Below are 72,089 nucleotides of genomic sequence, written 5' to 3'. Positions count from 1 at the left end.
TCACACATCTAACTGCAAATGAAGGGATCTCTGTCGGTCTGTTTGTGTCTGTCTGTGTGTCCTTTGCGTATCTCGACTACGGTTAATTCCATCCTTGGCGGGTTTATTGACGGAGACCTAAGGACATGCAGTGTTGTAGTTGGTGTAATCTGGACTAAAAACGCTTTCAGTCTGAATTAACTTTGAACTATCAAGCGCTAGTGCTCTGTGCAGAAGCGGGGGCAGGGCTTCAGGGCTTCAGGGCTTCAGGGCTTCAGGGCTTTGCCGACTGGCTACACTTTTGCTGCTGGATCCTGACGTTGCAACTGAACTGCCCTGGCGTCAACCAGCATTAAGCCGAACTGGATGAGTGTGAACCATCTGGGGTGCAGCTAGTTTCGTTAGCTGGCAGTTTGCCCACGAAGTAGATTCTTCTGCAGTTAGCTGCAAAAGCTAATCCAAGGGGCTCATTTCTGAATCGTCTCAGAGACAAGAAATATACATTATTTATGTGAAATTTAAGTTTATTTGGGCCACCTTGTAAAGAGACTTTATTTTTTCTGCATTTTACAATACTCCACAACAAAAGTAGCTAATACAAATTTAGCATGACCCCATAATCCAAATGGTTCATTAGGGGAAGAAGACTACCAAAAATACCAACTTGTTTTCCTATGAGTCTGGAAATTCATCAACGTGAGAATGAGAAATGGGGGTGACAGAGGAGACTTAAATTCATGGCACTTGATATGATCACAATGACCTCTCAATAATTTGGCCAGAGCACCCATAAGTGACAGTGTGTGGTCCTCGTTGTCTTTTTAGTCCCAACATTTTTTTTATTCAACATGTTCTCTCTTGTAAGTCTTACTAATTTGTCCTGACATTTTTATGACTCAGTCATTGCGCCTGGACTCACTTTCACACGAGAACCTCAGACTCAGCCAAGCAATCTGGGAAGAGATCTGTTGGACTTTGAGGCGACAACAGTCCCACGTGCAAAACACCAAGCCTGCATGCCCCGCAGGGCGCCGAGCTATGTTTGGATCCTCCTTTGCTCTCATGTAGAAGTCTCTTTCTTTCAGTAGCCGGTGTCTGTGGACAGAAGGTCAGAAATATCTGTGCTCTCTTAACAGGACACCACATTCAAAGAGGGAAAAGTAGAAGCATGGAACATTTGATTTGAATGTACGTCATTGCAAAAGCTTGAAAGCGACGTGAAGGATTCTTCTTAATGTTGGGAAAGGAATTCACACTGTCCATCCGCAGCCAAAACAAAATCTGTGGCCAGCAGCTCCACAGCAGCAATCAGCGGGAACATGGAGTTTACCCGTTTCTACGACGGCTGCCAAGCGCACAGAAAATGCGACTGGCAAGTGTGCAACGGAGAAGAGAAACCGAGTTGTGCTCTGGAGGCTGAATGTTTACCCAACCTCTGACTGAATGATACCCCCCGTCTCTGACTGACTCACATCACGGCTGCAATATAGGAAGTTTCCCACCCTGCTGTTATTTCCAACTTTTCAGGTCTCCTGCCTCTTCTGAAGAGATTAACGACAGACCAAATCAAGTTAAGATTCCACACTTAACTTATTACATAGATGCTGGTTGAGTCACAATAGACAGCGATGTGTGAATACAATTTAGATCCCCTGATGACATTGTAAATGTGGAAAGTAGAGAAGAAATGACGTATGAGATGTTGCCAGTTGACTGACAACAGAATCTGACATTGCTTTGTTCCATTTAAAAAAGAAATGTGACTGGAAATTGTGAATCAATGAAATAAACTATGCCTTTTGGGTGGCGGGGGGGTATTAAAATTAAACATTGTTGTTCAGTTGATTTGTGTAAGTTTCAAGACTAACGGAGTCAAACATTATGCAGAATGGAATGGAAACCAATAAATGGATCGTAGATGCCACGCAGCCAGAGGACGTGTCAGCTGACCAGTTTTCAGAAGGCTGGAGGCCAGACTCGACGCATCAACAGAGCTGATGGGACTGCTGAGGGATCTTTAGAGCCGAGCACATGACGACGTAAAAAGCCCCACGATACTGGCTCAGTGTTTACTGAACCGATTGGCCCTCTTACCTCCTCTATTCATTTGGCGTGGTTTAAACAAGCAGCCCTTTGTTTTGGACGAACTAAAAGGCCACGACATGACGATTCCTCTTCCTTTTGTGTGTCTGCTTCTGCCGCGAACAAACACTTAGTCATGTCAACAAAGGCCCCGCTCACGGCCCAATCGAAGCCCGTGAGCGGAATGGAGTAAGACAATGAACCCTCACATTCTTCTCTGTACCTGTTCTCTCTCCTGCCATGACGTCAGCTTTGTTTTATTCGTAATCATCTTCCTCTTTCCAGCCCGTCTTTTCCATTTGCTTCCCTTTTTGCGTCTGATGACCTCTGACCTGTTTTTACATGTGGGCCGCCCGCTCCATTCTTGGGAGCGTGATACCTCAGGATTACCTGGAGAGAATGCATCAATTGTGGTGCAAACGAGGATGAACTAATCAGGATTCGGTGGTCAAAGGTCAAAGGTTACTGTGACCTCAGGTCGGTCACATTCTTGTGATTTCTCGGGAACGCCTTGAGCAAGTTTCTTTAAATTTGGCACAAACAAATTTGACCGACTAGATTGTGGAGGTCACATGTCACTGTGACCTCACAACTGAAGACGGCCATAACTGAAGAATGTATTTGCTCATTAGGAAAATTTCGCACAGATTTCTAATAAGATAAAATTATGACATGCTTGTAAACTGCAACATGATATGGTTGGCAGAGGTGTACAACCGCGAGGTGGTGATTCTAGTTTCTATAGTGTGTGTGTGTGTGTGTGTGTGTGTGTGGTGTGATGTGATGTGATGTGAAAGCTGGAGTTTTTGCTCTTGGTTACATATTTTCAACGTCACAAGTCTTTGCACTGCGAGAGATTTCTGAGTGCACGGAAGTTTAAAGAGCAAAGAAGTCCCGACTCTGCAGTTGTGTTTGATTAAGCTCTCGTTATTAAATGAAATATCTACAGCCTTAAACACGACACTTCAAAATGACTCCAGAAATTTAAGTGAAAGTAATTTATGAAAGCACATAGTTGTCACCAATTTATTAAACCTCCTCCTCCAGAGTGGTAGGAATGTTGTCTCGGCACTCCTGGAAAAAAAAAGAAGAGATTTTATTATCAGTGATGCCTTTTACAAATAAGTTATTCATCTATTTCAAAGCTGAACCAAAATTCTAATACATTTTTGCTAAGAAATCCCCTCTGTAGATCCTCCGATTTGGAATATTGTGTAAGAATATTAATTTCTCTCCAGTGACACATTACGCCTAATTTCCACTGCATGGTGGCTCTACTTTTTTTTGTTTTTCCGGCGGATGGTACTAGTTCAATGTTGGTGGGAATCAAAGATGACTGTCATAGTGCTGCAGCGTGAAACTGAAATTATCCTCAATACGTCTACAAATTGGAGCAACCTTTTTAAGTGTTGTCTTGGAAGAATCGCTGTAATAATGTTCTCAACATGTACCTCGATCGTCTCACCATGTGCCACTGAATTAGAGTCAATATGACGATTGGTCATGGGACCTCATGTTTACATATATTTGTGCGTGTGTGTGAGAGAGACAGTTGTCTCTTAGAGAGGACCGTTGGGCCGCAGCTGGTATAAAACGGTCATGAGCAGCTGTCGTTTGGACTGAACTGAACTGTGGGAAAGAATCCAATAGAGACACTCATCAGACATGTACAGTGTGTTTGTGCCAGTTAAAGAGAACAAACAAAACAAAACCATACATTTCACATATTGTGCTTCACCTGTTTTAATATATACATAAGCTTCTGCATGAAAATGATTTGTACATGTGGATCACATTTCAACTTTTTTCTTGTGAACAGAGCAGCAGCACAATGAGCACTTTGGAAAAAACTTGCTTGATGGCTTCATCTGTTCTTTAAAACATATCCTTCCCAGTAGAGAATGTCCCAGAGGGAATAAAGACAGGCCCGATGCTTTTACAATTCAAGTTGAATTCAAGTTGATTCAAGTGCCGATTCCTTGCCGAGAGAGTAAAGTGACTGAAAAGCTCCCAGGGAGAGAACTTCCATTTCACAAATTGACCAGAATTTGTAAAGAATTGAGCCTGAATGTCTTTCCTCCGTGATGAAACCGCCTGGAACGGACAGGAAGCAGCCCAAATAGATACAGAAACACACATGTAAATAATACACACAACGGCATCATTCTCACAAACAATGGCCTTTATTCCCTTCTCTCAGTTCTGCTTTCATCCTCCTCTGTCTTTCCCCCTCCTCTTCACAGAGCCGGGGAGCTTTTCAGGGAGTAAAAACCCTGCTCTAATTACACATGCACGATGTAGCCCACTTTTGGCTCGAAATAATTTTGGTAAAACTGTGAGGCTGAGAAGCTTACACTCAGGCCGCACAACGCGACTGCACGATCCTCGGCCTCTTTTGTTTCAGTTAAGCGTGGGGTATGACTCACAGTTACGTGTCATCTTGAATACATCCAATGCACCCTATATAACCCAATGCATCCAACGCACCCTATATAACCCAATGCATCCAACGCACCCTATATAACCCAATGCATCCAACGCACCCTATATAACCCAATGCATCCAACGCACCCTATATAACCCTTATATGCCGTAGCTAGTAAATGAAACACTTCATCAACAGGGTGCGGAGAAGCTCACCCTGAGGACGGCAGAGCTTCTGAAGCAGTACCAGTGATGAAAGATGCTCTGGTGAATCAAACGCTCTTTGAGCTGCAGCATCCGAGCACTCAGACTGCGTAAATGTTCTGTCACATTGAATCCGTGTATGACGAGATAGTGCAGTGGCAATGCAGGCCGCTGGGCCTGCGGTTTTCTTCAGGAATCTGCTTTGTCAAATGCCTCTTTTTTTTATTTTCAGCATCATAAACTGATTGAGAGAGCTGTCGTGGCAGTTTGTCACACTGATGTCATTCTATTTTAAACACACAGCACTCCTTTCAAGTGCCATGCCAGGCTGCACAAGACAGCCGGAAGACTGTCACAAGATCATTACACGCGCGATGAAAGTTGATACAAATTAGAGGAGCGATTTTTAACATGAAATAACCCTGGAGATGCAGCAAGAAACCTCATGATATGTAGGTTACCGTCGGGTGTCGCTTCTCGTCTCGTCAGCCCGTCTCACCCCTCCTCCTGCCGAGGAAGACTCCGCCTGTGAGCTTGGATTAATATTCCACTATTGTTGTACAAGGGATTTGTGTGCGTTTGTGAGAGCGTTTGTGTTCATCGCCATGTGAGGCTTCACTGCATCCGTGCATGTGTGCGTTTGATTAATCAGTGCAGCATGGTTGCATCCACTGTACTGCACGTCTGCCTGATTGCAGCTGTGAATGCCTTTGTGCACTTGTGTAGGTGGGTGTGCGTATGTGCGTTTGCATGTTCGCTTATATTATTTTACTCAACCGTTAGCGCTTTATTAGGGCAAAGGGTCACTCTTTTGTTCTTGAAAATTGGCGTAGTTGCCCTTCAAGACCCAGTCGTACCAACATTTAAAACAGCAACGGTGGGCCAGCTATTCACTGGTAAATCTCATAGCTTACAGCAGTACCTGCAGGCTGGCTTTTAAGCATGCTGCACACACAATAAATTGATGAGAATGTATCAATAACATGAATTGGTCATTCACGCTGCACCTGCAGACGCCTGCTTTTGCCTCCTCCTGCCTCCTCTTGCCTCCTCCTGCCTCCTCCTGCCTCCTCCTGCCTCCTCCTGCCCCCAGCTCTGGCGAGCCAATGGTAGTCGGGGAACCTGACATCACGTTTGACTGTCTTTAAGAAAAAACTAAACGAATGCAACGTGAGGATAAAGATATACTGCAGCAAGTCTACGACCGAAATTGGCAGAATTATCAGAATGGAAAAATAGGAGACTATTGAAGGAGCAACTACTCCATAAACAAAGGGATTCGTTGTTAAGATAAAGGGGCAAACAACATAATTTTTTGTCCTCTGACATTAGAGCAACAGAAATGTACGCGACAATATGACGTTGAGATCTGTTCCCCTGTTGACCAATATCAAACCATCTTAATAGTGCTGACGATAGAGCAAAGTGTTCAAAATGGAGAATGCCATCACATGTTATTAGCTGTTTGTAGCACCCTTTCACTTGTATTCAGCCCTTTTTGTCTTATAATAACTTGTTCAACAAAAGAGACAGTTGCAGAAGGTTATGAGACGGGTGTCTGTAGTACAAATATATATTTCAAATGAACTGTGTATGAACCGCTGGTCCTGTTAGCAACTGAGCTAACAAGCTTGTTAACTCACCGACTCACCCAAAGAAGACTCGAGACTGGTACTGCCAGGTGCTTCTCTAAAGTACCGAATGTTTACATTACAGAATGAATCCCCCAAAAAGTAAATTTAAATGTGGAGAAACCAGCAAGACTGAGCTAGATTTGGAAAGTGTTCAACCGGAAAAAAAACAGGCCGGTGTTGCCAACTCTTTTCCAATGAAAGTAGCTAGCAGCACTAGCTCCAGATGTAGCTAATTCTAGCGCGAAAGTCGCTAAGACAACACCGGCAGCCCTCTCAGAAGCCACTCCCTCCCCAAATTATCATTATGAACGTAAACATACAATTAACTTAAACAACGAACATGGCTACTGTTCGTGCCCACAGCTGTCGAGCTAGAAGCTTGTGGAAGACTCTGCAAAAGTACACGGGACGAAGTCGGAATACTTTCCAAAGCCACTGGCTTTTGCGCTGTTGGCAGATTTGTGAACTTTCCATTGCCTGAAATACAATAACCTGTGGTTTTCTCGATTGCTTCAGTACTAATGATGTCATATTCATAACACTCTAATTCCAACTTTTCCATGTGCCGTGGAAAGAAAATGTGAGCCTGTAACTTATGAGCACAGAAACACAAGTGTAGCAAAAAGTAATGACAATTAAATGAAGGGACAGCACTGTTCCTGTAAAGTTAGTCTTTATTCACCGTTACAATCACGAAAAAGCAAAAGCACCATATGTATACATTCAGCATAGAAGTGCTAATGCTACTCAATGATGTGCTAACATACTCTGCTAATGTTAGCTCCACAGGTTTGTCCTTAGAAACGTAACGACCTCCCCGTGTAACAAATATCACTATTACACAACGTTTAACCGTGACGAGCTCCATAATCCATGAATGAAATCTGAAACTATTGCCTGAGAGTCTAGTCAAGGGAGACTAGTTTTCAGACCTCGGCGGGTGCTGGCTGAAGCCACGCTGTGATTGCCCAGTCTGCGTTCGAGGGGAAGAACTTAGCAAAGGATCGGTTACGCTGCCTGGTACGATAGCACAGGAAGCATCCAGATGCAGATGTGGCAGATCCACTAGAGCGTCTGTCACATGGTCACGAGTGTAAGCAAACTATGTCATAGCTCTTACCGTCTATCCTCTGAGTCTGTGTATCATGCATCAAGAGAGAATGGATTATCGTGTGCGAGCAAACACTTGAGAATGTTTATTATTGAGTCATAGAAACTGATATGGTTATTAAGTGAATAGTGCACATTGCTTTCCCCTCAAGAGTTGCCAGTTGGTAAATGAGCAATTTCTCTTCCTCCGGCTCTATAATGGGCTTGTCATGCTGTGCTGCTCAATGCATCTTCAAAAGGAACCAACTCTCTGCGGCTCAGAGGCGAGGGCTGTAAACTAGGTCGCCAGAATGAGCCAAGGAATTTTGCAAGACAGGGAAGAAAGTTTGCGCGTGCATGCTGTTGGGGCTAAAATAGTGCATTATTAAGGTGTAATTGCTCGGGCCTGAGTGAATGCTTCTGGTTTGATTTATTTGGTTCTGGGGAGAGAATTCTAAATGTGCCATGTGTGCTTCAAAAAATGCCATGAAGGCGTTCATTAATTCAAGAGGCACATTTTCTTTTGTTTGCCTCGAGAGTTACGTAAAAACTGAAGCCCGAGATGAAGGTAAGACATTGTGCAATCATGAGGGGCACAGCGAGAAAGAAGGGCAGCGCGTTCCTTTATGCCAGCGTTGTCGTCAACAAAAAAATCCAGACAACTCTTTATTGCGGCTGACAGTCGGATAGAGCCGCGTTTTAACCCTTGAATGCACCGCTGCCTCCCGTGTGCAAGAGAGTGTAGGATCATCTGTTTTTTTTTTGTCTGGTGATCATTGTCCCGTGCCTAAAAGGTGTCACACCATTAAAAGTCCCCTCTCCTTCCCTTCCCTAATGTTCCCATTTTTTAGGAGATGTTAAAAGTGTGATTGTGTGTCTAATGGTGTGAAACCGGGGGGTTCTTGCATGTGAGGCGGATAATAGCCTCGTTGAGTGCCAGACCTAGGATGCTTTTTGCATTTGACGAGGTGAGATCCCAAGAGGCTTTTCAACGTCTATCCGTCAATAAGAGACCACAAACTGGAGCTGTGTGTGTGTGTGTGTGTGTGTGGACACACAGTAAGGAAGTATGTATCTCTTTGCATGTGTGTGAGAGAAACACGCACAACATAATAAAGGGTGAGTATTGGAGTTCATGTGTGCAGAAGTGTGCCACAGTAGCATCTTTCCTTGAGCTATGCGTTTGCACATGACCAGTAAAACAGGGCTCCCTGGGGCCCATAATTCAGTCCCATTAAGTCTCAGATATGCATGTCGAACTTATAAAATATGTAAATAGAGCTGTTTTGGCATAACCCTCTTCCTTGTGTGTGTTTGTGTGTTGAGAGTTGTGGGGGTGTGCCTGCATGCGTGCATGGATTGAATATGCGCGTGTGCATGCATGCATGTGTAGAAAGGCGTAGATGAATTATAGAGAGGCACTAGTTTTATGAGATCAGACCATCAGAGGGAAGCAGCAGCTGTAGTAGCAGAGCATGGTGTATATCCACTGTGTTTTGCAGTAATTCACACAGTGATCCAGCGATCAAGTTATTGATACGCTGGCATCCACTTAGCAGAATATGCTAACTTGTGAGTGTTTTTTTTTCATTTTAAAATCTGCCGCTCAGAAACGCCCAAATATGAAACAAGGAATCAAGACATCTTGTGACAATGAAAGCAGACGCTACAGTTGTTCAGACTTGTGCTCATTAACCGCGTAGATTCATCTGGGTTTCTACGCAGAATTTGCTGGTGGAGGGACAAGTATGTACCCTAATAGCTTGTTTTTGTTTAGCGTATCGTCCTGTCTGTGGTTGTGGTATCAAAAGGAGGAGAAAAGGCAAATTCTTCCTGGTGGTTCATGCAAGAATTCTCTTGAGAGAAGTCGACGCCGCCAAGTAGTGGTTGATAAAATGGCCTGGAAAACATTGCGGCTCATATTTCAGCTGTTTAGCCGTCATGTAGAAGTGGAGGAAAATCAAGGCGTCTCATGGAAGATGAAGAAGGGAAAAAAGACATGGGTCCCATGTGGAAAGGTTTTATAGGAATTCCAATTTCTTTGCGTTAATAGAAAAATGTAAAGTTGGGCCTTTGGTGAACTGTGGTCATCTACATGCAGGTCTTTAGCCAAACACGTTTCCTTCAAGTCACGGCATGCGAAAAGGAAAAGAGAAGAGAACACAAGAAATCTGTCCACTCATGCATAACATGCGAGGCAAAGGGAGAGGGTGTAGCGTACTGTGTGTGTGTGTGTGTGTGTGTGTGTGTGTGTGTGTGAGTGAGTGTGACCCATGTGATAAGTGAAAGAAAGAGGCCAGGTAAACACAGAGTTGAAATAGGGAGTCCGGCTGATTCAAAAAGATCTGCAGCGTTGCTGTGGACACAAAGCTTCAGTCGGCTGTAACTGAAACACGACAATCCAGACGTCTGCTTTGAAATGGGAAAATGTTCCACTGTGTGACTGTGGAGTGTTTTTGCTTTGTGGGAGAGATGAGACCCAGTTTAATCTACTGGCTGTCACTGTAAATAATTGTAAAATGATGATATGTTTGAAAGGGATGAACTGGAACAGCTATTAATAATCTTTGCTCCGAATGTGGATTCATTCGAGGAATAGTTTGGCATTATGGGGAAATGTGCTCATTTGCTAAGAGAAGATGAGATACCACTCTCATACTTGTGCATTCAATATAGCGACGTATAGTATTCCTCATGCCACGTTCGAATAGAATCTTTCCTGAAAAGTAATTTTGTAACATTTTTGACGAATGTAACACGAGCGATCAGTACGTAATGTATGTGAGAACGTGGCTGATAGTACAAATACTTATATCCAGATTCCATCCATCTTTGTTACACAATGCCATTTCAAAACCTCAGCAATGGTGCATTGCGTTATCAATTTAACTGGGCGGGGGGTTTATTTGTGAACGTCTGTTTTGACCGACTCAACTCATCAGAGGCTTTGGCCCAATGACCTACAATTTTCCTCGTTCCACAGAAGAGAAATGGGGGTAGTCAGAGGGCAAATGGTGATTAGAGTCATGATTATAGCAAAGCTCTTGTTATATGTCTGCTGGATACAGAAAGAGACGGGGCGACAGGATACAGGGGGTTAAAGCGAGGATGAGGAGGGGGTGCAGAGACAGAGAAAGAGGAAGATAATGGAGGCAGGTGATGGATGACCATTAAAGGTCAGAGAGCAACAGGAAAAAATAAAGTGTTTTATATATTTATATATATATATATATATATATATATATATATGTGTAAATATATATATATACATATATATATATATATATTTACATATATATATATATATATATATATATATATGTATATAAAACACAAGGAATGATTTACTGGAAAACCAGTGACTCGTTGGCAAGAGCTTTTTGGTGGAATTAAAAATAAAATAAAAATAAAAAGCAGAGTTTACTGGTTTACGAGGAGGAAGAGATGAAGACAGATTATGATAAACTGTTGTTGACTCCAGGATTACAGCTGGTTGATTGTTCATCTGTCTGTTTTCCCCACAGACTATTGGACACAACCAATCCTTTTACATGTACCCCGACCTGCGGCCATCTAATCCACGGCCTCTTATTCCCAGGCCGCTCCACGCAGTCACGGAGCCCTGCAGAGTTCTACCCACCCTGAATGCAGCCGCCATTGATCGGAAAGACTTTCAGCACTGGCTGTAGTGAGAGCAGTAAACAATGTACCTTTTTTTAATTTATTTTTTTACTTTTGGTTCCATTTTGCTGATGTCTACAGATCAATATTAAAGTAGACACAGTCTTTTAAAACACAGATTACTTCTAACATCTGGCTCTCAATCTGCTATCACGTGGTCACGCAAACCCTTGGTACAATTTAGATAAAAGATCAAAATAGACCAAAAGAAAAATCACATCAAAATGCAAAGAGATGTAGCATACAACAAAAGTAGAGCGTATTAATTTAGGAAATTAAACAATAAAAAAAGTGCAAAAATGCAAAGTATGTGCAGTGTATATGAAGTGTATATATGTATCTACAGTGATTAACTAGACAACAAAAGCAGTGCAAGGGCTGTTGATGTTGAGTCAATTGACAGAGTTCATTAGCTTATTTTAGCATAACATTGGTAAGAAGAGAAAGAAACTACTTGCCTATACTTTGCCTGTGTTTGTCTGAAGTAAAACAACAACTCACTGTTACCTGCAGGCTGGTCTCATACAAAGTTCTACTGACAGAAATGAATGCGCTATAATTGGTATAACCCGCGTAATCCACTTGTATGTAATCCACGTAATCATGAGCCACGACAGTAGGTAGAACATCTGGGTGGACGGCTAAATACAACAGACTTTCACCCAGGCGGCCGCTTGTGTTGGACAGTTTGTGTCCTGTTTGAAACCAGACGTAAATTTATTTGTTATATAACTGTAAGCAACTTCTCTTTCAGAGTTATTCTAACCCAAACGTTGATTTATTTGTGTCGTGACTTCTGTATGAAATAACTTTTAATTTGATATCACATGAACCATTGTATGAGGATGTATGTGTTTTGCCATGGCACCCTATTCTGACACCATCATTTTTTGTTGTTGATTTATCTTAGATTATAGGAGCAGAGCTGCCAGATGTGTGTTCAAAGGGAGACAGGCTGCATTCACCACATGTCTCATACTCACATGCCCATCCTAGCTTTATGTAACACTGTAACATCCCATTGACTCACAGCGGCATTTCCACACACCTGTATTCTGGCGTTTGCCGTGAGTCATCAGTGGTACTTTTCCCCACACTTTTCTCTGCATGAGTATTTGTAGACTAATATGTCAAAGGTCACAGAAAGGTCAGGAGAGATCCATGACGGAGGTGTGAGTGGTGTTGACGTGGGAACAATCGTTTCAACACCGGTGCTTCTATAAATAGTCTGTCTTCGTATCAAGCGGTCCTCATCTGGCAACACTCACAGGAGCCTTTAAAACACACAGCAGATAAAAGCTTTGGCTCTAATAACGTGTTGGCAAGCACAGCTGGCATTCCAAACGTCTCAGAGATCTGATACATTTTTCAAGATAAAAGTTGTGTGAAACAATTCAACAGCGCTCATCAGTATACGTCTGAGCTAAATTTAAATGTTGTCCTGAAGTGGAGGCGGCCGGATTACACAAAATAAATTAATATTGCAGTCTATCACCTGTCTTGCTTCAGAGCCTTCACAGATATGATGCACTTTATGACATCAGTTCAACTTAGAATTAAGCAATAGCTTTTTTTTGTACTTCTGGTTACTCGTCTTTCTTTTTTTATTTATTGTTTTTGGAAATAAGGCCTGTGGTTAACAGAAGCTCAATAGATTTTGATATTTTGTTCTACCATATCAAAAAACATCAGTAAATATCCTCCTTCAAGCTCTAACGTATCTTAAAAGAGGCGGTTTCTCACAAGTGGCTAAGTGAGACTACTAAACGTCATCACGCAGACCAGTCCGCCTTCACGTACTCGTCTCATGCGACCATCGTTTAGTTTGTTTATAGCGTAACGTTAGCTTTTTACTTCTGCCCGTTTCAAAAATCACAAATGTGGTGTGTCTTTGTGAGGATTATCATGCTCAGATGAAAGTTTCAAGAATCCTAAAATTGTGTTTACCTTCCACAGAGATTATTTTATTCCAACATAATGCAAAAGGGAACCGGTCCGATGCCCAACTTCCAAATTGAACAACAAAAAAAGGTCAACCCTGCAGCACTCTATTGCCTTAATTTTCCTCCAAAGTTGTTGAAATAGAAATCATTTGGCACACAAGGTCAAATTAGATTAAATTAACATGTTTATTGAAGCACTGAGTGAAATGAAAGCATCAATTGAAGAGGAAGTGCTGAATGAAGTGATTATTGAGCTGGACTACTTCATTGGCGTGGAAGCCCGGCAAGAAATTCAGAAATTGCATAAACTCAAAGATGATATCCAACACTGTGTGCTGGAGAAGTGAAAGCAGTTGGAGTGAAGTTTATGGTGTTTTTTGTGTGAGAACTGAAGAATTGAAAGGGTCTGAAGTGTAATCACGGAGAGTAGATTACCTCACAGAAGAGAATAATAAATAAAAGCAGTGCCAGTTGCAGTGTAAGCACTGAAAGCAGTTGAACTGTCATTAAAGAGTCCGCTTTGAAAGCAGGTGAAATGTAAGTTGAAGGGTGTAAAATAAAAGCAGCTGAATTGTCATTTGAAGACAAATGCAGCGTAAATGTCAGTTGACATGTAAATAACAGTGTATTTGAAGTGATCAGTGATCAGTTGAAGTGTCAGTTGACATGTCGGTCTGATAAGTAGTTGAAGTGTCAGTTGATGTGGAAGTGCTTTCAAGTGTGTGCACTGAAAGTTGAAATGAGTTGTGGAAATTGTCAGCTGAAGAGAAAGAGTTGAAATCAGTTGAATTGTCAGTTCAATAATTAAACAAGTTTTGTCCAAATGTGAATTATGCCTGAGATGGAGGAGATAAAACATATCAAAACTCTGAAACACAAATAAAATGCAGATATCCAAAATAAACTGTTTCGATGTTCGAATGAAGCTTCCAGAAGAAGAATACAGATATGAATATGAGTGTGCCTTCTCCATACATTTGTGTCAGTCTGCCTCCTTTCAGCCATTATTAAAATCATTTTTCTCTTCCTTGCTTGTCAGAATCTTCCTCATTTTAAAAAAGAACGAGTCAGTGGAACGTTCCAGCAGGAACATTTACATCATTCACTTGTTTTTCTATCAGTGTTGGAGCTGCTGTTCATACACAGTGTAACCTGAACAGAGAAGGGCAGAACAGAGGGCTGGTGTGGAATTTCACTGGCGAGAGTGTGTACGTGTGTGTGTGTGTGTGTGTGTGTATGTGTTGTATCTGTGTGTTATGTGTGTCTATATCGGAGACACTGTTGTACTACTTTGTCGTCACCTCCAGACGAAGGAGAGCCAATATCACAGTGCGTTGTTTTCCGTTCTCAGTGAAGACTTAATGCATGTTATTATAGCTGGTTACACACACACACACACACACACGCACACACACACACACACACACACACTGCAGTGCCTTGTTCTCTCTGCTCCCTGTATCGTCTTCCCACGTCACTAAAGTCAGATAAGAGAAGTGATCCAGTCTCTGTTTGGGTCAGAGCTTCTTTTAATAGTTCTCCCTCAAAAGTGGAATTGAATGTTTTTCTGCAGCTGGTCAAACACTACAGGGTTTTGTTTGTGTTTCATTATTAAACCCCTCCACAGGGAGGTCAGAGGTCAGGTTCATCCTCAGAACAGCAGTCCTGGAGGCACTGTGGCCGACAAGGGTTCCGATAATCTGTTGGTCGTTCATGATACACTGAGGCTAAATGTAAAAAAAGAATACGTATGTTTTTCACGGCGCCGCTTTACTCCACTTTTCTTTCCGTTTACAAAGCAAACACTCTGCTCTCCCGTCTGGTCTCTCTTTCTCTTGGGTCGAAAAAGGCTAATCCTCCGGAGGCCCGAAGGATTTCTGTTTTGTTAAGTGGAAATGCAGCGTTTCTGACCTGCATTTGTTGTCAGGATTTGTGTTTTTCTTGCAGCGCTTTTGCCCTTGATGTATTTCTTTTGGATTTCTGCACGTTTCCTTTGTTGCGCTAGTTTGGGATTTTCATACGTAATTTCTGAAGCTGCAGCGCGTTTCTCACAATGGAATAGCTTTGGTCTGTTGTAGCGCATTTTTCCCTTTTGGGCCACCGTATATATGGACTCGCTCCAACAGTGCAAGTCAAACTCCAATCCTCTGGTTGATGAATGAGAAGATAATTTTCCGTTGTTTGTTCTGTCTATCCTACTCTCTGAAATTTTACATTTCAGACATTTTCTGAACACAATTATTGCCAAAGAGATGAGGCAATTTCCCAAGATACGACTGTTTATTCTATGAATTTGCTTGACTGTCATTTTCACAACGTTAGTAGGATGATGTGCCTTGTGTTGTTTATTTTCAAACCACTGAGACATGTTTGAAGAATATTTCTGCAATAAGTGAAACTGTACGAATAGAACAAAAAAATGACTTCCTTCATCTCGAAACCTTCCGAAGGTGCCTCTCGGTTCAGAATTTATTCACACACTGAATAGTGATATATTTGCACATTCCCGCTGTACGGGCCTCGCTGCATGTATCAGGAATGAGAAGAATGAAGCACAGTCATACAGAACCTGAGGCTAAATGGGTTCGCGAGGTGGATTTATTTTGTCTCTTCCGTCTTTCACTTTTCATCTTTTCTTACTTTAAATCTTCCCTCACTCTCAAAGGTTCTATTAAAATCACGTCACGCTCCGTCACACACACACACACACACACACACACACACACACACACACAACTCCGAGTCTGAGTCACCTGTGGCCGTCACTGGGAAAATCGGAATTGCGCACGCTGACACAATAAGCGTGGGCTTATGCAAAAGTCAGTGTGCATGCTCACGTACCGCCACATGCACCCACACACACACAGCCCCCGCCCCCAGGTCACGCGGAGAATACCCGAGGGTGTCCCATACGCCCTAAATCCTTTGCCGTCTGTACTCCCAGATGAAGAAACACACAAACAGATGCAACACTTGTGCAACTCCTGAAAACGGAATAAACGTCCCCATTTTTCCATCGAAGTTCTTCCCGGTACTTTTCTTTGTGTTTGTTCTTCTACTTCTTATTTTCAACCGCCATTCAGTCCAATGGACTTTCGCAGATGTCATTTTAACGGTTACTTTCCCCCCCCTCCTCCGTCTCTTATGCTAAATGGGCTCAAAGAGGTGCAAACAACTGTCAGAGTGAGATGTGGGCTGCATGGCTCACATAGTTGTGATGTTCCAGTGGTCGATGCGATGACTCTTCAGAGGAGCTGACGTTGGACAGCAGGTCGGAGCATGTTTTCACATGAGCCGGGTGATAGAGATGGTCCTAATGAGCAAGTTGTGCGTGTGTTGTTGACTGGTCTGGGTTGAGTTCTTAGTAACTGGTATCTGGTTCAACGAACAATTTACAAAAACTGGATTCGTTAGAAACGAGGGTATGTGTCAGCATGAATCATGTGGAAATTATGACTTGGAGAAATCAGTGGAGAGCAAATAGTATTTGAAGTGGAATGAATGGAAAATATAACTTTATGCGAACCTAATGGAAGTTATTTGGTAATCTAGTCTGACATTCTTAGAATAGCATTTATTTTGATCTGTTTGCAACGTCATTTTGAAACCCTCCAGTTTATTATGAAAGGGTCAGGTCAGACATGTTCACCAAATCCCTTTACCTTTTTTACTCTTCACTCTTCACTCTAAACAAACCTTCAGTTCTGCCGACTGAAGCCAATGCGGAAGTGTCTTAAAACTTGTTACCATATTTGGAATGCGGAGGAGTGACGCGGAGTCACCGTATAGCAGCAGTGACCCGTCACTCACAGTAAGCCCGCCCTAAAGCATACCCTGCTTTATGGTCTGTTTGACTCTAAATGACCATAATGTACTAAATGAACATCATGCTGTATTGAAGAAGACGTGACTCTAGAGATTGAGACATAAACTCATGTTTACAATGTTTACTGAGGGAATAAATCAAGAGAGAAGTAGAGTCACTTTCTCATAGACTTCTATACAACCAGACTTATTTTTGAGTCCTGAGGAGTCGCCCCCTGCTGTCCAATGGAGAAAAGGCAAGTTTGAAGACTTCTGCAGCGGCTTCACTCCGGAGCAGGAGTTTGCCGCCTGTGTGCAAACCATTTTAATTTAGTGATGCGTATATCTCCAGTAAACACCCACCGTAAAGTTAGGCTAACTTAACTTGGCTAACCTAGTAATGACTCATGCCTTCCTGTTGGCCTCACTGCATCTGCCATCTTCCTTCACTATCATCGAAATGGCATGATATGAAGCGGAGCACATTATGGCAGAAACATTACATTTTGTATCCCACAACCTGAGCGGTGGAGCTGAAACGTGGGATGTCGTTATAACTGTTGATGCATGCACTTGTAAAGCCACACACACACACACACACACACACACGCGCAAATCAGATACGAGGAAAACTGTAAAGCACACCTCTCGAGGCCATCAATTAAAAATGAATGTTGTTCTCTAGCGAGCTCTTGGCTGTATCCGCTGAATATTTGATAAACAGTCTGACTTTTTACATTGGCACCATTATGTTGCCTTGGGTATATGGGACAGGAAGCCACTCTCCTTTACTTCCTGTCTGATAACGCCGATCTCTGGAAGACTCAGGAAACCGCGCCAGAGGAAGCGGGGTTGAGGCAAAGGCAAGGTGGAGCATCCAGCTGACTGCCGAATGTGATGGAGCAAAAAACACAAGAAGCTGTGATTTGGATGCATTTGGGACAGAACGCGTTCGCTCCCATTGTTTGGTCGTGCCGGATGACGCATGAGACAAAACGGGGCCGGCCATGCACTTGTGTAATCACATTTAAAACCGATAAAAGTCAGAGAGACGGGTGCCTGTATGTATGAGAGAGGATAACAGGACAGAGGAAGGGTAAGGGATGATAGACAGACGGAGAGAGCGGCAGTCAAAAGACCCAGACGGCAAGAAAAACACACAAAGATAGCGCGGTGTCACAAGATCCAAGGACTTGTTTTGTCTTTGTGAGAATCAGAGAGAGGAGGAGGAGGAAGAGGAGGCAGCTAGGAGCCACTGTGTGTGTGTGTGTGTGTGCGTGTGTGTGTGTGGGACTCTGGGGAGAAAGAACCCCCGACTCAGCCTCCAAAAATCCCTTTCATGTGTGATTGGGTCTGTGCCTCTGCCTCCTTGTTATCTCCTCGCGCAGGCCGGGTATCGCTTTCTCTGCGCTGGCTGAGCCCGTAACCGACACTGAGCAACACAACTTTGGCCCCGTTTCCTGAGCCCGCCTCCAACTCCTAAACTGATTGGAATACGGGTGAGACGTGGAGATGAAGCCCTGTGTGCTCGGCTCCACGCGTCTGACCGAACACATTATTATTACATGAACGGCGGTGACAAGTTATGTGTAAGCTGATAAACCTGGAGTGATAATCAAAGGTATCACATGACAGGTGGCTGTCAGCCAATCTCCACTTGCTGATTAGGAGTGATCCATCTTGAGATTGAAATGTTTTACTGACACAAAAACTACATGAATCAGTGAAGTTAAATCAGCAGCGCTGTTGGTTTCTCTCGGCCGCCATATTAGACGCCCAGAGTGGTGCGGAGGTCAGGTGACGTGGTATAAAGAGCCACAAAAGTCCTTACTTTACTTTCAATAATTTATATGACAAATGTAGTTATAACTAACTAACAGCCATGAAGATATGACCGTCTGCGCTAGAAGTCGAAGCGCAAAGACCTGAATCGCTGAGGTCACCAGGGGACAGAGGTCGGCCCTCTGACCTCACCGACGCCGTCTCCATCCGGCGTCCTATGGTCATCCGACGAAGCCCCGGGGCTGAACTGTCACGTCGCGATGAATGCCGTGTATTCTCCGACAGCGCCTCTTTGTCTTGCTCACAAAATGCTCCACCAAAATTGCCGAAAGGTTTGAGCGTCAGGCTCCCAGCTGTGGGTCGCCTAAGGTGTCCCGCGTCACACGGTCAAATCCCAACCTAGTGCTTTCACGCTCAAGAAATCCAACTCTGTCACCTACAAAATGACATCTACATTAAACTAGACTGCATTTTCATTTTCATTTCATTTACGTGTTTTCTCCCGTATTACGGTCGCAGTATTAAACACGTGGCTGACGCTGTAAATTGAACCGAAGCAAAAAATAAAAGTGTTTTAACTGTTTAAGTTACGGACGTAAATCCTAAATAAGTCAACGTGGACTTTTTGGTTTCACGCGGGACACAACGTCCTGCGTCCACCCTCCCATTCACCCGACATCGGCAAGCTGTGAAGAGAAACGTATTCATGAAAAAGAAAAAGAAAACGGAATCCGGGAGAAATAATGTGTTGACCTTCGACGAGGCAGTTATGTTGTGTGGTAATTGTTTTTAGAAGACCAGGCTGAAAAAAAGAGAAGTTTGAAATGTCAGGACACATTAGTATGCTAATTGTTTTTCTGTTTTCAGTGAGTCAATAATCAAACAAGGAAACAAAGCAACATCAAAACCTGACTGACTAGTAAACTGATTGTCACGTGTGAAAGCGCCTGAATCTGTAAGACAATGTGACTAAATGACATTATGTGGAGCATCTACAAGAGATTTTGATGGAAGAGTTTTCTGAATGACATTCACTAAAGTTTTGACCCGGAGTTAAACACAGTTATCCACTGCAGATGGCTGTCCTGCAGCTGCTTAGGTATTAATTGATTCAGTTATTAGACTTTTATTTACCAGCGAGGACAGTGATTCGTGAGGCTTTAGCATCTGTATAATCCTGTTAATCGCTCTCAGTCTTTCTTTGTCTCTCCGTCTTTCTCTCCCATTGCTCTCCGTCTTTCTTTTTTTCTGCGACAATGCGACGTCAGCGGCTTACATAAGCACATGCGTAGACGGGGGGAAGCTAAGCCTTTTTAAAGCGTGATGACTGAACCAGAAATTCAAAGACCCCGGAAAAAAGAAAATAATTAAATAAAAAAAGAAAGAAATAGGGTAGATGAAAAGACGGGAAAAAAGAAAAGAGAATCTTGAATTCTGATGAAAGGAGGACACTTGAGAGCATCTGCGTTGTGCGTTAAAGTCTTACTTTGGATGAGGCAAATCAATATTTTACCCCGACTCTTCATCCCAGCCCAAGATGCGTCCAAATGTTCTAAAGTCATGATAAAAAGACATATATTCATATTCATATTTACCCTCGACCAGAGTCAGCGGCCCCTCCCCCCCACCACAAACTGTACACTAACGTAGACACACAGACACTAAAGGCTGCCAAATGTCAACTGAGATCTGGGGCAGTTTCCTCGCAGGCATGGCGCAGACGCCTGTACGCAGCCAGATGAGGTCCTGCATCCAGCCGAGCATGCGGTTACCACGGTGACCCCTCCATCGCCTCCAATGAAAACGCTGGAATGCTGCAGAAGAGGGGGATTGTCTGGGAGGCATCTCGTGGAATGTCATGTGGTATTACCCCGAACAGAGTGCGTCCTGGTGTTACATGTGTGTGTGTGTGTGTGTGTGTGTGTGTGTGTGTGTGTGTGTGTGTGTGTGTGTGTGTGTGGGCAGTGTGCAGTGTTGGACATTTAAAGGGTTTGAATAAGGGCCTTGGAGGTTGTCTGGATGCTCTGGTGTGGTAATAAAACACACACAAAGAGCCTGCGTTGTTTAATGTCCGTTTAGAGGCTGCATTTTATCTGATCCTGATTGAGGTTTAGTAGCCATTAACAGACGCCCGGGGCTTTATTGCACTGCTGATTACGCAGGCTCATTGAATCAAGTGTGGATGCATTGAGCGTTATTAGGTGCCATGGACAATGGACACATGTGGCTCTTACCCATTTACTATGCTCCCTCTCGGTTATTGCCGGTAATCGCCTGCACAAAAGCACAAAAGCACAAAACGGCATAACTTGACACGGATGAAGTGCCGACCAAGCTAGCATTCTCATTTGGCACTTCTATGTCTCCCACACTTCATATCTCACACCTTTTATTTTGCACAATTCAAACAATGAAACAAAAAATCATAACAGAAAATGAATATCACAGTGCAGGAAGAGACAAAAAGCCAACTGGGCTTATTTGAAGCCACCTATATAATATTTAAAATGTTACAAAATTACAAACATAAATTGAAATATACATAAGAAATGTGAATTGTGAGATATGAAGCTATGAACAACAGGCCGTTAGCTTAGCTTAGCACAAAAAACTGATACGGGGCGAAACAGCTGGGTAGGCTTTGTCTATATTATCAAAGCCCGCCTACCAGCGTCTCTAAAGCTTTACTGATTAACACGTTATGTAGTAGAATAGTATATTTCATATTCTGTATTAGTTGTCCAGACATTTCAATTAAATAAAACATCCTTCCCGTCCTTCTGAGCAGCCAATCTGAGCTTCTCTGTGCTTTGCATAGACTGTATATAAGTCACTATATTGTTTTTAGGCATCTTTTTTTCTTTTCTTTGTAGCTAGAGGATTCCCGAACATGATGGAGCTAAGTACGGCCGGACGCTGAATAAGACGTTTTCAGGGGACTAAAAAGTTATTGCAGAATTTTGTCATCTGTCTTTATGTGAATTCCATATGTTCACACCTTGTGTTGCTTATTTATAAAAGAAATAAAACACATTAAAACACATTGTCTCAAATGTTGAGTTTGTTCTACTATGTGTCAGGTAAGGTTTCACCAGCGTCTTGCACATGAACGTGTTGTTAAAATCTGATTAAACCCTTTTAACGAGCAAAATAGATTAAAACATTCTTGATTCAAGAGGTGAATTAACCAAATGACACATCTGCTCCGGACCCCCTGGGAACAAAAGTCAATTAAACACAAATTAAGTAATTGAGTAATTGATCAACTGTCATATCTATACCTGAATTTAGACTTGAAAGACCGCTAATGCTGTGTATTTTCTATTTAATAAACCGGTCTGTCAGCCGTAAATCATTGAGGGTTTAATTAAAGCGTGCTCGCTGCTGTCTCGGTGTCCGTCCCTCAGTCACAACGAGGGAGTGACCCCCGGTGACACGGGGAGAGGAAGGGAGAACATGCTCGGACTAAGAAAGAGGAATTGTAGTCAGGAAAAGAGGAGAAAGGAAAGGTGTCAAAATAAAGGAAGAGGAGACAGAGAGGAGCGTCGCAATAAATCTCTCTCTGTGGCAGTGAGGAGAGGAGAAGGCCACGTCCAGAGTAACGGCCGCCTGCTGGGGCAATAAGAGAATGGATTGGATCCTCTTCCATCGCCCACCTCCCCTTCACAGCCTTGTAGTGCCTGCACCCAACATGAGAGCAACCTCACTGGGGCTATATGATGATCTATACACTCCATGATCTACAACAATATGCGGACTACAATTAATACGAGGTGATCTACGGTGGGCACATTCGTGTCATAAGTAGGTCAGTGGCTCCTGTCTGGTCCCCACAGACCCGGTTCTGCCAACTGTATCAGATGATTGTCTGCTGCCATGGAGATAGAAATGGAGCTGGCTCTGGCTTTGGATTTTTGGAGCGAGAGAGAGAGAGAGAGAGAGAGAGAGAGAGAGAGAGAGAGAAAAAACAGAGAGAGAGAGTTTTTGGAGTATGTGCACGTGCAGAGAAGCGCCTTTTGAGATGCAGGCACAAGTAATGGGCTAGTTTAACAGTACAATGGCAACATAGATGATAAGCGGCTTCCTCTTTCCCTCTTCCTGTTGATACCAGCCGGATTCTCTTCCCCACTCTGCACAGCCTCCACTGAGAAGGCAGATCTCATTTGCTAACAGCAGCGTTGGGTTATTGTGTCGGAGAGTAATTTGTATGTTTACTCAAAGTACTGGACTTACACATTGCATCGTTTTTTGGCCACTTTAGAACATTAGAATACATTTGGAGTCATTTTTCTGGCCACAATAACAGCAACAAGAACAACAACTGTCTCTTTTTAGCTCTGTTGTGTTCTCTACCAAGTTTTCTAAGGGAACTATTTGGGTGAATTGTATAAATCCTAAAGTCCATTGAGGCTGCACCATAAACTGTATAAAAGAAGTGGACATCATCGCCATGACGTCACCCATTGGTTTGGGCTACGGGTTTGAAGCCTCGAGTTCTGCATTTTGGCCGTCGCCATCTTGTTTTTTTGGAACTCGATTTTACACGAAGGGGTGGAGCTAGGAACAACCACTGTATGTTGATGTCATCCTATTTAAAGACAATGCAAACCACTCAGTCAAGTGTGTGAATCTGTTCATGCATCAGGAATGAATCTTAAATGAGTTCACAATCACGGCCAGGCAGATATTTGGTTCCCCCATCCAGTTTCTAATCTGCTTTCGAGACTCGAGATGTCAGCACTTTTGTTACTGCAAATACCATAGCGTCTAAAGGAGGGTGAACCACCAGAAAAGCCTTTTTTCCAGGATCACTTATACTAAATGACTTTCCGCATGTTTAACCCATTACGGAATGATGTAAGTGGTATTATGTCCTAAGAAACAGTTCTGACAGTTTGTAATTATGGTCTGGGTTTTGATGGGTGGGAACAAAGCCCCACGTTGACAGTGACCCTCAGGGCAGCCATTGTTGGCGCTGACTTCACCTGGTGTTTGTCTGGTGGCCTGAAAGGTTCTCCCAAAGGGAAATACCGACGCGGAATCTTGAAAGCGCAAGTGCATTCAACAGACTAAACCACCGTTGGTGATGACATCGATACAAGCAGAAGGAGTATCATAGAACAGGGGTCTTAAAATCCCCTGGCACCTCGTGACAGCATGTAACAAAGAGATCATAACAGCCTGTAGGAGATAAATTCTGCGGTAATATAATCTATTTTTTAAGAAAACCATTGGGATCAGGGGTCACATTGCCAAACATGTTGTTCTGCCGTACGTAAAGCCCAGAATCACCACCGTCTGCTGCCGTCCATACATCACCCGCGGTCCTGTTTTGGGTCTTCCTCTCTAAAGGGCCAATGGTTTGTGACACTGTTGACCTTTAGCAGGGCAGTTAAGTTAACGCGAGGCCTTGACCCCCTCCGACAGCATCGTCACTATTAGCTACCGTCTGCCAGGAGACGGGGGAGATTCATTGTTCTGCTCGACACTCCTGACGCAAGAGGAGGATGAGCAAGGGAGGGAGGACAGCAAGTCTCAACAGCAGAGTCCAAATGATGAGCGAGTATAAGGGGGCCAGGTTTAGTGTCTTTGAGTCGGTATCAATCGGCACGTTCGGATCAGAACAAAAACAACTCCACACATTTCATTTTTATAAGCAGGAGATAAACTTGTCATATTTTTAACCGGGCTCCCACACGCCCTCGCTTCCACTTTGCTTTCCATAAAGTATTATTCCAAAGTGTCCTTCGGTCAAAAGGTTAGGTGCTTTTCTGAAACTGACAAGCCATGATCGTGGTGGGTTGAGACCCACCCTTCACTGGCCAACCGTCAGGAGTCATAAACAATGCTGTGTTCCTCTTTACGACGTGACACCACTGCCCGGGGGAGGAATGAAGAGCAAGATAATTGCACTTGTGTGTATGTGATTTAGAGGAGGGGTTCGGGTCTGAGGGGTTTACGGATGCTTGTCCTAATCAACCTTCTCCAACAGCTACATTTTATGAGCAGTCATTTCACCCGGCTTTCCCGACACTCTGTCTGTCATTGACCTCCTGCAGGTTGCTCAAGGTTAAGTCACTGAGCTCGGCCGCGTGAGGTCTCTTTGAACTGGAGTGTGTTTTTTCTTCTAATGGCAAAGTGCAAGAGGTTGGACAGTCTAAATACTCAAACAGGATGTGCTCTCCTCTTCATACATTTGAAAACAATTTACCATGATCACGTAACTGGATTTAAACGGACTCACTCGAGTTTAAAAGTATATTTAGTTTTCCCATGTTATTGAACTGCTTTATACTCCTTGTAAACACCGCCTTACATTTTCAAAAGATTTTTTTTTTTTTGCCTGTGGGGAGATTATGCATTTGCCGTGCGACCTGTCAATTACTTATTAGCCCGGCCCTAAAGCATACTCTGCTTTACGGTCTGTTTGACTCTAAATGAACCATCATTTACTAAATGAACATCATGCTGTATTGGAGAAGACGTGAAACTAGAGATTGAGACATAAACTCATGTTTACAATGTTTACTGAGGGAATAAATCAAGAGAGAAGTAGAGTCATTTTCTCATTGACTTCAATACAATCAGACTTATTTTTGCAACCGGAGTACTCGCCTCCTGCTGGTCAGTCGAGAGAATGCAGGTTTGAAGACACTTCCGCATTAGCTTCCCTCAACAGTGAACCGGAGGTTGCCGCCTGACAAAATCTCACAAATTGAAACGTTGTGTGCCGTTTGTGTAATCCCTGTGCAAACTTCAAAGTAGAAACAACAAGTTAAGTGCTGCTAATTGTACAGCACATTTAGACGACCAATCAGCAGCCAGACAGAAACGTGACTCAGCTATAAACATGGGTGTATTAAGGAGAACTGGATACCGCTTTCATTTCTATGAAAGTTGCTGACTGGGTTTGTCGATTTATGTTCACACAAGATTCCGCGCTCATCAGCTCCAACCAGCAAACTATATTCCATTACATTTGTACACCATGACTCTGTTTTTATCAGGTTTATTTTAATCCCTTTTTGTATTCTCATGTCTGTATAATGGTTTCTGACACATAACTATACACTGGTGATAACATGACACTACAACAACTCCAGCCTCCTGGGAAGATAAAGAACATTATGTGCATACCTCAACACACACATGCCTTCGGGGTTTTCCTGAGGCAACGTTTAATGGTGTCAACCCGTCGCCTGGGTTAGGTCTGACTTCCTGTACTGTTGTGTTTTGTCCTTTCCCCTCACTGACTATTGGCGTGTGACAGGTACACAGTTGCTGCACAATAATACATATTTCTAGTGTGTCACCATTGCCTTAGGTGCTTTATTTGTTTTCTTTCTGACTCAATTTCTCTCACATACACACCTCTTCTTACTCCTAGCGTGTCAGTAGATAGGTTTACGCCGTGTTTCTCTTGTAGCCATTGTCTTCTTCCCCTCTTTCACCCTCTTGCCACGTATCTGGGTGCTGTTGCCTCATCATACGGACCCTGAAGCTGAAAACATCCAAAGGGGAAAACAATATGTGACCTGCTCAGAGCAATGCACTGTATTTTTTCGTTTTTTATCTCTGTTTTTGTGCGCATCTGAGCAGAGATTGAGGGGGAGCTTGCGCTGCATGAGGTGAGGTGACAACCTGATTTGTTCTCACTTGACTAATTAGCCTTGAAGATCAAATAACCAACAGCAAATGCATGATCCCCCCTGGAAACAATTAAGATACTCCCAATTTGTAGGATGTATTGCTTTGTGCCATCCGACCTGCCCGCCATCAGACACCTTAGCGGGGGTACAAAGGTGCCTCCCATGGGAGTACTCTCTCCATCTGCTCATCACACCGAAATCAGAGACACATGTTTACTGCCACATGGTTTTTCAGGGGTGAGGTGTACCCACATTTCCATCAGCATCTGTTTCATGGTATCCAAAGTCTTGCACAAGAAGACCAACTCGAGATGGGAGTTGAGAAGTGTGATAAGATGCAGATTAAGATGTAATTGCTGTATTCAAAGTTCTAGGAAAAATCCAGACACCCTGGCAAGTCTTCCTCTGGTCTTAGGTCAATACTTCAGACCTTTGTTCCGAACCGTGGAGTCTGTGAGTTACTAAGGTTTTGTTTTAACCTGTGGCTACACTGCCATCTACTGGTCATAGCCATGTTAGCGCCGCAGCGCGGACCAAACCGTGTGAAAGTTTGGTTTAAAAAAAGGAAACTGACCGTAGGACATTGAGATTAGGCTAAATATGGCCCGGCATAATCTTAACAAAATATAGTCTTTTTAATCTGGTAGTTCGCCTGTTTATTTCATTCCAAAGAAGTGTGTCGTTGCAGTCCGTGGGTCCGGATCCAGACAGGAACCATCGTCAGCTGCTTGTTTCCCTTGGTGGAGGCGGACGAGTCGCTGCAGGAGCAAATCAAAATGGCGAGCCAAGAGGAGTCTGTGAGGGAGTTCGTCGCCGTTACCGACGTGGACGAGGAGAGGGCCCGGTTTTTCCTGGAGTCCGCCGGCTGGAATCTGCAGGTACGTCTCTTCTGCGGTTTCCCGTAGTTACGCCGCGGCCCGCGCGACGGGAAACCCCGAAGAAAACAGCGGTGACACGGCTTGTGTCAGACGAATAGCTTCCCGGCTAACATTAGCCTCTGTTGCCGGTAATTTGTGCAAGTCACCCTTTGACAATGGCCCGAGCGCTTTGTCACCGAACGACAAGGGTGTCGTACAGTTATGTGGCGGCCGCGGCCACGAGCACCCAAAGGCCCCTTTGGTGGTGTCTCGTTACGGAGCAGGTTGCCATTAAGTTTTCGGCTAGCGCGAGTCTGCAGTGAGTGCATTGAGTCCAGTGCTAGCTAGCGTTAGCCTGCACCCACGTAACGTTGTAATTACAACCGTGTCAAGATCCCCGGTTAGCTTCTGGAGCTGCTCCGCGCTGAGGCACGTGACTGTGTTTAGGAAGCTGAACGCACAGACGCTTTTATTTTGTGTGTAGAGTCAAATATAAATATAAAAGTGAAACTGATTAATGGGGGTTCTCACTCGACTCATCACTGTTACAGCAGAGACAGAGGCTAAACACATATCGGCCCGGATACTTTGGTGCAAAGAGGGATTTCATACGAAAAGACACATTGACCACACATGACGTTGAGCTATCTGGCTCTCGACTGAGGTGTTGTCGAAAAGGGTCATCAGTAACACGTGACATTGATGTTTTCGCCTCCTCCCTCCTAGCTCGCACTTGCCAGTTTCTTCGAGGATGGAGCTGATGACGACATAGTGACTCTCCCTCAGCCTGAGTTAAGCTCATCGGTGTCCCGGTCCGCTGGGCCAAGGTAAGGTTTACAGCCTGCCACTGGTTTAAAAAATGTGTTATTACTATTCTTCAGTCTGATATAAGGTTATTGGCACACATAAAGCGGCTGTGCAATGTTCAGTCGAGTTTAGCAAAAACAGCCCGGGCCAAAGAGTCATTGTTTGGTAACCCACAAACATTTTTCTTTTCTTTCTATATCATCAGCGCTCAGCCCAGAGTGACCTCCTTCAGAGATATGATGCATGAGGCAGAGGATGATAGTGACGAGGAGGAAGGCCAAAGGTGAGTTAAATTCTGTGTGTGTGTTGCTCGCTTTTTGCAGTGCCACATGAAGGAATAAGTCAAGCTCATGGCCCAATCTCAATCTCCACACTCACAGACTTTGTTTATGTCTGTCCCGCTGTCTAATCGTCGAGTGTCTGAGGGCTCTCTTGCAGACATTCTGAGCCCTTTATGAACCCTTTCCGTAAATCAGCATTCGATGCAGACTTTGCTAAAGGGAATTGCCCATAATTCATTGCAATTTTACATTTAAAACATGCGGTTACCAGTGGAAGCATGTAGACGTAAACAAAGAGGACGGCACATTGGTGTCCAGCCTGGCATGTTACATTTCCACAACAACGTTAAGGATTAAAGATGGAACATAGAAACACATGGAATCAGAGGACATTGATTTATTTATTCATCAAACGTTTCAATTCGTCATTGAAGCTATTTTAACAAAAACAAGTCGATAGATTATTTGAAATGACCTCATCTTGTGAGGAAAAGATCCTGGAAGACGTTCAAATCGGGGAGTAAAAAGTATGAAATAAATGCCCACAATTGTTACACATACATGGAATTTGACTCCGGTTTCACTTAGCTCTTCGTACTTATATACATATACAATAAACAAGATAAATATAAAACAGACAAAGACAACAGTAGTCAGAGTAAGTAAGTACGTACTATTACTTAAGTAAGTAAGTAGTGCAGATGGAAGAGTCTGGTTAACTGTTCATCAGAGTGACGGCCAGTGGGAAGAAGCTGTTCCTGTGTCTGGTGGTTTTGGCGTACAGGGCTCTGTAGCGCCTACCAGAGGGAGGAGTTGGAACAGCTTGTGTGAGGGGTGTGAGGGTCTGCAGTGATCTTTCCAGCCCGTTTCCAGACTCTGGAGGTGTACAAGTCCAGGATGGAGGGCAGGCTGGAACCAGTAGTTCTCTCTGCAGACCTGACTATCTGCTGTAGTCTGACTCTGTCCTGTTTGGTGGTCGAGCCAAACCACACAGTGATGGAAGAGCAGAGGACAGACTGGATGATGGACAGAGTACGGACGGAGTAAAACAGGATCAACAGCTCCTGAGGCAGGTTGTACTTCTTGAACTGGCGCAGGAAGTACAACCTCTGCTGGGCCTTTTTCCAGATGGTGTTGATGTTGGAGGCCTTCAGGTCCCGGCAGATTGTGGATCCCAGAAACCTGAAGGTCTCCACCGCAGACACAGCGCTGTTGTGTATGGTGAGGGGGGGGGGGGGGGTGTTCTGGGGGGCTCCTCCTGAAGTCCACTGTCATCTCCACAGTTTGGAGCTTGTTCAGCTCCAGGTTGTTCTGACCACACCATCTCATCCTCACCCCGGCTCAGACATGCTCCGTTCGTCTGCGCTGTTGGATGTTAGAACAGTCACTCTGCACAGGGGTGATTCCAGAATGCACCAAACTATTTTGAGTCTCAGCTTCATTCACTGTGAGCCGGTCGGCCGTGCTTTTCTGCAGCGTTGACAGATTCTGCTGCCGGGGCAGTGCAGTGGTTGTTAAGGAGAATGTGTTGGTTGCTAATGTCCTTCTCTTTTTCATTGCAATCAGTAGGCAAGCTGAAGTGAAGAATAGTACATGTGTTATCTAGAGTCAACTATAATTTCATGCATTATTTACATTTCCCACAGTACCGTTTTGCAGTGCCCTTGGCACTGCAAAATATTTGCGAGAAACTTTAATATTTACTTGTTTACTTTATCCCTTCGAGAAGGTGGTCTATTGCATGCAGTCAGTATTATGATTAAAGCTCATAACTATTCAATGCACTCCTAGTTAACGAGTTCAGCCTACATATTTTACATCGGGCACAATGAAACGACGACGGAAATCTTGACAAATCTGTGTGTACTTGGAACAATGTTTATGGGTTAATGGAGGGCGTTAAAATGACTCTTGCCGCAGGTTTATTAGATTTGAGGTTCACTATTGGGACACTAGATGGATGGATGATACGTCATGTGCGTTAATTACATTCCCCACAGTCTCTGTCGTCATCCTTCATTCACTTTGTGACGCAGAGCGATCGTGGGAAGCTCGGCCTCGTTTCTTTTTCATATACGAGACCACTCTGCACTTTCTGTGTCAACGTTGTTTCATGCAGTGTAATAGAAAGGGGTGGTCCCAGCAGAGGGTTCGTTACTGGAGATGCCTCTGCAAAATGGGTTTTGCTGAAAAGGAGAAGATTTCTGAGCCTTTTTTTCCACCACCTTCCTTTGTGTTTTATTTGTTATCAATCATCTCTACCAGCATCAGAAACTGGTTGGAGACAACACAAGCAGTCCAAGATGACCCACGTAGTTTCCTCATGGATGCCACGGCCCCAATGTATACATTTGAGAGGGCGTCACACACGCCGCAAAGCCGACGCACGCAGCTAGATGGTCACAGGCACTGACCTCACAGGCCGCCAGATAATCACAAGCTGTGGGAGTGAAAACATTTGTCACTCCCAGCAATTGCGACCTTAACACGGCAAAATACTTGATGGTTCTTCACTGTTAAGAAGCGTCCATCTGATGTTGAGCATCAGTGACCTTTGGGAAAATCCGCCAGAAATGTATGAACAAAAATCCAGAATCGGACTACTGTTGTGACATTTACCAAGACCGTAAGCTGACGACCGTTGATGACACGTCTTTTCTCGCACCGGTGTATATATGGATACATCACACCATAGAGTTTTTTTTTAAGATGCGTCTCTCACGGGGGAATTGTTGTTGTTACTTTGTGTTTAGATTGTTGCACCTTTTTTTATGGTTTGTTGTTTTCTCTTCTTTTTTTTTAATTGCGGATGACTTCCTCACCATCTTAATTCCCACCCTGTCAGGTTTTTCGCGGGGGGATCGGAGCGCAGCGGGCAGCAGATCGTCGGGCCTCCGAAGAAGAAGAGCTCCAACGAAGTTGTGGAGGATTTGTTCAAGGGGGCGAGGGAACACGGGGCTGTGCCTCTGGACCGGCCCGGGAGAGGCCCAGGAGAGTCCAGCAAAGCCAGGGTAAAGCAGAGTCCGTGGTGTTTGATACAGCAGTTTGTTATTGCTCAAACAGCCGGAGCGGCTGAAACTTATTTTTGTAATTTGTCTTCTATGTCTCCTCGTCATCGCTAAGGCCTTCATTGGCGGAGGCTACAGGCTAGGCGCTGCTCCCGAGGAGGAGTCGGCCTATGTGGCTGGAGCTGGAGAGAGGCACGGGTCCAAAAGCCAGCAGGATGTGAGTACAGATCCTGAAGAGCCCTCTTTTTATGTCTCTTTCATCATTGAACACATACAGTCACGAGTGTGACGTGTCTCGTCGCGAGCAGGCATTGGTTCGACATGTACAGGAAGTGTCGATGGCAGTAAGCAAGTGTGACGCTCTGGCTTCTTCCTGCAAGCCATATGAAGTGTCAGCGAGCACACATACAAAATTAAAAAATACATTCATTCAGTTTTTATCATCTTTAGTTCCAGGGAACGGACTTCCATAATAAAGTATGACATATGTCACATAAGTGTGTGTTTTTTAGGTCCACGTGGTGCTGAAGCTGTGGAAGACAGGTTTCAGTCTGGATAACGGTGAGCTCAGAAACTACAGCGATCCTGGAAATTCCAACTTCCTTGAGGCAATCAGAAGGGGGTGAGAATATGTTAATATTATAATGTTAAATTATTCTGCATTATATAGAGATGGATTATAGATGCATGAGGAAACGCTTTGTCCTTAATGTTTATATGTAAATACCAGGCTCGGGGAGAAACGCAATATAAGGAATGTAGTTGCATAATTCAGGTTTTTTTTTAAAGGTGAACTGTATGTCCGTTAGTTAGTCAGTGGATAGAATCTATTTTTAAAGTAACCCCCCGAACCCCAACCGTGCTAAATACGTGTACAGGCGTTGCAAAATCCCCTGTGTTCACCCTGCAGGGAGATTCCCCTGGAGCTGAGGCAGCGGTCTCGAGGGGGCCAGGTCAACCTAGACATGGAGGACCACAGGGACGAGGACTTCTCCAAACCCCGGATGGTGTTCAAGGCCTTCGGCGGCGAAGGACAGAAGTTGGGAAGGTGAGACCAATGAGGAGTGTCCGATCAAAGAACATCATCTTCAGACTGGGTATTTGCTTTGTTTCTGGGCTTCCAGATAAATTAATCATGTGACACTGTTGGAGCAAATTTAAATAACAGTGAAATTAATAAATAATTTTCCATTTAGATAATCCGTCCATCCATTTTCTGTCAGTGATATGCCATTCTACAAAATCATGTGCAGTGTACGGTAGACGCATATCTGACAATTCTACGGTTATTTCTTTTCCAGATAAATTGAAGGATTAAGTGTTAAATTTACTGAGAGGATGGATTTACATAGCCCTTTTTTTTAAACTAGATTACCAAGTGTTGTTTAAATGATGTCAGAAAACTGGAAAAAATATATGTATACATAATGTTAACAAATATGTTGTGTAAATAATTGATCATTTAAAGGCTGACAGACTTCTGAAGCCAAATTAATCGTGTCAAACTCAGAATGTTTTTTTTGTCACAAACGGCTGTTTCTCTTAGTTTTCCTCAGTTAGAAAAATGTAATATCTTCATATTAATAGTAATTGCAAACAAAATCAGTCTTAGCTCGCCTCTTGTTCTTTATCAAAGTGCTGTAACATCCTATCAAATGTGAATTTACAAATAGAAGGGTAAAACGGCCCGGTTTTGGTTTTGACAAATTGCCTTGTGATGGCGGTCCGATGGTCATTTTATCAAAACTATTTTTTGCTCAACCCAAACCTTCGCTAACTGTCAACCCGCGGTCGTACTCAAGTCTCATCAAGTCAGTGAATTCTCATCTTCCTCCTCATCCTCTAGTGCCACCCCAGAGTTGATTTCCGCTGCGATCGACTCTCAGCAGGAACAGCAGGCCCTAGAGTCCCAGGCGAGCTCCTCGGTGAACCTCGACTCCTCCCAGCCCGTCACCAACATTCAGATCCGACTGGCCGACGGCGGCAGGCTGGTCCAAAGGTTCAACTACACCCACAGGTGATGATGAAAGCTCTTCTCCACTCCAAGTAGCGCACACACAACCTGGTTTAGACCGCCACGGTTGTCTCTGTTTCTGCAGTTCTGTACAACAGACCGACGTGTTTCCCAGTTATTGAACCCAAAGTTCTGAAAATGTTAAAAACAAAAGTAGAAAAACTTGATTGCAAATGCAGAGCAATTGAACATGACATTTCTAAAACAACAAGAAGTCAGTTATCGTGGTTTGACCCTCAGTTGCAGTCAATAAAGGTGCTTCAAACTTTAAAGTCAAGTACGAAGCATATATATTTAGCTTCAGTGTGACCTGCACTTTGCGAGGATGGCAAAAAATATTAATAACGGTTATTTTCGTCTATATTGAGATCACGATTATATAACGCGATCACTCCCGGACCTTGGAACCATCGCACATTTTAAAAGAAGAGTTTCTGATGCACTTTGAGAGCGAACTCAAGAGGCTCGATCGAAGAAGAACTTTGCGCTCCAGTGAACAATTTAACTATAAACACGTTGGTTGTAGAGTGGATGGTAAACACCGGGGGGGAAAGGTCATGTGGGGCGAAAGTGAAGGAGAAGGGGTGCGCTGGATGTATGACACAGGAGGGGAAAACTAAAAATTGCGAAACAAAATACGGCACAATAACCTTTTTAACGTCCATTTTCTTATTTACATAATTGTCAGAAGCCGACTATAAAAACATTTTATTCATTGCATTGAAACCCCATTTCCTTTTTTTTTATGCCCCCCCCCCCCCTCCAGGGTGTCTGACGTGCGTCAGTTCGTGGTGGCCGCCCGGCCCGCCACGGGCGCCAGGGAGTTTGTTCTCATGACCACCTTCCCCAACAAGGAGCTGACGGACGAGAGCCAGACGCTGGAGCAGGCCAACCTCCTCAACGCCGTCATCGTGCAGCGGCTAAATTGAGGCGGGCAACCCCTCCCCCCCCTCCCCCCTGGTGGTGTGGCTGAGCAACTGCAGCCCTGTGAAACCTGCTGCCCCTTCTGAGGGAGGAGAAAACACAGACTTGTTTGGACTTCTAATTTCTGATTGTTTTTATTTTTTCTAAAGTGCAACTGCTCCCCAGAAATGTTCACTAAACCAGTGCTTTTTTTTTTTTTTTTTTTTTTTTTTTTTTTTTTCTTCTTCCTCCTTTTAACACGCTCCCCACTTTTCCCTCTTCTATTAACCTTAATTTGGCCCCTTCAGCTATGTTTACCATCACGTGCTGGGGCCTCACCAGACCCTCGCAGCGGCAGACTGTTTGTCCGTCTCAATGGCACAAACCAGAACCAGAATACTAGTCTTAACAAGGTACAAGTACACGTCGCTAATGTGCATTTGTGCACGTTTCCATCCCTCTCTACATACTCTATCTGGAGTCGGAGGTGTACTAGTGTAACAAAACACGAGGGTGTTTTCCAACCAACCGATGCCAGTAGCCTTACGCTCCTTCCTTCAGCTCCATCACCACACCTGTCCCTTTGTTCAAATGAAGATGGAATTATTTTTTTAAACTGCCCTTTTCTCCCTCTTCCCCCCCCCCCCCCCCCCTTTACAGACTGTAGGATTGTCCCAGTTAGACGTTGGCATTTTGATATTATGTGACATGGCAAGCAGTTACTCACGGCTTTATAGTCAAACCAATGGTTGAGCAAAATGAACATTTAGATCGTAAACACTGGTTTGTAGAAGTGGAAGTTGAATTCCCGCGACGACACTGACATCTTCTATGCATCCTGGGGCGACACAGAAATAAGTTTGAACCTCTGGTGAAATAAATCCATTTTATGGTTGATGTATAAAGAACTCATGGTCTTGTGTGTTTATTGCAGGCGGGGGGGATTTCTGTCAGCTTTCTGCATTGTTTTCTTGGTGGCAGCATCTCAGTCAGAACGTCATCGCTATTATTCAGTGCACGTACATGAACTACAGGAACCAGACAACTGGCAAGGCAACGGGACTCCTTGGTCTTGTATACCTTTTCTTTCTTTAAACCATTTTTTGTGTGTGCAGTCAAGAGTTTTACTAATGTAGGGTGAACTTTGGACACCTCCAGAAGGCTGTTCACAGCAGATGCATGACATCCCAACACATGGAGAACATGTTCATTAATAACCAGGCTTGGTGTATATATAAAACATTTAAGAAGTTTGGTACTCCACCGTGACAAAGTGGTGAGGAAAAGACAGCGGGACGCACTGTTTTGACTTTTCGACCACCGACCTGCATCGGTTTCTCTTCTGTGTTGATAACTTGGTGAGGAAATGGTTTTGCAAGAAGAATTTATGGCCCTTCGTTTTATTTTTTTCCCGCTCTGTGAAACTGATGGGATGGGGAAGGTTTTGGCCGGTGACACAACAGTGTTTTCTTTCAGGTGTGATTTGACATGCATCACGCAAACACAAATCGGAACCATTTATTTGCTAGGTATTTTACACATATGAAGAATTTCTCTTGGCGGGTGGTGCATACATTAGACAACAATCAACACAGTGCAATAGAAACATATTACATTTACAATAGAATATAAAACACCCACACTGTATAACACCCCAGGAAAATGAAATACTCAGGTGAAGTACCTTGTTCTACACTTTGGGAGGCGTTGTACTTGTCTGTGGTAGTTGTATTTCTTTTTCGTGTGGAAATACTGCATTAATAATAAGGGACATTAGGTCACACATTTCTTTTACTTTAGTCTGATAGTATTGTTCACAAAAATGGGTAATTTGCACATTTAATCTCCAAACAAGTGTTTCCTTTTTTCTTTCCTAAAGCAAATTATACTCTGATAATAATGGAATAAAGACACAAAACAACGCAGACACATTCATTTGAACAATTGGAACTCAATTCACGTTTACTAAAAAGAAAAATCAAATACAAATGTAACAAGAAAACATGGGACAAGGACACCGACTAAACAGCAACCTTCACTCAGTTTACAGAAACAGAAAGAGAACGAGCTCAAGCATCACTAAAGATAAACAGCAAACAACCCAAGATAATATATTTACTTTGCTTTGTGGTACATTATATGCACTTCCCATAATTAAGCACTCATACAACACTTTTATTCATAACTTGAAGGCCCACGCACTCTAGAGATACTACCACCAGCCGACGACTGATTTGTCTCCGTCCGTGGTTGATGATTACGCAAAGTATAAGCTGGTTTCTAAGAAGCACAATCTTGTTAGAAAATCCTCGTTCTAGGTGATCGTGGTGTGAGTTTTGCATTGTAGTCATTGTTGATGGTAAATTAGAACATTATGGCTCAAATGAGATATAGCGCAGGTGTACAAACAAAACCGAAACAGGCAGTCAGGTTCTGCAGTTTAATAACCATACCAATGAGCTCGAGCTGCATTAACTCAGACATTTGTCTCTGCAAAGACAGATGCAGGACATTAATCCAATGAAACAAGATGCTCCTTGTTATCATTCAGACTTTATCACACCTCACTCTGGAAATGGAAGCACATGCATCCATCATAATAATCGGTTGTAAACTCTTTTGGTGGGGTGTTTATGACGCCGCCATCATTTAAGTAACCTGCAAAATTCAGGTTGGTGAATCTTTGGGATTTACACAATGGTTGTTGGTTTCATGTCTAATTTGATCTAAATTCTATATAAATAAACATGTACATGGAGGTCTCACACACATGGAAACTCCACCGTGTGAGTGGCCGTTTATTAACAGTCATATACACATGAGTTCATGTCTCCCTCTTCCCTCCTTGCAGTTGTCCTCCTCTGCTCATACACCAAGGCCATCTTCTTTTTGTAGTCCATCTCCTGAACATTGTAGTTTCACCCCTGCAGACCCACGTCACTAACATCCTCCTGCCGTCGCATCATAATTATGTAGTAAAAGTAGAGTCTCGGATTCTCTAAACACCGCGGTTGTCTTTTCCTAACTCGTGAATTCTCCTTCACATCTTTTCTTGACCCTGTGACGCTTTCCACAGAGGGCAAGGACAGTTGTTTAAGACGTTAAGAGGTCATTTTTGACTATTCGACCGCACCCAGATAGACCAGGACAGTTCAGTTTACTCAAGTTCAGGCAGGGTCAACACCAGGAGATCAGTCATAAAGGGAAACAATGCAAAAGGCGCTGGGGTCAGAACAGCCATACAAGAGCTTGTAATCAGAAATAACGCTGGAGCGCTCGGCAGTAGCACACAAGACAATCTGGCAGGGAACAAGTGCAAGTGGAGGACTTAAATAGCGAGGGACTGATGACATTACATTACATTACATTTAATTTAGCCGACGCTTTTATCCAAAGCGACTTACAATAAGAGCAATTCAACCATGAGTACAAACTCAGAACAACAAGAATCAAGAAAGTACAATTTCTTCAAGAAAGTTAAACTACAAAGTGCTATCAGTAAGTGAAGAGGGGATGTGCTGCAGGTGAGATGGGCGTGGAGAACCAGGTGAGGGGAATGAGAGCTGCTCTGGTCAGACTGGGAGGATCTGAAATGACAGGAGAGTTAGCAAACAGGAAGGATGAAAACAAGCTAAGATGTGATAGCACCAAATAACAGCAGCAGACTACAGTTCAAACAAACGTGTTACTGAAGGTGCCAATACATATATGAATACGCACTTTATGAAAAATATAGAAAAAAACATTGCTATTTTTAAATAAATCAAGTAGTGAAGTGAAGGTACACACATGTTACAAAATCCAAAGGTTAACCTTTAAAAGGTGCCAACATTTAAAATGTGGGTCGGCAGTGGCTCATATCATTTGCTGCTTAATCTAAGAGCACGGGTCTCAAACTCAATTTGGCTTGGGGCCACCGCTGGTATTGTGATCTATAGGGCCACACAGAAAGCGCAATATTTTTGAAAGTTTACTTATTTATTTACTTTTACATTAATAACATATTTTCGTCAGTATAGGCATCACTACGCCTGGACCTGTACTTTCATTTATTAAAATGAATAGTCAAGAAAAGCCGCTCTGAATTTAGCTTTTAGATCGCTGTTGCTCTGCAAGTCAATAAGTTCCATTTGCAACAGACTCGGGACGCTCTGAGTCTCCACATCCGCTGAGAAGGGGTCTGCAAACAGCGGCCTCACGTAACCTGCTCGCTGCTTATCCAAAACTGCCCGGTCATTTGACCTTTGCCATTATTTTGAGCCAAACTAAATAGAACATTTTAATACAATTTTGTTTTTTATTTCAATTGTATATTAAGGGATAGTTTGAATTTATATGAAGAATTTTTTTTTTTAAACTGAAAAAAATAAAAATGCCAATTTGTCCAAATAAAGTCCAAGGTTTTGTTAACGTTTGAAACTTTAAATAATTGTTCTAAGTTATTATTATTGTTGTTGTTATTTTTATCTTTGTTCTATTAGTATTATTATTGCATATATCTTTCATCCCTGTTGTTTTTATATCTTATCTAATCTTATTTTCTGTGTAAATGTCTGCTACGCGACACTAAATATCCCCTTGGGGATTAATAAAGTATATATTCATTCAATCAAGTTAAAGTATGGAGAGTCACTGTGGGCTCAAAGTTGAGTGTGCACTGCACCAGGTTGTATCCATGGAGATGGAATGCATTCCCTGATGACCCCATCACCTGGGTTAGGGGCGTGGTTATGGTTAGGGGGCGGGGTTAAGAGTGGGGTTAGGGGGCGGGGTTAGGGGGCGGGGTTAGGGGGTTACCCTCATCAAAGGCAAATCTGACCTGTGGCATCAAAGACTAATCTGACCTTCCATTACTCTATAAATAGAGGACACATTCCACCATTCGGATTTAAATCTCCATTACTACAGTCGGACTGTACTTTTAGTGAATATATAATGGAGATAACAAACAACGAGAGAAACCAGGCTGCTGGTCCTCAGGAGCATTGTCTGAAAACTGCTCTGAATCTTGCCAATGACAAGATGCAAAGTCTGATGAAGAAGATCAGCGACATGGAGGAATGGAGACAGTCTGAGACTGAAAAGCTTAATTTGTGTCAGAGTTCTGAAGATGATTCAGAAGTAAAGGTTCTGGAAAGCATTCAAAATATAATCCAAAGAAGATTAAAGCATATTCACAGGCAACAAGAGAGGGAGTCAGAACTCCAAAGGAAACTCTCTGAGTCAAAGAAAACAATCCTCGATCTCTGCCAGGAGAAAGAGGATTTGTCTCTGAGACTCAGAGAGACAGAAAAAGAGCTGTTGAGGGAGAAAGACGAACGCCTCCGGAACAATGAGGCTAACATCAAGTCTCTGGAAATGGCAGCGAAAGACAAGGACATGAAGGAACAGGAGATAGAAGAACTTAAGGATAAACACCAGAGCGAGGAGAAAAAGTTAAAGGAGGAGATAGTGAATCTCAACGTCATTAACGAGGAGCTCCTTTCCAAGCTTAATGACACAAACGATCAGATAAGCATCCAACATGAGCACTGGAAAAAGAAGAATGCTGCTCTGGAAATAACGCACCAAGAGGACGTTAAGAAGACCATTCTGTCCATGAGACAAGCGACCGAGACAAGCCAGAGAATTCTGGAAAACAAATTTAAGGCCGAGCTGAACCGGAATAATAGCTTGCTGGCCCAACTCGGAGAGTTGGACCAGAGCGTTGGACTCGGGGAGTTGGACCAGCAACGAACAAACGCAGACGAACAAACGCTCCTGGAGGACATCTGTCTGAAGTTTAAAAAAAGGTGTCTGGGGCCCTTTGGCAGGAGGATGCAGGCAAGAGAAGTTGAACTAGAAAAAATGAAAACAAAAATGCGGGACACGCAGAGGCAGGCGGAGACGGTGCCAACACACGACGCCTCAGGCCAGAGCCCTCGACCCCCCTACTCCATTTTGAATAGAATGAGGCATCTTCGCGATTAGGACTCCGTTACGTCGGGGAGAGTGATTCTCCTCGGTTGCTCTCACAAAGGTTTCTCCCCTTTTTTACCTGTGAAAGGTTTTTTTTCTATTTTTGGGGAGTTTTTCCTTTTCTCGCCTCACGTTTTCATGGATCGTGGCTGTCTATATCGAATGTGCTGTAACTTTTTTTACGTTGTTCATTCTGTTCACATGACGTCTATAGCTTCTGTCCATCCGGGAGAGTGATTCTCCTCGGTTGCTCTCACAAAGGTCTCTCCCCTTTTTTACCTGTGAAAGGTTTTAATTTGATCCGATGTGAGGTCCCGGGACAGGGATGTCTTGTGTGTACAGATTGTACAAACTGAATTGAATTGAATGAACACACAGAGCTACACAGTGGTAAGTGATTTACCCTGTTGTAGCAATATTCACTTTAGGCTTTTGGAAACTAAGTGATTATTTCCAATTAGTCCTAATAGTGTTGGGTATTCTCCTGGTGATCAGGTTATCCCAAACAAATTAATAAAACAAAAACAAACAATTGAATTCTATGTTCCCGCCTCTCTGATTAAATATAGACTGTATGAACACAAATGTATGACATGATGGTGACTTTAAAGAAGAAATGCTGGTAGAGGTTTGAGTTGTGATTTTAATAAACTGAAACTTTTTTAAGTAACACCAGACTTCTTCTCTTGTTGTGTGAATGCATGTCTCTCTGAATAACTGCAGGTAGTTGAAGCTTTAATGATGTGAAAAGTCACAGACGTATGAGATTAATAAACACAGAAATAATAAATACATCCCGTCTCAATCGGCTAAAGTCTGATTTTGAGTTTACTATACTATTTATTATCTCTATTCATAATGAACAATTAACATGTATTCATAAGTAAAGTTATGAGATTTGCATTTACTTCCGGTCTTGACAGAAAATAAAGGACATAAAACATAAAAAGAAACTTACAAAATAAAGGCTTGCAGAAAATTGTCTGCCTATTAACCGAAACGTTAACAGTTAAATTAGAGTGCTCAACTAGTGCAACTCAAATATTCTCAGTTAATGTGACTTATAGTTTTCTGTTAAGGAAACTCAATAGTTTTCAGTTATTGTGACTTAAAATTTCCAGTTTTAAATCACCACTGGAATAAGTTGACAGACCTTAAAAAAATAATTACACAACCACACCATTTCACGTTAACCAAACTCAATGTTTATTAGTTTGTGTTGTCATTGTTTTAAGTACACATTAGTCAAACATTTTGAATTTGTTTACTTAAAAAGATGTGACTCGAAACTGAACATTTTTGAGGCAATTGATTGCCTTAAGTACATTGAGTTTAATAAACTCAATATAGCTAAAAGTCATGAACATCTGCTATTGAACCGTATTTTCTTGCCCACTCCCTTTTAGCACACTCCAATATTACAATTAAATAGAAAAATAAATAATAAACATTTATAAATTAAAATAAATAGAACAAAAAATAAAAATATACTTAAGCAACGTTAGATGATTCTAACATTTGATGCCTACAAAACCTCTTTGCTGCCTGGTAACAATTCCTGACAGAAAGCCTATACATCCCCTATCAAACTTAGACTGACAATCACCTGCTGTAATCCACGTCCGCCTTGTCAGGCCTCAGAAACAGAGACATATGCACTGGTCTGTTCAATATTGCTGTGCAGTGGCACTAATAACATGGAACAAATTAGAGCTTAAATGAATTGTAATCCGAGTAATCAAAACAAATAATACCAAAATGAAATTATTTTTCGTTACAGCTATAAAAGAAAAAATACTGTGTGCTTTTGGCTTCCTGGCTAATTCCTGAGTAATGCCGTGTTCACACCTGACGCGGCACGAATTTGCGGCGCGACCAGGTTACATCCAAAGTCAATCCACAGACGCGCCGGCCCGCGAAAAGGCGATTTATTCGCGGGGCGGCGCGTCTGTGGATTGACTTTGCATGTAACCTGGTCGCGCCGCAAATTCGTGCCGCGTCCGGTGTGAACACGGCATAAGGCAACAGGGCAGCAATTTGGATGAAATTACGAACATTAAGAACATTTTCACTTTCAACTTTGAACTGGCCTTCTATAATGCTTTCCCTGCAGCCTTCTTTCAGATGAGTTTCTACATCATCAAGTCATTCTTGAGGGTCTGCAACCTGGGTGACAGTTTACCACTTTCTAGACCAAGAAAAATCTTTTGAGTGAATTCAAAAGTGTTGGTCAGTGCTTTGGGGTAGCTGAGGTGTAGTGCATAGATAAATCCAAAGATTACCAGAAAGGCATCGCCACGTCTGGGGAGGCTGACCATGGCATCACTTTCAATGATGACAGAGATTCTCACAGGGTGGTAGTGAACTGGACTTTTGTCATGGTCACTGATGACAGTAAGGAGGCCCACTGCAACACCATCAAGCTCTGGCTCATCAGACTCGTCCTGAATGAATGACAAAGAGATATTAATCACAAACTAACACATGGAACAGAACAGATTACATATAATGTATATTTCTTTAACCAAGTCCCATTGAAAACCAATACCTCTTTTACAAGGGAGACCTGAGTCTCATTGTAAGAGGTGAAAAACATAACATCCATGTTCATCCATGAAAACAGTTAATCAAAATACTAATATCTTATCACACGAATCAGCCAAATTACCAGAGAATCTAAGTGGTGTGAGATAGACTGAAACCAAGCCATAGAACATTTACGGGAAAATGTTTAACTGAACATCTTATCTCTTGCCAATACAGTTCCTTTGTAGTGAGGAGAAAGAACACAGACCATACATGAAAACTGTATGGTTAGACTAAACAAAGCTAAGTCCTAAAAGATATTAGTATTTTGATGAACTGTTTACATAATACACAGTAGAATCTGGTAGTGATTTAAGGAGACTGACTGTGCAGGTTATGAATAATCCAGAAACGTCCTCGCACAGATACACAGGAAGGGCGTGGAGAACAGTGGTGCGCTTGGTGTGGATGTGATGGATTTCCTATTCAGATAAAAACAGAATTGTACATACTGAAGAGTTTACTGAACAAAGCTGATTTTAAACAGTCCAATCAGAACACATGTCCACAAATAACCCGTTCACATCTTTAATGCAATCAGACAAATGGAAAACACAAAGTGGACTAATTGCAAAATTTACTCATTTTTAGACAAATCATCTTTCTTTTTTTGCAAGCCAATACAAAGTTAAGTAAAATATGATCTGTGCAGTGCCAAAGGTTAAACATCAATTAGGAAGATGGTATTTATGAACAGAACACATTCATGAATTGTTGATTTGAATACGGCAAAAAAAAAATGTTTTGATCAAACAGGCAAGTAGAATAAAAGATGATAAGTGGGTGTGCGTATGATTTAGGGTTACCACACTAAAACATTGTCTGAGAGAAATACACATATTTTAAGTTTAAGTTTAGAGAGCGAGGGGGGCGGGGGGGGGGGGGGGGGGTGATGGAATAAGAATAATTCACATTCATTGGATTACCTGGCTTATTTATCACATCTCCAGTTATCTTCCCAAACTTCTTCTTGAAACTGAGAGATGCAAAGGCATGAATACAAATCTATGGATCTGTTTTTATAGCTGTTTGAATATTGGGGAATTGAGCTGGCCCCCGTACCGTAACACCTTGAATAGAGGTGCATTTAGAATTGCAACTGAGGCTCACTCGGCGGATGTGGGCTCACTTGACCGCAGTTTACTTGCGGGCACAAACGTACCCGACAGACCAGACATTAGCTTTATAGTTGCATGATTGATGTTGTTGTGGGCCTCCACTACGGCCGCCAGGGGGCCAGTGTAATATATGACCCCTCTCTCTCTCTCTCTCTCTCTCTCTCTCTCTCTCTCTCTCTCTCTCTCTCTCTCTCTCTCTCTCTACGGCTTTTATTTTAGAGGTATCCGGCGGAAGTGGTGTTGTACAATATACGCTTTTGATGCTGGTCTCCCTGCAGAGGGCCGGAGAGAGAGACAGCTGAGAACGTCCGCTGGTGGAGCAGACAGACAGACAGACTGCAGGAGCAGCGGAGCCGGGCGCAGGGACATCTATCCAGAACACAGCGCTGAAATGGGAGTCGAGATCCAGACTATCACCCCGGGAGACGGTAAAAAAAATAGTCGAAAATAAGAAGAAAAAAAAGACGACTTGCACGGAAAGGAAACGCGTTTGTGTTCGTGCCTGTTTTCTGTCTTGCACTTTAATCTGTGTTCGCAGAGCTCCGCAGACAGCCAGCAGCGATGCAGAAACGCCGCCTGGGCTGCGTAGTAAAGCCGCGTTTATATATATATATATATATATATATATATATATATATATATATATATATATATATATATATATATATATATATATATATATATATATATATATATATATATATATATATATATATATATATATATATATATATATATATATATATATATATATATATATATATATATATATATATATATATAAACGCGGCTTTATATATATATATAAATATATATTTCCTCCACAGGAAGAACTTTCCCCAAAAAAGGACAGACGTGCGTGGTGCATTATGTCGGTGAGTTTTAAACGAGACAAACTTCTCGCTCCGCACGCGCACACACACACACACGCACACGCACACGCACACACACACACGCGCGCACATTTCGCCGCTCCTGTTCGGGTATTTATACTCGCTGCAGGCCCGCGCGAGTGGAGTGACGGCTGTGGGCAACTGTCTCGCCGCACACCCGCATGAAACACAGACACGCGTGGTAATCCTGTACGCATCGCGGCAGACACCGTAAAGCCCCATAATAACCTTTTTATAGCGATTCTGGTGCACTTTTTTTTCTTCTGATTGTTATACTCTTAAACCATCCAGGCAGTGATTTATCAGCAGGGCAAGGAGGCTCGACTGTCAGTCACCGACTGGGCTGCATGGACATTTAACCCCTTCACCACAAGTTCTCACGCGCATTTTGTGCTCCAGGTGACTCGGTAGTGGGCATCGGCGGCTGGCTGCACGTCCCGGGGGCAGCGCACTGGATTTATCACTGCGTAAAAATATAAAAATGATTATAATGCGTGCTCTAGTTTTAGGCTGAGATGTGCATTACGGTCTCGTCAAGATCATCAGCGGATCATTTGGTGTGTCTGGAGAATTACCCCCAAAAGAGAGAGAGAGAGAAAGAGAGAGAGATGCAGACGGATTCCGCCGCAGGGTTCAATCAGAAGCCCAGACAGCAGACAGACAGCAGACAGACAGACAGCAGACAGACAGACAGACAGACAGACAGCAGACAGACAGACAGCAGACAGCAGACAGACAGACACCAGACAGCGGGTCTTAAATCCCGTCTGATTTCCAGCGCTTTTCTGTCTTTGTTGGAGTTTCTGGGGTGAGGGTGGGGGTTGGTGGTTCAGTTGAGCGGATTATAAGCGTCTGGCCGATTTACTGTATTATTCCTGTAATGTCTCTTGTTCTTTGGTCCACAGACGCGTGATGTTTAAATTACACTGAATATCTTAAATATCGCACACAAACTGCAGCACATCCTCTCTGAACCTCCTCCCTTCCTGTCAGCCTGCGACTCGGCCTTGAAACGCGACATGAAACAGGATATTCCATTACACACGAGCCTTTTTTTTTTCAAAGTGAAGATCAAAACTTGGGTTTTCCTGGAGAGGGGCGTGGGCATTTTGAAAGGCTCTACCCGCAGGAAATGGTGTTTGAAACATCTGAAATGGCCACATTGGCTTTTTTTATGCTCTGGGTTGGTCGTTTAAGGCCAAGCAGGGAATTCCTATCGGCTGCTGTCTCGATGTGCAGGAAGAGGACTGGATTTCAAGCTGCATCTTCCCACCTCCACCCCTGATGTACCCGACAACATAAGCAACGTCGCACCTTAGCCCACAATCCACACAAACAGACACACACACAGTCGCATCACGCCATACCATCACACGCTGCCTTCCTCGGCGATGCTAATAGCAGTAATAGCGCTGGTGTAGATAGTCTTGGGGGTGGGGGGCTATTCTGCGGTCCGATGCTTGCGTTTCCCCCTGACTGTCGCTCTGAAACCCTGCCTGCACACAGCTGCGGCGGCTATTTCGGAGATTCTTGGGATCCTCTAATTTGCGTTCTCAATATACACACAGCAAGGGAAGATGGATGTTTCCAAAGTTGTTTTTTCTTTTTATACAATGTTATAAATACAGTTTCTAGAGACAGTATTCTTGCTATCATTATCTGGCCTGCTCGTGTTTCTTGCACGCAGGAAGGTCTGATGAGGCCATGATGCTGTGCATGCTCAGGGGTAACGGCTGGACGTTTCCCCTCACAAGATGAGGCCGCCCTCACTCTCTCCCTGACTCTGTGCCTCTCCTCCGTCTCCCCCTGCAGGCTCCCTGGCGGACGGACGCACGTTTGACTCGTCCCGAGACAGGGACAAGCCTTTCAGGTTCAAGATCGGCAAGCAGGAAGTGATCCGCGGCTGGGAAGAGGGTGTAGTGCAGGTAGGCCGGAGATCTGGTCACGTACCCATGCACTTCCATTCAAGCTTTGAGACTGATAATGTTAGCCTCGTCTCTCATTCAATCCCTTCAGAAATGGGTCGAGTTGACGTGCTGCGGTGTATTTATTAAATGGAGTTGGAACAGACAGATTGCAGGAAAAACAAAAAGAAGTCGTGCAACTATGAGCAGCCTAAATGGTCACAATTCAGAGGCAAACATAAATTCTGACTGCAAGAAAAGAAAGCGCATTTTACCGCTGATAATGTTGTTCGTTCAACTGCTGATATATACATTCATTTATTGACATAATTCCATAATAAAGAGTTGAGGAGCAGATTAAGAAAGAAGGAAGCATAGCTGGAAAGAGAAGATGTTCAACATAACTGTCTCTCCCTCTCTCCCTCTCTCTCTCTCTCTCTCTCTCTCTCTCTCTCTCTCTCTCTCTCTCTCTCTCCCTCTCTCTCTCCTCCTACCTCCAGATGAGTGTTGGTCAAAGGGCCCATCTGACCTGCACACCCGACTTTGCTTATGGAAACCGAGGCCACCCGGGCGTCATTCCTCCCAACGCCACCCTCATCTTTGATGTCGAGCTGCTGGGTTTGGAATGAAACAAATTCATGGTCTGTTTTTTTTTTTTTTTTTGTTCTGTGTAAGTAATCGGCAGCAACGTACACTATACTACACCTACATGTACACCTAGACTACTAACTATATAGCAACAATATACAGATATGTTACTGAAGAGGGGAAAACTCTCCAGGCTAGCTAGCTTGCTAACTATCAGTTATCTAGGTTAATATGATCCAGTCTGAGAATACACCTTTAGTGATGTAAAGTTAATATTGCAAATCAATGCCGTCTTTTTGTGATTGACTGTGCTTGTTTGGTAATAGATTACTCTAAGGATTGTCTCAAGTTCAGCACTCTGGACAGCAGTCGAGACGAGCTTTGTACAAATGTTGGATCCTTAGTTCACGCTAGTCTTTAGTTCACTCTAGCCTCAAGATGTAGATGCCTCAAAGCAGATAGTCACAATAATCATTGTTGAAAACAAAACCATAATGGACATATTTTATGAGGGAGGAAAAAAAGGAACCGTTTTCCAAATATTTTAAATCTGCTTTATTTCTTTTCTCTTCCCCAAATCAAGAAATGTATGTCCATATGTGTTACAGAAGGAAGTTATTAGTTCTGCTATATATCTGCTACACATTCTCCAATAACTGCATGACAAATGCATTAGATTGCACGCTGGTCAGTGATTCCGTCCTTTGTGCTCTAATCCTAAATATCTCCTCTCGTTGTCTTCACAGGTGGCTTCCTACCTGGGTGACCCGGAGAGAAGCCAGGAAAGTCTGCGCTTGATTCTATACGAAGCTCGAGTCTATGGTTCCACTACTTATGTCATCAAACTACGGACAGTTTGTGTTTTGTTTGTCTCTGTGACTGAGTGAATTCTATTTTCAATGACATCCTTCCTCCTTAAGAACCATGGGCCATGACCTCACGAACCTCCATGTCTTGAATTCTCACTCTATGTTTTTAATCAAAGCGTTGGGTCGTGCATGGTTACGCGGAGTAGTACAAAATACCAATGAAACCTCTAGCGGCGACCTTCACCTCTCGCGAGTCGACTCGCGCTAGTCGTACTACAGAAACGGAAAATAAATGTACAAATATAAAACGAAAAAGCACACATTTGTATCCCTATCGGGCTGAAAATCCCAACAAGTGGAACGGGTTTCTGTTGGAGGGAGACGGGTCTTAGCGTTGAGTTTAGTGGCCGCCTGTTTCAAGTTATGGGAGGCCTTCGTGGTGCAATGCAGGAACTGATCTTTGCTACATGAAACGGCTGTTTGAGGTGGCAGCTAGAGAGGCGCAATCGACACAAAGAGCGAACCAATCACATTGTAGATAGTTCTGTGCGCCTCCATCTTCAGACGCACGGTTACCACCTCGCCCTGTCGGCATGTTCAAGGCCCGACCGGGAAAAAAAAACCCTCGTAGTACGTTACACGTCCAAAGCTTTGCATCCGATTTGCGTTGTTATTGCTGTCTTATCTCGCCATGTCTTTAAACCCCATTTAAACCCTTACACAAGTCGAACAGTGCAAGAAAAGGATTTGCGTTGACGCACATCAATTGAATTTTCTTAGTAAAAAAAAAAAGACTAAAAAAAAGAAGGGAAATACTTGAAATTGACATAAGGAGGTTGAGGAATCAATCAAATTGTGACCTCCCTCGTTATTTTTGTGTAACAACTTCAATCATGTATTTTTCAGATGCCAACATTTCTATCTCTGAGAATCAACGAAGCTACTGTAGAACATATGATAGATATTGTTTGTCAAATTGTTTTTTTTGTCCCCAGTGTCAGTGAAGTACCACCCTACCTAACTGAAAAGTCAGTGTTGTGGTAGACAAAGAAGCTGACTCATGGGCATCCTCGTGGTTTTATATTTCAAATGCATAGTTTTAAATGGAGTTTAATGAAGGACGATGCTGTCAGCTGTTGACGTGGCCGTCGATGTTACATATTGGCCACGCTGCCAGTGGTGCGGCAGCAGTCCACCCTCTGTACTGTGTAGTTATTTGCTGATACGTTAAACCAATGATGACATATTTAAAATAAAATAAGTGCTCTCCGCTTGCATTTTTGTTTTTCTTTGTTTGTGTTTTAAATTATATTTATGTTATTTTTCCACAGCAATAAGGCCAGACAGAAAGCGCAGATATCGAAAAACAAAAATCAATAAACTAGTTATAAACATGTTTGTACACATCAATAAAAAGAAGAAAAAAAAACAGTAGGCCAACCAGATCCCCATGGAGATATTCAGGGAAGGCTTGCAGATATTATAAAAAAGGTTGTCACTACCCTTTAATTCAGCTTTGAGGTGCACCAAGAAAAAGCTGATGTATGACTGAGGAGAAACTCCTCGATCCACTGGAACAGAACGCATCGCTTCGTTTACACATTAAAGTCGTCCGTCTAAGAACGGAGCCTGGAAAAACTGAGCTCATTTTTCTACTATACCTTGAAATCAAGAGACGTTGCCAGATGCAATGATAGTGAGCTCCTACTTCTTTCTTCACCCGTCACACAGAGACAGAGCGGAGAGATCCAGAGATTCATTTAGTTCAAGCAGTGAGGATGCCGCTGCCGTCTACTATTCTGTGTTGCTCTCTTGTGCCTGTAACATGTAAATATTGTATTACATTCAAAGGGATCAGACCAACAGCAGGTTCACTCTCCAAGTCATTTCCTCCTAATTCTGTTGACATTATTATTTATATCCATTTTAATATTAATATGTACATTGTATGATAATAGTACATTATATAAGAATGATATTATTATTGTTATTATCATATATTGATATAATTTGAATACATAGAAGCATTTAGTACCCCTAATTAAGACTGCAAAATTAGTGCTTTTCCTTTTGATACTTCAAATGGATTTAGTTGATGCTATTTCTGTATTATTATTATTGTTGATTTGTCTTTTAGTGCAAAGCTTTTTCTTACAGTTAAGTAAAGACCGGATTTGCAGCCGTGCTCCTTGCATTCGCACCACAGCTATCTTTCTTCTAGGGTAAATACATTTTTGAGGAGTTTATAAAACACTAAACAGTCATCGCTATTTTTTTCTTCTTCTTTTAGTGTAAATGGAAGCATATATTGCTTAAAAGGGGTTCCAATGTCACTCATGCGGGTCAGTTTACTAGTCATGAGAACTGACTACTCAAAACAGTTTGGTAATGTCTTCTGTGGCTCCGAGAGAGAAAATAACACAGAGATGTCATCAGCCTTTGCTGCATTATGGGAAATGCAGTATCCAGTATTTTTTGCTTCACTTCAGGTACTAAAAATCAGAATATATATATATATATTTATATGTATATCCTGATTTTTAGTACCTGAAGTATATGAGTCACTCAACTTTATGAAACTTCAATACTGACTCACTAGAGAGACCCTTTAGAAAACTAAATGATTTGTTGTTTAATAATCTCTCAATCCTGAGATTTCAGTTCAAACAAACGATCAAAGGGTTTAAAAAGTCAAAATAAGCCGCACTGGAATGTATTTGACTGTAGGCTGCAGGATTTCCATAATGGAAAAGGACAGATTTGCATTCTGTACTGTCATCACTTTGGTAGCTAAATCGGTGCCCTTCAATGACTTGGAAAGAAAACTCTGTGATGAATAAAATTAAACGTGTCCTGATCGAGGTTTTTCCATGCGGTCGGGTCACATTAATGTATGCTGCCGGAGTACAGGGTTTTAAGGGTTTTCTCTGATAGTAATCACATCCAAACAACACAATCATTTGGTTGAGGGACGGTAATACAAAGCTTTATACTGCAAGCTAAATATAGTAAAAAAACAGGGATAACAGAGATCAACCAATATGGCCTTTAAATTAGGAGATTGTTTTGTTGATAATCCTGGTTGTGGTTGTTGTCTTGTGTCTTTAATAATTTGTAAACAGTATATTGTATATTAATAGTACATTATATAACAATGTGATACATTATTGTTGTTCAAGATTCAAGATATTTTGTATGTCATATGCACAGATAACAGACAGTTACTCTGCTTATTTTGCTAGGTCCTCCGATCACACAGAATTACAATAAAAGCTAAAAAAATAAATACAAATAAGGCACAAAATATAGTAACAGTATTGCACAAAAATAAGTAATTATTATATAGATATAATTATATTGCATAGATGCATTTAATATCCCTAATTAAGACTGGAAAGTCCTTCTGCAAAATGAGTACTTTTTCTGTTGATACTTAAATTATATTTTGTTGATCATATTTCTGTACTATTATTTGTTCTTTTCGTGCAAAGCTTCTTATTACAATTATTCCGTGGGCTGGGTGTTATATGGCCGATACTGGAATCAATCAATTAAGGAGTTGATTAGGGTCCGTACTCCTCCGGGCCCCGTCTATGTCAGGCCGGTCACGGTGATTATCTCACGGTGATGGTTCTGAAACGGCCACGGCGAGTCCAAAAAGCACAAGCGCATGTGACCGATACGGGGCGTGGCTTAAAACGTCAACATTGATTGACGTGGTTCGCGAGACCCGGAAGCAGCAGTGACATCACTCCAGAATTCCCCTTCAGCGCGACGAAGAAGAGCGAGAGCGAGGAAAAAAAGAAACAAACAAACACAAAAACAAAGGAGTTTGTTGCTGTTGGGGATTCCGAAGTTGTTCTTGTTGTTGTCTGCGCTAGTTTTACAAGCAACAAATTCAAGGTGAGCCCGTTTGTTCATTACCGTTGTGCCAGACCTTCCCCTGGCGGTAACGGTTTCGTTTACCTAACGAGCTAGCGGTGCGGCTAACGCTAGCAACTTGCTTCCTCGCTGTTTATGTCGGAACAAAGACGGTCTGCTTCGGCGACTCGGCCGACTGAAGGTCGCCAGTGCTGTCTCCCTTCTCATATCCATCAACGTGCTCTAATGTCAAATGGCCCGAACGAGCTTCTAGAACCATCTGTCCGCTTACAACAACGCAGCGGTTCATTTTTAATGTTCGCACGTCACGTCTGAACTCGTGAGACACAACGCGGCCCGTTTTCCGGGGTCCAGCAGTAAGGGCGTGGGTCTGCGGAGCAGTGCAGACATCTGTTCCGCGTATACCGTTGTCTGTCCTCCCTCCCGGCCATGTCAATAGACCGGAATAAGCTGCCAAGGAGACCACATTCTTGAATCTAACCAATTCGTTCGGGCTTACTGAAGTTAGCCCTCTCTTTCCTTTCCTTCGCCAGCTCGCCACATACTTTTCCTAAAGTGTAGCAACGGGCTCGACACCGATGGGAAGGAATACATCGATGACAAATGCTCGCCACGCTTTTGTTCTCTCTGCCTGTTTATAGACAAAATGTGGGAAAATGTCTCCACATATTTCCAAGAACGTCACACGTCCACTTCATGTGAACCACTGCAGCAGAAGTGACTCAAGGATGATGTTATGTCATTGCTAAAAGCTGCCCAAACTAAATGTTTTCCCATCCAGGCTGTATTCACATATACCTCCAGCCAGCTCGTCCAAATGAGGGAGGGATATACAGAGAACAAACCAACTAACAAAACACTGCGGCGTATTAAGATGCTCCTCTGTGTCCCCTTCCACAATGGTGCTCTTGTCCGTGAGGACTGAGAATAACAGAGTTGAGTAGCTGGGAGAGTGGCTGCGATGTGGTTGTGGTCAGAATGATTTGCTTATTTTATGCAAATGACACTCGACTATATGTGGTTAATTCGCGTCATTCTCATCATTCGTTACCATGTCCGCCATCCACCATTAAAATAACCACTAGTTCTTTATACTTGTTGTGGCAGTCCCACAAACGTCAGAACATCAACCGCCATCGTGCCTGGGTTCATAATATTATTCGTAGCAGACTCTGACTCCTCCAGGAACAGTGTCTGAATGATGGCCGCTTCCAGCGCTCCTTCATCCGGACCAGCATCAGTTTGATGCAGCAACGGCAGGACGAGAGTGATGATGGGCTGAGGTTCTCAACGCTGATTGGCTTTTGCAACTCAAATTTTCACTCAGATTTTTCACATTTGGTTAAACATTTCAACTCCCGCAAATGTTTCGCATCGTGATATTTCAGATCGCTGTCTTTTGTGTCTGTAATTAGGTGTTTGGATTTTTGTAGTCTGTTCGTAGGCTGGTCATGATGTCTGTCGTTTTTTCCCCCTGTCAGTCTCCTCACTTTATTTCCCTTTTCTTTATTGTGTAAGAGTTCACATGTCTTATGATTGTGAGTCAGCGACACACAGTATTGCGCCTGTGACTGGTAAACGTAAAGTGCAATAATTTAGCTTTTTAAGATCTCTTTGCCTCTATTTTAGAGAATCCAATACACAGGATTAGTATCTAAGCCAATAATGACTTTATTCAGCGTGTTTGTCTTGGTCGTTGTTACTCAAATTCAGTGTTTACCATTATCAGTTTATTTATTCAGTCACAGCAGGTCACCAACTACAGTGAGTACAGGGAACCAGCACATTGGTATGAACGGATCTTTGAGTAATTTAAAGTTTAGACAGGAATATTAAATATAGAAATATTATGTCACACATTATGTAAAAAGAAGGAGAAGCGATGGCGTTCTGGTTTTGGATCTGTGCTTTGTATTACAATATACTCGGAGTTGAGATATTGGAATCTGATACGGGAGTAGAGCTGCAATGATTAGCCGATAATTGATTAGTCATTAAGTAGTACGTCATTTAAAAAAAAAACTTCAGGTTCCAGCTTGGACCAAACAATAAATAATGTTGAGAATTAAATTGTATGCACATTAGAGCACCCATTTGTTTTTATTTTATTAAGACCAGATGTGTTTTTTCTTCTTCCAAATAACTAGAGACACCGGGGCACTGGGAGAAGTGCATGCTAAGCATTCTCAGCTGTGGCTTGTGCTACCACATCCTGAGCACAACATCTGTCTCTCCTTGACCTGCTAAATCTTAGCCTCCTTTTTTGTTTTTCATCCGTCAGCCACATCTGTCACCTGTGTGCCATTTCGTGTCTTGCACGTAGGAAGCGTTTGGTTTGAATCTGTCACTCCAGAAAACCAAAACAATGAACAGGATGCTGCTGAAAGGTGCAATACAGCTACAGAGATTAGTTTTTAAATTCTCTTCCTTACCCGATGGCAACCCTTTCACGTTACAGAGACACAATGTATTCAATGTTAACATACAATACAGTTTATTGGAGTTCAAAGGGAACGGATCACATTGAGGTGATGTGAGGTTTTCCCAGTCTGTAGTGTGGTGAAGCTTATCTGGCTGTCTTGTTATCTCGGACTGATCTGCCACCCTCCCTTCCTCAAGGTCCTCCACTCACTGCTCTTTGTGTTTTCCCCTTAGGATGTCCCTGTATCCATCCCTCGAGGACCTCAAGGTCGACAAGGTTATCAAGGTGAGTGTGTAAGGGTGAACCCCTGTATTCAGAGACATCTATCTGGAGATAACATCTCTGTAGTGTGAAGTAGTCAATCCATTTTTATTTTTTTGCCATTTACAAAAATAGCTTCCTGGTATGCAAATATGATTCTAGCCTATAAAGCTGAGAAATGTAGCGCAGATAGAAAAATCAGTGAGGGGGTTTGAAAGTACACAGATGACTCTAAATGCAAACATTTGAGAGAGTGACTAGTATTAATGGGGCACAGCATTGATTTTACACACGACATTTCAGTTTGATCGTAACGAGGAGTATTACACAACCTCCGCAAATGGTTGCATAATGTCTTCTGTGGCTCTGGAGCTTTTCTAAAATGTAAAACGGAAAGCCTGCTGGTTAAAGAAGTGAGCATTTAGGAGGCGGGGGCGTCTTTTAAGATATTCCATGCAGTAGCATTATGGGAAATGTAGTATCGGGAGTTTTTGGATGCTTCCTTCTTGTTGGGGACCAAACGTCAGGACGTCTCAAGACAAATTGTTGCTAGATTTTTGTCAAATTTTTGTCCAACTTTAAGTCGATAGAAAGTCATGTAATGTCAAATAAATCCCAGATTAATTTTTTTACCATCAAATCCTTTTTGCCTTTAATCCCTGGTACATTGTTGTGGACGAAGACGTATTCTCACAATCATTTAATCTGATTACCAATATTTGTATTGCTTTGACTCAGTAGAGCGTTTAATTTCGAATGGCATCGAGGTACTCACCCAATGCTTTCAACCGTTCCTTCCTGGCTTAAGACTGTAATACGTTTATTTAATTTTTAAGGACATGCATCTCTAATGAAGATTGATGTTTCCTTAACAGCCCTGCTTCAATCATTTCTCTTTTATTTTTCCTCATTTGTGTTTCACTGCCTTTCGTCCAATGTTTACCTTTTTATGTGAAAGCACACTTCCAGTTGACTGGTGCCTCTGATTACTTTCTAGGCCCAGGCTCAGTTTGCCCAGACTGCCACCCCCATGCCAGCCATCACCGAGGGAACCTACCGGCCTCAGCTTGCCACCGCCGGGATGCCAGGATCAAGTGAGTCTCTCATACGCCGTTGAAAGTTCCCAGAGACGAGTTCATCCATCCACTGTATTACTAATTTAAAACTCAGGAAAATCAGGAATCTATGTTGCAACAACAACACCTTCCCCTGCATGTTCATTGATGAACAACTCTGTAGTATTAGAGGAAGGAGGAAGGAGGAAGGAGGAAGGAAGAAGGAGGCGGTCTTTGGACAATAATGGGAGTAAATGGGTCCCCCACAGCGGCTATGATTTCTCTCTCTCATTCCCCTCTGTGTTCGTGACTTTCTTTTCTTTCTCTCATTGTAATCTGATCGGGGGGATGTTTTTTTCTGAGTTTGTATGAAGGTAGACCTGAACTTTGCAGTGAGTGAGTGAGTGGGTGGGTGGATGGGTGGGTGGGTGGATGGATTGGCGGATTGGCAAGGTGCCCCGGTAGAGATTACAGAACACAACTCTTCTACTTATTTTGACTCACTTCTCCCCCTTTTCCCGTTCTCCCACTCATTCAGTTTCTCTGTTTGGATGCAAAGTCTTTTGGGCTTTTGTTTTTACCTCAGCGGAGCTAGCTATGAGTCACCATGGAGACTGGCTCTGGCAGTTACGAGGAAGGAGGAGAGGGAGGAGGAGGAGGACCCCAAAAGTACTTTATAAAATATGCAACTAATTTGCTTAGTGTGTATTTCTCCATCAGAGGGAAACATGACAGTACTACATTTAGAGAAATGCTAATGGTAGCGTTGCAGATACAAACATGTCTGAGTGTTCCTTCTACTTTGGCAAACCCCAACATTTCCAGAGAGAGAGAGAGAGAGAGAGAGAGAGAGAGAGAGAGAGAGAGAGAGAGAGAGAGAGAGAGAGAGAGAGAGAGAGAGAGAGAGAGAGAGAGAGAGAGAGAGAGAGAGAGAGAGAGAGAGAGAGAGAGAGAGAGAGAGAGAGAGAGAGAGAGAGAGGCACATTAGTCTCTTGGCTGGACATAATCGCCGCAGCATTTTTTCCGAACATTTTTATCGATTTGTGGTTTTGCATACATAATAATAAAGGTAGACGAAACATAATTAAGTAAATACATAGCAATAACATTAAAACCCTTCCCTAATTCCCCACCACCATTAAAAAAAAAAAAAAAAGGGGAGAGAAATTATGTTCATGTATTGATGATAGTAACATTGAGACTCTCTGGTGAAACTGTGAGTCACATTTCCATAGTTTCAAAATGCGTCTATTAGCAGTTCATCATACTATGCACTATGGTCTACATTATCTTTTTTTGTTCTGTTGTGAAATACCCGAGTAAAGCAGTTTCAGGCTAAGTTGGTAATTTTAGTTTAAAAACTGTAGCGTACCACTGGACTCGGGGACCCTAAAAAAGGATTTGGCTCTCAAACCTTCCTGATTTGGTCCCAGGATGAATGGAACCCTCTTCAAAGCAGCCGGAGGTCTAGGTGATGAAAAGAGGAGGGCAGGGAGAGAAGTCTTGAAGGTTTGGCTGCTGTCAGTGGCAGGTCAGGCACATCTCCATTTTCATATTCATACTGACGGTATACCATGACTCGTCCGTTAGCTGCCCAGTAACTATGTAAAGAGCATGGTCACGCCAGGCCTCCTTTTTCTCTTTGACATCTGGAGGTGGCTTTTTGAAATTCTAGGTGATTTATATCCCCATATTAAAAGCATAATAACAGTCTATTGACTCAAAGACAATATAACAATCTTGACAGAGAGACCATTTTAACAGCATTCACACAGCCGATCAAAGGGCGGAGTAATTTTCTCCCTAAATTTGTTCAGATTTTCACTAAAATAGATTTAAAGAGTGCCCTGAAGTGTTTAAAAATGTTTTACTTACGCGTCAGGTTGATGTCCTGGTTGGCGGGGCTTTAGTAGCTGTTCAATCATAACACTTCTGTGTTCATGCTGGAGAGTGTGGGAGAGATGTTTTCTGAAGTAATGAAACGTTACATTATAAAACATATTTTTTACAGGATGAATCAGGATCTCTTATCATTTCTGAGTGCTTGGGCAGAGTGCGCATGTGGTTGAAGGGACTTACTCAAACCATGTTGACTCTAGCGTTGGCTCCACCTAGTAACAATCAGTGCACAGTCATTGCCTTTGAAACACAAATAAATTAAATATTGATATGAGTTTTGACTTCGCATCACTGAGCTACTTCCTGGCGCTGTATGTGGATGTTGTTAGTTGATTTGTATTTTACTTTTGAGTCCTTGTATTATTTGCATTCTTAATCGTCCCTGAAACAATCCATGTTGTTAAATCTGTGTTCAGCGACACTTGTTCGGTGAAGAAGGCCAAAAGGATGTGTTATCTATTGTGTTTGTAGTTGACGACCTGACAGTTTACAAGACGTTTGGTTTCATATTCACACTGATTGAGTGAGCTCTACAGGCAGTCGGCTAACATTTTATTCACTCAGCTAATTTTTGATATTGGAATAAGAAATCCTCACAATCCCGTAATAAGATGATATTTGCATTGTTGGTTTGAAAACTGATTTATAAACATTGAACCTTTCACTCTGATATAGTGTATACCGTGAAAGTCGGATTACAAGCCGCTACTACCTTCGGTCAGTGTCCCCGTTAGCTGCGCTAACTTCCGCTAGCAAACACTAGACAAAAAACAAAGGTAGCGGGACCAGCCCCGGCAGGCAGTAGCAGCAGAAGCGGCCAGTAGCAGCATCGGCGGGGAGCTAGCTGCAGCAGCAGCGCTAGCTTGCGCTGCTCCTAGCTTGCGCTGCTCTTAGCTTGCGCTGCTCCTAGCTTGCGCTGCTCCTAGTTTGCACTGCTCCTAGCTTGCTACAGCGGGGACACTGATCGGAGGTAGGAGCAGCTTGTAACCCGACTTTTACGGTATATTGTATTTATGATATAGTTTGGAATAATCAGCTCTTTACAAAATCCTGTCTGTCTTGGAGAGACTGGACTGATCTTGTTTGTATCTGCTTTGTTGAAGCACATACAGACTTATGATGGCGTGTACAGAGATTTCTCTCAAAAGAGTGTGTTTGGGTTGGAGCACAAAAGCAGTCTGATCCTTAATGAGGGTAAAGAAATCCATATGAAAACCCTTCGCGGAGCTATAGTGTATTTACGTTAAATCAACTGAGTCTCCACTGTGCACTTTATGTCTATGTCGACATATCATATTTACGCACGTTTAAATTCCCACAGTCGGACCACTTATGTCATGTCTGCGCACCAGTGGCGGGCCGTGTGTTTTCTACCTGTGCCTTCAGTGCCGTCGCTACAGCTGAAAAACCTAATCACCTCATTTTGACGCCACGGTTATTATTTGTTTCGTGTAAACACATGAAGCTCTAGCGTAAATTCAGACAGGAAGACAACCCCTTCACGCTCGTAGGCCTCTTCTATACCGAAGATCTCCGTCAGAGGAGTCACAGCTGGACGCGGCGCTGTAAATCCTGTTTACGTCTGTAATAGTGTATTAGAATTCAAAGTACAAAACTTGGTTGATGTCGTGGGACTCAAAGTATTAACCTTCTCTTCATCCCCTCTCTCCATTCTCAAAGGCCTGTACCCGGACCTCGAGGAGCTTGGAGACTACATGGGTCTGGCCCTCAACAGCGAGGAAGTCCAGAGGAACCTGGCTTTGATGCCTGTGGCTGACAATGTGAGTGGTTGTGTGTTTCTCCTCTGGATGTGTGTCGATGCATGCAAGCACCTGAAAGACGAAAGAAAGGTTTCTTTTTTTCCCTCTTTGTTCAAACTTGTAAGTCAGTTGAGGCCGTTTATCAGACGTCTCACACAGCTGGAAAAATACAGGCTTCTTCCAACTTTTAATATTTTTTTTTAACATTCAGTAGTACCCCGAACACCTGTAAACCCACTTTGATGTGTGAAGCCAGTGGCCCCCATTGATATACAAAATTCATCAAAGTAATATCTTTGATGATTACATACAAAATTCTTGTTTGTATCATTCGGTCACATTAAAGCCTCTCTTGAAACCACCAGCCGTATGTGATTTAAAAACCTGTTTTCAGTAGGTGGAAAGGGCTGTAGATCTATCGGCGCGCAGCAGTATTTTATTCCTGGAGATCCACAGTGCCGAGTGACTCACCGCCGGCCTGGAGCAGAGTGTGGGAGGGTGTGAGCTCCTCACTCCCCTCCATTTGCGTGTGCGTGCATCTGTGTGTGTACTTATGGATCTGGCAGATGTCAAGGCTCTCGCATCGCCCGAGCTTGTCAGCTGGCAAAGAACCACCTTTTGATGTCCTCAATTTTTTACCTTTTAAAAACAAACAAAAAGAAGAGCGTTTTTAATTGTCTTCATTGTTCAGAGCATATTGATAAGGAAGTTTCCCAAAGCAGTGCCTAAAACATCTCTGAAATGTAATCCTCCCACATGCCTCTATCCAGTGCAGCGCTCCTCTTTTTATTTATTTATTATTATCTCAAGCTGAATTTTAATGCAACATGCCTCGTTAATCCTTTCATCCTCACGCCTCTGTCTCACCCCCACTCATTTTCCCTCTTGTTCTCTCTCAACCCACCTCTAATATTATCTTCACCTTCCTCCTCCTCCTCCTCCTCCTCCTCCTCCTCAGCAAGTGGCGGTGCCCTCCCTCTCAGGTGTGGGTGGAATGGTGCGGCCCGTGACCGGGGCGGACGTCGGCATCAGGAGGGCAGAGATCCGCCCAGGGCTGCGGGAGATTATCCTCTGCAAGGACCAGGACGGGAAGGTGGGACTCCGGCTCAGGGCCATCGACAACGTGAGTCAGCATCACTAACTCTACTCTGGCGTAACGTTCATTAGTCAACATGCTGATGACCTCTGCTACTCTCCCACACACGATCAGGCTCAAACTCTGAATATTTACACCAAGTGAAGGAATGTTTAACCGGTTCAACTCTGTTTAGATGAAGGTCTCGCCAATATGTTTCTAACAATTAGTCGACTACTTTTCAGGGTGGTTATTTATAGGGATATTTATTTAGTCAAATCTATTTTATCCACTGTACATTCAACACAGAAAACTGCTCTCATGTCCTTAAATGACAAAAATGTCTGCGCCAAAGAATTGACATAAAATGCCGAATTTATATGATATGCTGTATGAACGCACTTAAAGCATTGCTTCGTAATGTCATTCCAATGTGGCAGATTGCGAACGAAATTCTCAGTCCTGTCTAAACTAAAATGGTGTTAGTCAATTCAAGTAGAGATCTTCCTAAATTCAAGTCTGGTGAAGAAAATATATTTGTTGGGCTCTTCCTGTCACAGTTCTTTGGTCAAGAGTGATAAAGAAGACCCTGTTATCCAGAAGGGAGTGCCCTGGAACCTCACCAGAACGAACGTAGCAGAAACATTAGTGGTTCACACATTACCTGCTGTAAATGTGGACTAAGACATTGTAGAATCTATAAGTAGCAACAGACCAGTTTTCATTATCAAGTAACATCCCTGGGTCACAGGTGAGTTGGCTATAAGAGTACAGTACATTTAACAGGACCTTTGGTGACCTTTGGTATCGGTGCTCAGAGCAATGAAGAATTGATGTGCTGTGAGAAACTCGAACCAAAAAGAAAAACAGGTGAATTCTGATACTTGGCCAGCCTGCGCGAGATGAATGGAGTTAATTATTCAGTTTGTGTTGAGTTGCACTAATACAGTCTGCGGCCTTTTGAAATGACAGGAAGTGAGTTGGAGAAGAGTCAGAGTATTGGCGCTCGGCTTACGGATCAAATGACACGGCACACTTGATTTCACAGGGCGCTCGCTTCAATCAGGTCGTTTCCTTATATTGCATGGGCGTCGAGGGAAAGAGTGCAAATGTTTGCTTCTGTTGGTTCTGTTTGATTTAATTTATTTCACCGCATCTAGAAATGTCTTTTCTCTCACTCCCCGCCGTTTCCTTGCCTCCTTTCCTCTTTAATTGCTCTTTTTGTTTTTGTCTCCACCACCAACCTCCGTCTCTCCATCCGCTCCTGGGACTCATTTTGAAGGCCTTATCTGTGTCCTTTGTCCTCTCTCAGGGAGTGTTTATCCAGCTGGTGCAGGCCAACTCCCCTGCGGCCTTGGCCGGGCTGCGTTTCGGCGACCAGGTCCTTCAGATCAACGGGCAGAACTGCGCTGGCTTAAACGTGGACAAGGCCCACAAGGCCTTGAAGGCCGCAGCCGAGACCCGCATTGAGCTCGTGATCAGGGACAGGTGAGGTCTTATTGGTCCATACCCGACTGGAGTGGTTTCACTCATACAGTGCAGTGTCATAGCACTGCAATTAGAAGCTCAAACGGTTTGGCTCCCTCTGCTGGCTGCTCCACCACTTGCACTTTGCTGCTCAGCTCACAGTTTGGTTTTATATTATTTTGTATATCTATATATTTTCTTGGTTATGATCATACATTTACAGATGTACTACTACAATACATTTTCAATAAAACGAGGCTGTACACCGGTGTTTTCTAATCCTGTCTGTGTGTCTGTCTCTAGGCCGTTTCAGCGCACCGTCACCATGCACAAAGACAGCTCGGGCCACGTGGGCTTCATCTACAAGTCTGGTAAAATCACCTCACTGGTCAAGGATGCCTCTGCTGCCCGCAACGGAATGCTGACTGAGCATTTCATCTGTGAAATCAATGGACAAAACGTTATTGGACTCAAGGTCAGACACTGGTCTCTTCATCTCTAGGGTGTTTTCATCAAATAGTCTGTTCATTGCTAGATATAAACGGTTTACTAAGTGCTCATGAGGAATAAATGTGTGATTTATAAGACAGAATGAGCTTTATAAACATATGAATACAGGCAGAACCTGTGTATAGAATGTTTTGTGGCTAATATTGATTTTTGTTTGGGGTGGCTGCTGGCAGAATGTAGTGTAACGTGCCGACGTGCAGCGTTTTTAAGTAAGTGCAGCATTCTGCAGCTCCCAAATACAAATGTGATGGTGAAAGGTGATTAGTTCGTATCAGTCGTGTAGCCTTTCAGTTTGTCCTCCAGTGAACATCCTGCTCTGTGACGAAGGCTTTGAATGTGTCCTTAGTCTGAATGTTTAACCCTTGTGCATCCCTTTTTTAAAAAAAGAAACTTGCTCTGATGTCCTGATCATAACGACCAAGTATTTTTATTTTTAATTTGACCAGTTTGTTTGACCAGTTTGTTTAATTCAAAAGCACACACAAAAATGTAATTATTTTTTTGTATTTTAAATGCATTCACAGTCTAGGTTATGTCAATAATTAAGCAATTCTTTTAAAGATTAAATGAACAAAAATACTCCCACTTGTTACAGGACAAAACGTATCATGTACAGGAAATGTATTGCCTTATGCAAATTATCATGTAGCGCAGGGCAAACATGAGAAGATTACTCAATCTATTGGAAAAAGGTAAAAACTAAAGCCAGGGCTCCATATGAAAGCCTGGTATAATAGAATGTATGATGCTACAATGTGATGGTCGTTCTTTGACCACATGAGGTCCTCACATGTCACATGTTCCTGTGTGAAAATCCCAGGATTCTCAGATCAAGGACATCCTGACCACCTCTCCGGCCGCCATGACCATCACCATCATGCCCAAGTTCATCTACGAACACATGATTAAGAGGTAGGACTTTTTGAAATTGGTCCAATGTGGAGGAAGTGCGCTGCAGACAGCTACAATGTAATCATACTGGGCAACGACACGCCATCAGTTTACATCCACTAAAAGTGCTTATTTTTGACTGACAGTATCCGGTTGTTGTTATAAGTGTCTGACAACATTATGGAAAGGACCCTATACAGAAAGGAAACCTTTTTTCTTTCTATTATTTTATTCTGTCATGGGACTTGTCGCCCGCAAGACAACAGTGGGAAGGGTGAGAGTTGGTTGAGAGGAGTGCAGGTGTTGTCAGAGATTGTGGTCTTGGACAACAGAAAGCTCAGCTTAGCCTCATCTAAAAGATTGGACAAGCCTCAGCTGAATATTTAGCCCGATTTCGACAAAGATTTCAGAAGGTGACTTCTTCGAGTGCGACGCTCATTAACGACCGGACCGGATCAAGCGGAAGGAAAAGAAGACGAACGTTTTACTTCTCCGTAAGGTTCTTTTCTCCATAATGTTGTCGGACGCTTTGGTGGCAAAAATGACAGCCTTCAGTGAACGCACATTAACGATGCTGAATTGTGACTACGTTGCAAAATATACAGCTTCACTGACAGCTCATGGATGTGATTTTCCGTTCTTGTTTCAGGATGTCGACCGGTCTCCTGCGGTCAGCCATGGATCACTCTGTCCCAGAGGTGTGAATACCATGACGGTCAACTGTCAGGACGTCTCCAATAAAGAGATCTCTCTCTCTCTCTTAACTTTCTCTCTGTCTCTCTCTTCCTGTCTTCATACCAGACCAGCTCCTGCATCACAATCATTGCTGTAGCTATTTCTCATCTTTAACATAATCTTTAAATGCCTTTAATTTTTTCTATTCTTCAATTGTTCTTTACCTTTTCTACATTTCTTTCATCTCTGTTGACACGTCTATTACTTTTTATATGTTAACCTTGTAGTCATGTCTATATTTTGTTTTGTATTTGAGATCAAAGACAGTGTTTATTTTCCTTCTTTTTTTTTTTTTTAAAGCCATGCATTGCACACTATCAGGAGTCCAGAGCTTCCTCCTCATTTCGTGGAGACAAATCATTGGCACGTGCTGTTTCATCTTGACAAAATGCTGTAAAAGCCAATAGTCCGTCATCTGAGCCCTACCATGTCGATTACTGTGCTCCCAGTCCCCTGCACTTGGCCCCTAATGTGTGTGTGCGAAAATAATTTGATCTGAATTATCACCCGGGGCCTCGCCTGTGAAAAGGTTGAGACTTTATTCTAAACTCCAGTGTCATTTTTACTCAGCCAGTAAAAACTAATACGTTTTAAGTGTTGATTTTTAGTTCATACCATATATTGGCAAATAAAAGTTCTGTTGATTCTGCCATCGTTTTATTTATTTTTTACTTGTGAATACGGAACACGTAAGTACGCAGTGAGGCGCTCCGATGTGTCGTATCCGTAGGTTCTGGGGAGCGCTGTGCACATTCCAGGGGAGAAGTGTAGGGAGGAGAGAAAAAAAGAGGCAGATGTTTGCTGCCTCGTGCAGCTGGGACTCGGCTCCGTCCCCAAACACTATCAAGAGCAAGAGCACAGCGCGTTGATGCGATCGGCTCGCTGGAGGTCAGTTGAAAGGCGCTTGTGTCATTTGTGGTGTTTGTCGGGACGAGGTCTGTGCTGGGCGGACCCACTAAGTGCACTTTCCACTACCTTTTTTAAAAGGTTGTCTTTCCTGTATCCATTGCAGCAGTAAAGTTCAACAGTTTTTTTTTTTAATTTTATTTTGTATTATTGCTCATTAAAACAAACTTGTTTGTTAACCATAGGAAAACGGCGGAACATTTTATGCTGAAAATCCCGCACTCAAATGGAGGGCGTTTAAATTCCACTAAATTGGGTTTCTGGTTGAACGTAAGCGCCGTTCGAGGACGTCCCCTCCGTGATGTTCTTTCCCTTGACCGATGAGGCTGAGCGGAGCTCGCGGTTGTGAATTTCTACTTGTTATATAAAGTCCGCTCCTTTTAATGCTGTTCATGTTTGGATGCATGTATTCCTTTTAATTTTCTAAGTATGCAATCTGAAAAGAAAAAAAGAAAAAAATTAACTGTCATTCTGTAAGAAAATTAAAAAGTTTATATACGAATGTAACCAAGATAATATTGTAAAGCAAATAAACAGTCTTTCTGTTCACATTAGCTCGGGTGGTGTTTGTCTCGTGTATTCTTAAGTGTGGGAGTGGGGATATCCAGCGATACAAGAGTCAGACAAACACACAGATACAGACAACAGAACGTTTCCTCCATGCTGTTTAATATAGGGGCTGTTGGTCTTTCTTTATACAGTGGTGGGACTGTGAATGGAGCCCATTGACTACTATTGCCATTAAAGTAGTTTAATGAACATGACGTTATCTGGAGATATCAATGATGTCAGCAAAGTCCTATACAAGGCATCGGATGCCCTCAATGGTAGAATGTTACAGGACGTGGTGTAACCTCTGTATACATGAATCATCGTTACGTAGGCTATGAAACACATACTCAGACAAGGAATAAAGCATAAATTGACAATACACATTAAACTATTGACAACACCTCCTGTCTTCCCATGAGATATTCAGCATCATATGTTTAAGGATATACGTGGTATATAATCACTCAGTCCCCTCCTCCACTCACACACTGTGCACTTGCACGACTGTTACTACAGCAGGAAGTTCGGGTGTATTATGGGGCAGAAACAGGAAACCGGATGAGGTATGACGCCGTTCTTGCAGAGGACACTCGGGATATCGGCCTCCTTGGCGCTTCAATACCAAGAGTTAGCATCCGAAACGGGCCATGAGGTTTGTTACCCATTGAAAAGGTAAACGTAAGGGACCAAATGCCTCCAAGCATGGGATTTTCTTCACTAAACCCTATTGGGACAAGTACGTAAGGCCTATTAGAAATGATTTTCTTGCACACCGTTAGTTTAACAACTTGGTTGAACAAGTTCAGAAAGTGCGTACAAGATCCTATCTTCTGCATGTCTGACAATTGCTTTCATTGTCAGTGTACACGATACACAGGATACATAACTTGTGTTAACGCAACAAAAATTATAGAAGGCTATTTGCCCAAAAATAACATCTTAGGGGTCTTGTGTTTAGGCGACATTAAAATGTGTGTTTACCAGTGGCGGGCCGTCAGGGCCTTCTCTGGTGGCCTAAACAGAATCACAAAGTTATAGCTATTTTATAATGTAACTGTTTTTCACAAATACACTACATGTATTATAATTAATTTTCCCTATTAGCTTATTTTCTCATTGCACAGCTCCTGTCCTGGGCTGATCAAAATACATGAAAAAGCTTCTAGAGGGTCTGGACGTGTGATTGGTCACAGGGCCCGGCGTGACCATTAACGTGCGCTGTGATTGGTCCACCTGTTGCTGGAACTGAAGCGCACCGTCAAGTGTACAACCGCGTCACTGAACTTTTTGTTAACAATGAGAGGCGGATGGACTTTGTCTTTAATGAACATCATCTGGTAAACTGCTTTTTGTGTCTATACGACTTTTACATGTGATAACGTGTGGAGTTTGGTTGTGTTAGCGCACATATTTTTATACAACACACCAAAGATGTACACTTTAACACAGGTTAATGTTCTTAACTAAGATAGTACACCCTTCAGTATGTCTGGTTAAGTTATCTTCTGCACACAAGATGAACATCAGCAGCTTAAGCGTAGACTGCTGAGCATAGAGGCAAATGAATGGGGTAAGGATGCTGCTGCTACCCACAAGCCTGTATTCCTAAACCTGAATTAATTAATACAGCATCCCAAGTTCACTATATCTACCTCCCATCACCCTGTGTGTGTTACAATAGCCTGCTTTAATGACAGCAGCAGAGTTGGACAGACTCAAATCAAAATACAATTCTGATACACGTAAGTTATCATTCACATGACTTGCAACATTAGAGATTTTGTTTCACAAAACATCAATATGGAGAGGAGGAGGCCATCTCCCACATTCTCAAACCTGTTTTCCCCCACAGGGTTATATGGCTTCTTGTAAAACATTAAAATTGTTTTAGCCTCCTTATCCACTTTGGCCAAGCGGCTCATACAGTCCCAAACTCATGACGAGAGCGACGTGGTGCGGATGAGCAGAGGGGAGCGGAGGCTCCATGTCCGGTCTCTAAGGCATTCTTTCAATCTTTTCACAGCTTTTGTGGATCCTTCAGGTCGATGAAGTGGAAACCAAACGCAGACAGGTATTGTCATGATTGTCGTTGACGTCTGGCCATTACATCATTGGACCAAGAAGCATCGACGCTGCTCATTCTCGACCAGAGTGCAAGTTCGTTACAACAGCGTTTAGACTAAACCGTCCATTATTTTGTATGGCCGTGGTCATCGTGGCGAAGCGTACAGAGCCGCGATCAGTAGCTCACGTCGTTAATGAAAAGTCAATCACAGAAATCAAGACGCGTATTGAAATAGTATTTTTAAGGATCTGTTGGAGAAATCTGCCTTAACTTTTGCCTGAAACATAATCGGCACATTGTCAAACTGGATCGACACTGTGGAACAATCAGAACTCAGCAGACATACAACACTTTGGATTCACATACAATCTAGACTTCAAGTAATTGCGTAAAATTTATAAAGTGAACAATAGTGCAAAATATGTCAAACAAATATTGAAAAAAAATAAGAGTCATGCTGCTTATTTCTTCACCAAAGAACTAAACAATTCAGTCGGCGTCAGACTATTTTTTGCTGGTTGTGTCAGGGTGATTCTCTGACTATCGGATGGTTTTAGATTTTACAGTTGCAGGCTGCTTATTTGCCCTTATTACACATGAAGTTGAACATCTGCACAAGATCAGCAAACAGAAGACATTTCCCACTCGGTGCCACAAGTAGAGACCCTGATCCCAAACGCGATTACAACCGAGGAACCTTATTTATTTACATTTTGAGTGTCGACAAACATGTAGTACTCCATGTAGAGAAATGCTTTGCAGAATGATCGATTAAACAAATGAAGTAGATTTTATTCGCAGTGACTATCTGTTGTACAGCGGACTTCAAATACACACTACCAGAGTGACAGTTAAACTACACCAACGAGAGCATTACGTTAGCAGAAATATACAGCACAGACTGACGCCATTCAGATCAACATCAACGTGTCAAACTGAGCCAGTGAGTATCTACAAACAATTTGTGGAATTGATTTCTTACGCTTCTCTGAAATGAAAGCAAACCAAGTTTGAGTTGAATTATTTTCAATAATTCAATAGTTCAGCTTCTAGTTTGGTTCATCTAACTCACGGCAAGAAAGCAAAAAGCATTTTCCCCATAATGTTGAACTTTTTAATTAATGGCTGAGAGAAACCATAAGGGAGCATAGACTCAATGAAAGAAGTGGATGCACCTCCTGGTCTGAAAAGGAAATGTGCATTCTTTCAAAGGGCCATCTGGGGGCGCCTCCTCTGGTGGCAAAAAGAGGTCTGTCTGTATAGAAGTCTATAAGGAAAGGCCCCCACTTCTAACTTGATTTATTACCTCAGTTGCCATCAGTTTACGGTCTCAATCGCTAGTTTCAAGTCTTGCAGCGTGATGTCATTTAGTAGATTCTGGTCCCATTCTTTAGGGCTTGTGATAAACAACGCAGTAGTCCACCAACCAATGAGTGACGTCGTGGTGATACGTCCACTTCTTTTATACGGTCCATGTAACCTTCCTCTTGTGTTGTGCCATTGTAGGTTTTAAATGCATAAAAGAACCACATCAAATTAGTTTATTGCATCAAGGCTTTTTGACTTTGTCAGGAACCTCTATTTCAACAAAATGAAAAAAATAAATTCACTAAATTATAAAATGCTCTGGTTGAAATTATAACCGTTGTTAGGGTCGGTTTCGACCCGGTTCTAAAAATAGGATTTGCTTAATTGGTTGTTGTTTTTTTGACCTTGCAAATCTATATGTTGTGTGATGACTTGTTCTGCTTTTCCTTTTGTGTTTGTATTAAAGTTCTATTGCTGAAAAAAGTACTTTTTAGTAATATATATGGGTTGAAATTGACCCGTAACACCATAGATGTTACTATAGTTAATAATATTAAAATTAAAAAATAAATAAAACAAATGTATTAAAGAGATGTGTTCTAACCAAGTCTAACACAACAAACCTTTATTTATTTATATGATTCTCTTGAGGTTCATTTTACCATTTTTTTGTATTGAAATCGAGGTGTATACTGACAAAGGGCCAGAGGGCCACACCAAAAATATTAAAACATACAACAATAATTTCATGGATAAGGAAGCCTAACAAGGTAACCAAGAGATGAGAAACAAATTGGATGATAGATAATTGTTTTTTGTGTATTTTACAGCTGATTTAAGACATGGGTCGGCAGCGACCCGTTGATACAAGAGATGGTAACAGAAAGCTAACAAGAGGAGGAGGAGAAAACATGTCGGCCCCGGATGGAACAGCACAGTCAAAAACCCAGACGGCTATTGTGCATGGACCGGATAAAATGAAGACTTAATTATGAGGTTTGCTAGCATTTTCTGCTCAGTTGAATACATGTGTAGATCTGGGGACCACATTTTTGGATTCATTGAACTTGAGATTTTGCATCTGCATCAGCTTTCATTGATTTTTGGATATCAAATCATATACTCTCATGGTAGAAACACCGAATACAGTGAGCTCCAATTAATTTTCTATGGGAAGCGACAAACCCCTCAAAAGATCTGACCGTAGTAACTAGATTTTTACCCTTTTGTTCAGATTTGTAGAGACAAGCTGTGATGTCAGGCTATCCTGGGCTACATGCCTTGATCCAAGAGTATCGACTGATAAAAGTCATTCATTTGTCAATTCAATTGTTTTGGGAAAAGCACTTTTTTACTTTCTTGCCAAGAACAGAATGTCCAAAGTTCAAAGTAAAAAAACTAAACTTCCTACCGATGCCTCTAAATCTTAATAATATTTTATATTTTAAGCACCTAACTTGTTTTTACATTTCTGTTTGTGTTATACAGGCGAGATATAGCATGTTATTTTTTGTAAAACCTTTGAGGTGGTGATACGTTGGTATAGGCAGTGGCACTGCTTCCACTCTTCATGCTAAATTAAGCTAATCGCCCGCTGGCTCCAGCTCCAAACAAGCTTCATGTGAGATTAGATGTTTTGACAGTAGCCATGCGGGAACTGCTCAAACCACAAGACAACCCAAAGTCATGGATCTGTTGTTCAAACCAGATTTTCTGTATCGTAATTCTTGAAACAACATGCACCCACCAACCCAGCTCTGTCCTTCGTTGAATTGCAGGGCTGTTCTAGATCTAAATCCCCACTTCCTTCACTTCAGCCCCTCAAACGAACATCAACAAATTTCCAGAGAAAAAATAAAAAAATAAACCAGAGGCAACCAGTTTTGTGTTGAAAGCTGGCTGAATTTGCACAGTGCCTGCCTGTCATAATCAGGAACAACCCAACTGTGTTTGGCTTGACAGCACGATTGATCTTCTCTCCATCAGCGGAAAGTGTTAGCGTCTACGGGTACGTGTTTCGCTGTGTTCTACCCTTAGAATCAACCTGAGTTCTTCGTCTACATCATTGTTTCTTGGTAGTAGATAAAGTCCATGTTTTCAGAAATCCGAATCAGGGTGGATCTTCCCTTAGTCGCTGCCGCAGGTGTGCAGAGTGTGGCTCATGCACAGCAGACAACGAGGCCATTTGGTTATACAGAGACACATTCTAACACATACGCATACCATATTTCATGTACTCACTCGTCAAGATCATTAGAACATGCCCGAATTGAGACAGCTCGGTAGGTTGACAAATCAATGCACCTGTATCATTTCCCTGCATTTTAAAAACAAAACAATCAGCGTTAAACATCCAAGCATAGATCATTCACGTCAACCAGCTCATTCAGTTTTGCACAAGTCAGTAGTGTTAGCGGACATCTTGGAAGCAACAGCAAGGACCAGTGGGTGAGAGACAATAAAGAGCAGGACCAAACAGAACAGACTTCAGCAGTCAGAGATCTTAGTCATATTCATTTTGATGAGGAATGCAGGACAGGAAGTTCCTTCTCTTCTTCCTCTCATACTACAGGTATCTTCGAACAAGTTAAGGACCCAGACCCTCTTATAGACTCTTCTTATATCTGCGATCCGCCCAGGTCTCCCCCGCCTGCAGGGTAATGCCTCAACCCACCTCCCCTGCGAAGCGAGTGCAGTGCCACAGTGCAGCAGCCTCGCAGCAGCGACCCTATATGATACATGGGCGGTCTGCCACGGACTGGACCGCGGCAGAGCCACGCCACTGTTGGGACCACAGGAATGGCCACCGCCAGAAGATCAACCAGGAAGTGACGACTCCAGTAGCTTTTCTCAATCGGTCCCGAGCTTGATGGATCTCCTGGCTCTGCCGTGGCACCCCCTGCGGCGCCTAGTTCTTTAGTTTCATCTTCATCATCGTCCTCATCATTCAACTCCACCACAGTGACGCCAGCTGTCTCCTCATGGGAAGTAGATCTCCTTGGCTGCGAGGTGTGAGGCTGTTCTCCATCTGGTGATAGCCCTTGGCAACTTGGACTCAACTCTTCTGTCTCTACGTCTTCTATGCTCAGGTTTTCCAGTGATGTCCCCACCTGTGTGCCTTCTCCACAGCATTTTCCAAAATGGAGCTCACCCAACGTTCCTGCTGATGTCTCTGTTAAATTGCACATCTTATCTGGTGCTGCCTCCTCCACTGCACACTGAACTTCCACCTCATTCCCTCCCTCTGAGCCCATTTGTGTCTGATGCCCTTCTTCTGTCAGGCTGATCATGGTTGTGTCCTCCT

At 42.8% G+C, this 72,089-nt stretch overlaps 4 protein-coding genes across 4 annotated transcripts in view; 3 read left to right on the top strand and 1 right to left on the bottom strand.

Annotated features, from left to right (window-relative positions):
• Positions 1 to 27,017: 27,017 nt before the first annotated feature.
• On the top strand, positions 27,018 to 34,339 carry nsfl1c (NSFL1 (p97) cofactor (p47)). Its single transcript, XM_079225607.1, has 9 exons — positions 27,018 to 27,149; positions 27,855 to 27,955; positions 28,141 to 28,218; positions 31,062 to 31,227; positions 31,340 to 31,441; positions 31,737 to 31,846; positions 32,135 to 32,272; positions 33,071 to 33,241; positions 34,005 to 34,339. Exons 1-9 carry the CDS (start codon positions 27,048 to 27,050, stop codon positions 34,165 to 34,167), a joined length of 1,131 nt encoding a protein of 376 aa, XP_079081733.1. The 5' UTR covers positions 27,018 to 27,047; the 3' UTR covers positions 34,168 to 34,339.
• Positions 34,340 to 44,194: 9,855 nt separating this feature from the next.
• fkbp1ab (FKBP prolyl isomerase 1Ab) lies at positions 44,195 to 47,229 on the top strand (the record flags this gene model as incomplete). The annotated part of the gene is made up of 4 exons (XM_079226684.1): positions 44,195 to 44,231; positions 44,631 to 44,678; positions 46,509 to 46,621; positions 47,101 to 47,229. 4 exons carry the CDS (start codon positions 44,195 to 44,197, stop codon positions 47,227 to 47,229), a joined length of 327 nt encoding a protein of 108 aa, XP_079082810.1.
• A 4,538-nt stretch (positions 47,230 to 51,767) lies between these two features.
• On the top strand, positions 51,768 to 65,407 carry sdcbp2 (syndecan binding protein (syntenin) 2). Its single transcript, XM_079225968.1, has 9 exons — positions 51,768 to 51,900; positions 54,535 to 54,586; positions 55,560 to 55,674; positions 59,197 to 59,297; positions 60,235 to 60,399; positions 61,664 to 61,839; positions 62,122 to 62,293; positions 63,149 to 63,240; positions 63,869 to 65,407. The coding sequence occupies exons 2-9, from the start codon at positions 54,536 to 54,538 to the stop codon at positions 63,921 to 63,923; spliced, it is 927 nt and encodes a 308-aa protein (XP_079082094.1). The 5' UTR covers positions 51,768 to 51,900; position 54,535; the 3' UTR covers positions 63,924 to 65,407.
• A 5,996-nt stretch (positions 65,408 to 71,403) lies between these two features.
• snphb (syntaphilin b) overlaps positions 71,404 to 72,089 on the bottom strand; it is a gene marked incomplete at both ends in the record, with an annotated part of 9,514 nt that continues 8,828 nt past the window's right edge. Inside the window, one exon of the mRNA XM_079225881.1 lies at positions 71,404 to 72,089. This exon is cut by the window's right edge and continues 509 nt beyond it. Within this exon, the coding sequence (XP_079082007.1) occupies positions 71,404 to 72,089 (686 nt within the window).

Source organism: Taurulus bubalis (genome assembly GCF_910589615.1).
Source record: "Taurulus bubalis genome assembly, chromosome: 11".
Lineage (NCBI taxonomy): Eukaryota > Metazoa > Chordata > Actinopteri > Perciformes > Cottidae > Taurulus > Taurulus bubalis.
The sequence above is the reverse complement of the archived record's forward strand: the minus strand, read 5'-3'. Positions and strand labels throughout refer to the sequence as shown.

What these genes read in the sequence shown, in the direction of transcription:
- sdcbp2 (XM_079225968.1), top strand. Translation starts at nt 54,536, where the DNA reads ATGTCCCTGTATCCATCCCTCGAGGACCTCAAGGTCGACAAGGTTATC. An exon ending in GGCTCAGGGCCATCGACAAC is followed by an intron (nt 60,400 to 61,663) that starts GTGAGTCAGCAT and finishes GTCCTCTCTCAG; the next exon opens with GGAGTGTTTATCCAGCTGGT. An exon ending in GAGCTCGTGATCAGGGACAG is followed by an intron (nt 61,840 to 62,121) that starts GTGAGGTCTTAT and finishes GTCTGTCTCTAG; the next exon opens with GCCGTTTCAGCGCACCGTCA.
- nsfl1c (XM_079225607.1), top strand. Translation starts at nt 27,048, where the DNA reads ATGGCGAGCCAAGAGGAGTCTGTGAGGGAGTTCGTCGCCGTTACCGAC. An exon ending in GGTCCAAAAGCCAGCAGGAT is followed by an intron (nt 31,442 to 31,736) that starts GTGAGTACAGAT and finishes TGTGTTTTTTAG; the next exon opens with GTCCACGTGGTGCTGAAGCT. An exon ending in AGGTTCAACTACACCCACAG is followed by an intron (nt 33,242 to 34,004) that starts GTGATGATGAAA and finishes CCCCCCCTCCAG; the next exon opens with GGTGTCTGACGTGCGTCAGT.